The sequence below is a fragment of the Lissotriton vulgaris genome, chromosome 2_1, assembly GCF_964263255.1.
Source record: "Lissotriton vulgaris chromosome 2_1, aLisVul1.2, whole genome shotgun sequence".
Lineage (NCBI taxonomy): Eukaryota > Metazoa > Chordata > Amphibia > Caudata > Salamandridae > Lissotriton > Lissotriton vulgaris.
Window position 1 is genome coordinate 496,871,486 of NC_141687.1, and position 72,089 is coordinate 496,943,574.

The window sequence follows — 72,089 nt, forward strand, 5'->3', positions numbered from 1 at the left end:
TTACACTTGCTGCTTTTCTTCACTGGTATTGTCAATTATTTTAAAAGTACCTACAAGCTTAGCAACAATATTTTCTTTAGGAAAAAAATGTCAAACTAATCGTCCCTGTAAAACTTCTTTGACATGTTCAGTCATTTCTCCAATTCTTATTTCTTGTAGAATAGTTCCATATTCAGCATCAATTCCCTATTGCATATTTGTAATAACTTCCTTATATTAAAAATATAACCAAATGTTAACATTATCAATGCTACATTACATCATTTACCTATACTAACTATGGAACATAACAACAAATTACAATACCACAAGATATTTGGAGAAGCTTGTTGTGAAGACTCTTGAGGAAAATGAAGCTTCTCATTATTGATGACATAAGCATGGTATCAACTTAATGCTTGCCTATGTGCATTTAAGAATGGTGCAAACTATTAAAGAGTACAAAATATTAGTCTCAATTTATTTAAGGCACAAACAATTGTACTATGACCTCAGATTCTGTTAACTGTACAAAATAACATTCATCATTGTTTGTGTCGAGTAGCACCTTTAATACACATTGCAGACATCAGGGTTCACAACTTCAATTCAGTTTTCCTTCTACATTAATGACAGCATTGAATCCAGCCTTGCTTTACTTAAGGCAGAGACAATTTTACTCTGTCATCACATTCTGTTAACTGTACAAAATGGCATTCATCAATGTTTGTGTCAATTAGTACCTTCGATCAACACTGAGGACAGCCGAGTTCACAACTTGAATTCAGCTTTCCTTCTACAGTAAGGACAGCATTGTATTCAGCCTTGCTTTCCTTAAGGCAGAGACAATTATACTGTGTCCTCAGGTTATGCAAACAGTGACAAAATAGCTTTCATCAACCTTTGTCTCAACAACTGCCTTCAATCAACGCTGTGGACAGCTGGGTTCACAACTTGAATTCAGCTTTCCTTCTACATTAAGGACAGCATTGCAATCAGCCTTGCTTTCCTTAAGGCAGAGACAATTGTACTGTATCCTCACATTCTGTTAACTGTGACAAAATAGCATTCATCAATCTTTATGTCAACAGCTGCCTTCAATCTACACTGCGGACAGCTGGGTTCCCAACTTGTATTGACCGATCTTTCTGTCAAGAACTACCTTCGATCTACACTGAGGATAGCCGAGTTCACAACTTGAATTCAACTTTCCTTCTACATTAAAGTCAGCATTAGATTTAGCCTTGCTTTCCTTAAGGCACACACAATTATATTGTATACTGAGATTCTATTATCTGTGACTAAATGGCATTCTTCAACCTTTGTGTCAACAACTGCCTTCAATCTACACTACGGACAGCTCAGTTCACAACTTCAATTGAGCTTTCCTTCTTCCTTAAGGACGGTAGTGTTTTCAGCCTTGCTTTCCTTATGACAGAGACAATTATACTGTGTCCTCAGATACTGTTAACTATGACAAAATAGTATTAATCAATCTTTGTGTCAACAATTGCATTCAATCTACACTGCAGACACCTGCATTCACATCTTAAATTCAGCTTTCCTTCTACATTGAGGACAGCATTGTATTCTTCCCTGCTTTCCATAAGGCAGAGACAAATATACTATGTCCTCACATTCTTTTATCTCTGACTAAATAGCATTCATCGATCTTTGTGTCAACAACTGCCTTCAATCTACACTAGGGACAGCTGTATTCACAACTTAAATTCAGCTTTCCTTTTACATTAAGGACAGCATTGCATTTAGCCTTGCTTTCCTAAGGCAAATATAATTATACTGCATCCTGAGATTCTATTATCTGTAACTAAACGGCATTCATCAACCTTTGTGTTAACAATTGCCTTTAATCTACACTGCGGGTAGAAGGGTTCACAACTTCAACTCAGCTTTAGAACTAAAATTATCTTTAATATCTGCCCTAACAACAACCTTCAATATATTTTGCGGTCAGTAAAAATTAAAACTTCATAGCAAGAGCTCCAATACTACAGAAAACATTGAATTCACCCTGGCTTTATTTAAGTTAGAGACTAATGGATTTTATGTCTTCCCATTTTGTAAAAGAATGTCACAAATAGTATTCATCTATAACTTCTCACTAGAGCTTTCAATCTACACAATGGACAGCTCAGTTCACAACTTCAATTCAGCTTTCCTACTACATTAAGGACACCATTTTTTTTTACCTTTACTTTCCTTAAGACAGACACAATTATACTGCGTCCTCAGATACTGTTAACTTTCACAAACTAGCATTCATCAATCTTTGTGTCAACAACTGCCCTCAATCTACATTGCAGACAGCTCATTTCACAACTTAAAATCAGCTTTCATTCTAGATTAAGCACAGCATTATATCCATTCTTGCTTTACTTAAGGCAGAGACAATTATACTGTGTCCTCAGACTCTGTTAACTAAGATAAAATAGCATTCATTGATTTTTGTGTCAACAACTGCGTTCAATCTACACTGGGGACAGCTGTATTCACAACTTCAATTCAGTTTTCCTTCTACATTAAGGACAGCATTGGATGGGTCATCCTAGAAAGAGTGAGGGAACTTACTAGATCAGGCGACAGCACTATGAGACGCAAACAACAGGAACAATGGTATATGGTTAAGTTTAACACCATCAGGAAAGGATTAAACTCCAGGGAAGAGTGGGAGGCTCTTATTTAGGTAATCTAAACCTGATCTACACAATCTATTGCCCATTCTAAACAAGTGAGCTGAGGTGTATACACACCCGTTCACTGCATTAGATTGCAGCCCCACGAACTATAACTGTTGTTACAGGATATACCAAACGAGGAGTATTTACCAAGTTGTACATATGTATACACACATACCTGAACTATGAAATATGTATTACCTACAGGTAGCCTACAATACATCAACCACACCACACATATTTCCACACGTATTCGTGAACCACTAAAATAGATTTAGCCCGCAGTTAGCCATTTGCATTAAGAAATAGTCGAAAAATGTATCAACCGTGTACTAGATTTACCATTCAAATATGGCGCCCACAGTTACCTAGTACAATAGGGCGGTTTGACGGTGCATATTAAACAGTTAGTTTCAGAGTTGAACCACTAAATAGGTTATAACTTCGGAGATATCACTCTTTATTAGCACTTAGCTACATCTGGAGAGCGCATCAACCAAAATCATTATTTCAAGACGGCGTCCGCAGTCAACCTGTACTTCAGGGCGGCCCGTTTTTGTAAATGTAACTAACTAACACTCCTCGTGTACAGACCTACAATGCGTCTGAAAATAAAATGATATGACATTAGAGGCGTTATTTTTATGAAAAAAATAACAGGTGGGGAGGACATAAATCTCACTCCCAGGAGCACTCTATCATTTAAAGATGGCGCCCATGTTAGCGCCGGAAAACGGAACATCTATCCACAAACCGGGTTCCAAGTATCACCATTCTAAAATGGCGCCCGTAACCAACTTGCACTCTGAGGCAGTCCGCTGTTGCAAATAAAACAAATACTCCTCGGGCATCCACTTACAATAAACCTGAAAATAAAAGGATAATACCTTAGAGTCGTTTTTCTAATGATTAATTTAGAGATGGGGATGAAAAACATTCTAATCCTCGCATCATCTTACCGTTTAAAGATGGCGCCCACGTTAACGCCGGAAATCGGAGCGCCTGTCCTTCGCGCGCTGAGCCAGGTGTTCTCAATTTGACATTCCCTAATTCATATAAATAGAGGCACCGCCAACACACATTTGAACGAGTGTAGGAACGAGGCAGAAGTGTGGCGGTGGCGAATCCCGGGTAAGTGACTTCCCAGCCCATGTTTCCCTATGATAGGGGTCCACCCCAAGGGCAGATTCCAGGATGTTTTGTTGGTACTAGAGGAATAAAGGGTCTTAGGGACTAGGAGATAGAATTCTTTAACTCCCTAACCCCCTTAACTTTAATTATCACGTGGGAGGGAGTAGATCCAGTGTTCATCCCTGAATCCATCCAGTAGTAATTAGACCCAATATGCAAATCCCAACTTTAACCTGTATGTAGGGGGTTCACACCAAACAGGCTAGTACTCCCTCACAGACCATACCAAATTACCACCGACAATACCGGGACTACATAGAAATGCAAGCCCAATTGCGTAAATTGATTGTGTTGGGCCATACTCACATGAGGGGATATAAACAGCTAATACAGGAGAGCGGCACATGAGTAGAGAAGGGAGTGCCCCTTTTGTATAGGAAAAAGCACAGCAGTTGAAACTACCACGATAGGATGGGAGTATAAGTAGTAACGGCTCCCTCTTATATTTTTTTCTTGACTAACAGAACATATCCAGTTCTAGAAAATACCGGCAACATTTTATGCCCGTTCGAGGAAAGTTTTAATATACCAAGAGGTAAGATATAAATATATTTAGTCATAGATCAGAAATAGTCATACAGGCTAGACACAGTAAAGATAATATGTTTATTACCCATATAGATATACGAAAAAGACAGTGAAATAGCCTGACAAAACTTAAAGAAGACACCCCAAGAGAAGGAGCTCCTAGATCAGGAGAGAGGTAACAAATAAAAAACTTTTTGCAGTACCTGAATAGCTGATAAAATGCAAGAAAGCCTGCATTTAACAGTAGGATATTATTTGACAGGAAACATCCACAGCAAAGCTTGCAGAACCAAACTGTGATGCAAAGCAGACCCTATTTTGGAACGTCTCATACATCTTTTGGGGGTGAGATTACATATGGCTGAGATACCCGCCACCCCCTCTCAACACAATCCCCAAGGATGGGAAACCGGAAACAGTTCTGAACTTTTGGAAGACGGGAGGGAGTGACCCTCCCGGCCGTATTTATTAAAATATGAAACAAAATTAAAACATTAAAATAACAGTTTCATATTATGTACAATTTCATTACCACATTGCGATGTTTGGCTAACCTTAACATATTCTCTAATACAAAGGTTCTCCTAGCCGAACTAACATCCTACAAAACATCTAACTTGAAATTTTGAAATTGTACATCCTAACGTTTAAGGGCCAACGGCAAGGTCGTAACCGGTTTCAAGATCCCTAACCAGAAATATCCCCCTCACTTGTGAGGGGCGACCGCACAGAGGTGTACCTCGAGTGCAACTACCAATTTCCCTTGACTTGACGGGGGCCCCTATAAACTCGACGCCACTTAAAGGTCGTCCGAGGACTCGTGTGAGGAATCTAGAAGGTAGCGTAGACCCCCCCCCAAACCCCACACAACTTACCACATCTGCCGTCGCAGATGACCTGGCCCCGGGAAATTCTCCAGGAGGGGGCTGTAGCCCCTCCTACCCAGGAAGGGGCCTTGACCGCCTTTCCTTTCCTTTCGGCGGCCCATCCTTAGAAGGGACCGCCTTCCCCGTTGAGGGGCCAATGGCCACCTCCCTCGAGCGCTCCCATCCGTAATGGGTGACGCCCACTCATAGGGATCTTCCAATTAGTGCTCACCGATCATGACCTTACCGCCCGACCAAAATAAATACGACAGTTCTAAACTAAATGACTAAATTACTTAAAAAACAGTTAAACGCAACAACTTTATTAAAAGCATGCTACTGATCAACACTAGAGCAGGATTACTTTATTTGCAAAACATACCCCAAATTGACCATTTCTTTATTGCATATTCAAAGTTATCACGATAATAATCCGGACCTGCAAAAAAAAAGAGTTACCACATCAAACTTTATTCAAAACCACTTGCTGTCCTCAGGGGCTGGTGGGTGGGTCAAAATTGGCTCTTCGTTCCGTCTCGAGCTCACGTGCAGCGAGGTGGTGCAGCTTCAGAGCACAGGAACAAGAGGATGCTTCCTTGGCTTGTTGCTCCTTTTATCCGTCTTCAGGGCGGGCGTAAACCCGCCCCGGCCTGCCCCGAGGGCGTGGCCTGGCCGCGTCAGTGTCTAGGCCAGCCCACTCCAGGGCGGGAAAAAGGTGCGCCCCGGCTACGCCGCTTCGGGCATACCAGCCGAGACTCGCCTCCCGCCCAAGATGGCTTCCCGGGGGGATCGTGGTACTCCGCCATACGTTCGGGGGGACCGAGTGGTCGCCCCTTTCCATATGGCTGAGATACCCGCCACCCCCTCTCAACACAATCCCCAAGGATGGGAAACCGGAAACAGTTCTGAACTTTTGGAAGACGGGAGGGAGTGACCCTCCCGGCCGTATTTATTAAAATATGAAACAAAATTAAAACATTAAAATAACAGTTTCATATTATGTACAATTTCATTACCACATTGCGATGTTTGGCTAACCTTAACATATTCTCTAATACAAAGGTTCTCCTAGCCGAACTAACATCCTACAAAACATCTAACTTGAAATTTTGAAATTGTACATCCTAACGTTTAAGGGCCAACGGCAAGGTCGTAACCGGTGTCAAGATCCCTAACCAGAAATATCCCCCTCACTTGTGAGGGGCGACCGCACAGAGGTGTACCTCGAGTGCAACTACCAATTTCCCTTGACTTGACGGGGGCCCCTATAAACTCGACGCCACTTAAAGGTCGTCCGAGGACTCGTGTGAGGAATCTAGAAGGTAGCGTAGACCCCCCCCAAACCCCACACAACTTACCACATCTGCCGTCGCAGATGACCTGGCCCCGGGAAATTCTCCAGGAGGGGGCTGTAGCCCCTCCTACCCAGGAAGGGGCCTTGACCGCCTTTCCTTTCCTTTCGGCGGCCCATCCTTAGAAGGGACCGCCTTCCCCGTTGAGGGGCCAATGGCCACCTCCCTCGAGCGCTCCCATCCGTAATGGGTGACGCCCACTCATAGGGATCTTCCAATTAGTGCTCACCGATCATGACCTTACCGCCACAGGCCGGATAGTTGACCGGCTATCCGGACCCCCCCACAACACTCCTACCTAAAGGTCTTGTCTTAAAGTCTTTAGCCAAGCTACACAGTCTCCTATGAGTAACTCGTTCCCCACCCGGGACAAATGAACACCATCCCCCAAATACATACTGTCACCAGTAATACAACCATGCGAAATAGAATGCAGTGTATTGGAACGGAACAATCGACTCACTTTGTTATTAATTTTTCTTACTGAATGATTCAGAGCAGAAACAGAAATAGCCCCCCGCCATACTTTTCGTGGGATCATATGTGACCATGCAATCGTGCACCCTGGAACTCTCCTCGCCAACCAACTTACAGTGGAAAGCATCGCCTCAAGAAGAAGTCGTCTACCAGTGGTGACCAAATCATTGCCCCCAAGATGTACTATGACTATAGACGGCGGTGACCTCGTCCACCCTAGCAAACCCTCAAAGAATGATTGAAACTGGTCAATACAGAGTCCGCCCTTTCCGTAGAAGGACACACTGTACCCGTATTCCCCAGCCACGTGAATCATGTCACCTGCTTTGAATACGTCCGCGGCACGCCTCACGTATGAGTGGCCCACGACCCACACCTCCTTTTTCACAGCCGGTGAAGTCTGACCGCTGGCCCGGTGTTGGGTCGACTGCATAGTCCGCCCCGCCTCGTAGGCTTGCGCAACTGAAACCAAACAAAAACAAGAAGCGTGAGTACATCATTACAGCTTCACAACATGTGCAACCGCACATACCTCTTATAACAATTGGAGGACCAACGCCCCACACGTTTAACTTGTTCGACATTCAGACCCCTGGCTGTAGCCTCTGTAGCAGCCCCTATCCGAAAGGAATGGGTCCCAAACTCGCCCGGGTTCAAGCCCGCAGCAGTAATCGACATCGCAAGCACCCGCTGAAACTGAAACCTCGTCAGTGGGGTGGCGTCAGCGTGTCTCAACAAGGTCCCCCCCCATGATGCCACCCTTTGTGCTAAATATTCCTCTACACATCTCACCGGGCACATGGAGGACCCGGGGATCCTTTGTATGATTATGCAATCAACCATCGCACCCTGATCGGTCTTGGACCTGACGAACGAGACAGTCATTGTCTCCCCTCTGATCTGAACGTGCTCTTGGCACAGTCCTCCCATCACGTCCTGCTTGTTCCTCGCCACTAATTCGCTTACCCGCATAGCCCCATGGAATGCCAGCGTAAAAGCGGCTCAGAATAACACTGTTTCATACTGGGATGAACATGTTGCAGGGAGTCTAGATAATAACAGGGCCAACCTATCCAGACCTATCGGGCGCCTTTCATCTACTCTGCGACCCTCAAGGCGTTGCCACCCACGTAGCGCTTTTTGCACAACGAAAGACGCTGTCGGGTCCTGGATCCCATGAGCCCTAGCCACAAAGGAAATGGCGGCCCGATGCCTCTGGGCCGTAGCCACTGATTTGCCTGCCTGCCGTAACGACAGCAGGAATTTCACTACCAACTCCTCCTGGCCCCAAAGCTCCCCTCTAGCCGCCCCCAAAAAGGCCCAATAGGAACGGAACGCCCCTTCATATGCCTTCCTCGTCCTGGGTGCTAAACTCTCTCCCACGAGGTTCTGTAATTCGGGGCACCGAGAGACCAGAGAGCTTCGGGAAAGGGTGCTGCCACCGGGTCCGCTGTGGGCAGAAAACCCCAGAAGGCCTGCATACGAAAACGAGAAAGCGCATCAGCCGCCTGGTTCATCACCCCCGGGACATGTCTTGCCTTAAATAGTACATTCAATTGCATACACAATAACACACTTTCCTTGAGCAATCTCAGAATCCATTTGCATCGTGCTGCCTGGCTATTGATACACTCAACAACGGTCATGTTATCAGACCAGAATACCACAGAGTGATCTCTGAACCCCTCGGGCCAAGTTCTCAGGGCCACCAGAATGGGAAAACGTTCTAGGAAAGCAATGTTACTTGTCAGACCACTATCATGCCACCATGACGGCCATCTTTGTGCCGACCACTGAGTGCCGAATATGGCACCAAAACCAATGCTCCCTGCCGAATCTGTCCACAGCCCCAGCTCCTCAGAGGACACGGCCGGTTTGTTCCAGACAATTCGACCATTGAAATCCGCCAGAAATGCCAACCAAATGCGCATGTCCTGGCGAACCTCTGCCGAGAGCCTTGTGCGATGATGACCCTCCTTCAGGCCGACCATGGCTTGAGCGATCGAGCGAGAAAAGGGGCGGGCCATCGGTATAACTCTTAGGGCAAAATTCAACTGCCCCACCAATTGCTGTAATTGATGTAGCTTAACCTTAGACTCACTTATACACATTTGCAGGGATGCCCTGAACCTTAACACTTTGTCACCTGGTAAACGAAAACAACCTTCCTCGGAATCGAGCTCGATCCCCAGAAACTCGAGGCAAGTCGAGGGACCCACAGTCTTACCTGGTGCCAATGGCACGCCAAACTGGTTCATCAAAATGCATTCAAAGCCTGTCCACATTCCGGATCCCCGGCTGCCCCCAGAAACAAAAAGTCATCGAGATAATGCATAACATGTTGAAACCCCGTCTTCTTTGTGAAGACCCATTGCAGGAAGCAACTGAACTTTTCGAAATAGGCACACGATATAGAGCACCCCATCGGCATACACCTATCCATGTAATAGTGACCCTGAAACATGAAACCAAGGAGACGCTGATCGTCTGGATGTACCGGGAGCAACCGGAACGCTGACTCGATATCAGATTTTGCCATCAGCGCACCGGGCCCCAGGCGATTCAATATGGCTACGGCCTCATCGAAGGATGCGTACCGCACCGAACACACTTCCGGGTCTATCGCATCGTTCACGGAAAGACCACGTGGGGCTGATAAATTATGTATCAGCCGAAACTCACCGGGGTCCTTTTTGGGGACCACCCCTAAAGGGGAACAAACAAAGTTAGCAACTGGTGGCACATTAAATGGACCGGCGACTCGACCTCGAGCCACCTCCTTCCCGATCTTTTCCTGTACCACGGTCGTATGCTGTAAGACCGATATCTGGTTTTTACATTTTGCTATACCCTGAAACTCCCCTACTGGGATGCGGAAACCATATGAAAATCCGTTCCGCAACACCCCAGCGGAAGCGTGATCCGGGTATTCGCTGAGCCAGGGAATCATTGCCATGGTATCAATCGGAGTAGGAAAAGGCGCCCCTCGGACTATGTCAGACCTGTTTGGCGCCTCCTCTACCCCCGTTATCACCCGTTTTGGCTCTGCACATGGACTCAGGATGGGATGATTGCCCACACCCCCCACATTCGTGCCTAAATTTGCATGACCCCTGGGGCCTAGTACATTTCCCCCTGTTAAAGTTCCAACAAACCCCCCTTTTACCTGTGTTGCCGATTGGCCTCGAGTGATTGTCGTTACTCGTACCTGATCGAAAGGGCGTCCCCGCATATTGGCGGGAGGATTCGCCAACGTTACTCCCTACCAACGGCACCTTCAACATACCAGAATCCTCCATTTTGGACCAGGACACAGAATCATAACAATCCCAAGTTAAGTTTTTATCATGCTCTTTCGCTTTTCTGAAAATATTATCGTAACAAAACCAATGGTTGCCCTCGTGAGATACTGAATACCCCATGATCCGTGACTGATAAATCGGCAATTCGGGCAGCAATTCGGGCCTACGTTCACCCAAGATGGATGTAAAAACCCCCCATGCTTTGCCCCAATTACCAATGTTTTCATTTACCTTAAAGGCGGCCATCTTTGCGCGCCAAACACTCGGATGCATGAGCTCCTTTTGGCTCTTAACATGCTCCATCTCATAATGATCGGTAAGCAACGAGAAGATGTTTATATACTCCCCTGCCCATATCTTCTCTTTGATAGCCAGAGGGACATGTTGACCCAACTTTTCCCTTCGAGAGGGTGCCGACTCATCCCTCGCAATCGGCAATGGCCGCTTACCTGAACCGGAAGCTGTATCTGCGACTGGACCTGACCCAGGTGGTTTTTCTACTGCCGCAGCCGGCGATGGTGCCTTCGTCGCTTCCCTTGTTTCCCGCAGCTGCTTCATCAACACCTGCGCGTCCTCAGCCGTGGCGCCCTTGCTACCTTTACCCAACCACGCTGCTAATTGTGCTGCCAGCTCGGGCGGCATATCCTCCCCGGACACGGGGGTGACCACCACGGGAATCGGATTCCCTTCCTCCGGCACAGGGGTGGGTGCCTCGAGTGGAGTACAGGGAAATGGGACGTCTCCCCCAGCTCTCCCCTTCTGGGCCTCTTGCCTTTTCCTCCTGGAGCTGCTCCTGCCAGAGGACGTTTCGGCCCCCCTTCCTCGTCTTTCTCCGCCATTCGCTTCTTTAGGTCGGTCACCTCTTTCATGAGAACACGCAGCATCTGGTCGGTAGTCATTCGCTTTCCCGCCTTCTTAGGCATTCTCCGACAGAGTATCTGCAAAACAAACAAGAAAGATTACAACGCTCAAAATTGGCTCTTCGTTCCATCTCGAGCTCACGTGCAGCGAGGTGGTGCAGCTTCAGAGCACAGGAACAAGAGGATGCTTCCTTGGCTTGTTGCTCCTTTTATCCGTCTTCAGGGCGGGCGTAAACCCGCCCCGGTCTGCCCCGAGGGCGTGGCCCGGCCGCGTCAGTGTCTAGGCCAGCCCACTCCAGGGCGGGAAAAAGGCGCGCCCCAGCTACGCCGCTTCGGGCATACCAGCCGAGACTCGCCTCCCGCCCAAGATGGCTTCCCGGGGGGATCGTGGTACTCCGCCATACGTTCGGGGGGACCGAGTGGTCGCCCCTTTCCACTTTATCTACTTTAGACAGGACCTGTGCAGCAGAATCCCTCCCAAGTGTAAAGCAAAGATAAACAGGTTTTCCACATTGAAAACGATTCGGAGGTTGTGGCATGCCAGCTGCTTAATAAGTTTACTGTAAATGCAGCAGGGCTTTGCATCAATATTAGTGTATAATGTAAACTAATGGAGTGATCTGATATACTTGTTAAACATATCATGAGAAATTGAAAGAGCGTCCTATGAGCAACCATCTAATTATGATACGAGAGGGATTGTTATGTAATACCATGACCTGATTTATTGTGTGTTAAGAAGTAACAGCTATTCAAGATAAGAGAAGCCTAGATATATCGATCCATGAGAAAGAGATACTAGCATTATGTACGATAAATGACCCCGTACATTTTTCCCCATATACCCGCAGATACGGTGTAACTATCCACTTCTTGAAACCCCAGCAAGAGAAGTCCTGAGGAAGGTGCCACAGAATCCATTGTACTGCACCGAAACGCGTCAACGCACTGGTTTTTGTTTAAAAGAATCCAGTCAGGGCCGGGTAAAGCTTTAGATGGATGTCCAACTTTTCCACTAAAGCTTTATAGTAGAGGTTCAGGCCATTGGATCTGGTTATATTCAGTGGCAGAGATATCTGGGAGCCACATTGACACAAGGGGTTTTGTGATTATATGTAGTTTTGTTTTTTGTCTATCCATTGTCAATATGTTTTAGATATGTCTCCATGGGTTTTGTATTCTATTATTGTGTCTGTATAATATGATTATGCTTGTTTAACACTGTTCTCAATTAATTTTTATTCCTTCAAGGTATTTTTCCTTGGATTTTAAATTGTATTGTAGAAATTGTATGAAATTGCTTTGCCTTTTTTTATTGCCTTTGTGTATTTTGCTTGACTTTGTGCTTTTAATAAATAATAGATTGTTAACGATTCTATTTTCTTTGTGGAAACCTTTTTTATAATTTTTAACATACAGTGCACTGGGTGACCTTCTTCCCTAATTAGACAGGTTAGGAGTCACTGTGTTGTTAGCTGACTCCAGGGATCTCCCTTTGACTAACAGCATTGCAATCAGCCTTGCTTTGCTTAAGGAAGAGACAATTATACTGTGTCCTCCGATTTTCTTAACTGTGACAAAATAACATTCATCGATCTTTGTGTCAACAACTGCCTTCAATCTACACTGCGGACAGCTGGGTTCACAACTTGCATTGACCGATCTTTCTGTCAACAACTACCTTCAATCTACACTGCGGACAGCTGGGTTCACAACTTAAATTCAGCTTTCCTTCCACATTAAGGACAGCATTACATTCAACATTGTTTTCCTTAAAGCAGATACAATTCTACGCTGTCCTAAGATTCTGTTAACTGTACAAAATACCATTCATCAATGTTTCTATCGATAAGTACCTTTTATTAACATTACAGACAGCAGGGTTCACAACTTCAATTCAGTTTTCCATGTAAATTTCTCTTCACTAGGTGTGCTGAGAAGTGCCTTCAAGCAATTCTGCGCTCAGTAGAGTTCAAACTAGATACCAAGAGCGTGAGCACTACAGAAAACATTCAATACAATCTTGATTTACTTAAAACACAGACAATTGCACAATATCCTCACATTTTCTTAAACTTTTAACACTAGGACATTCGGCCTTCATTTATTTAATGCAGACAAAATTCTACTATATGTATTTCACATTTTGTTTAAATAAGTGACAAAAACCATTTGTCTATGTCTGTTAACAACTACCTTTAATCTACACTGCACAGGGAACACACAAGTTCACCGCTAAAGATACTACTTACTCAGCGCACCATAAATAATCACAAACAAGAGTGAACACTTTTATGTCACAGTGAGACATACTGTCCCTTTTAAATGGAATTGATGCAGAATTCAATCAACAAAAGACATTACTTCAATTACTGTACCTCCCCCCAACCACACATCATCATTGAATACATTCAAGCTCAGCGCCAAAGGTATTACTAACTCAGTGCACCACAAATCATCACCATGTGACCGTAATGAATGAGATGACTTATTTAGAAAAAAATACATCATACTTTTTGAAGATATACTTCAACTTACTTCTGTGAATGGACAACCAATATACATTAGAAAACTTGATTTTAAAGATTTTGCTACCAATGTGTCCTGCTTGGACCGCACATCATCACACACTCCACAGAACTTTGTTGCTTTAGATGCACACTTGCTGCCTTTCTTGACTGCGGTTATCAAATATTGTTCTTTTATTACAAATTCAAAGTAGGGGCCCTTTATTCAGCCTTCTTGATAACTACTTCCCTTGAATAGCAGTGGGTAATTTCAACACTTACATCCTTTCTTCCAATGCGCAGTCTGTGTAATGAGCTGGGAATCCAATGATCTACTTCCCTGATAAGACTGTGGCTACTTTTTCACTTCTGCACCCTTTCTTACTTTTTACCTTATTCATATTCCATTCAATAAACACATCATCCACACATGCACACACTTACTTGCTGCCTTTCTTGGCTGAATTTATCAATTACTCTTCAATTTCATATTCTGATTCAAAGTCAAGACCCTTTAACAAGCCTTTTTCATGTACATACTACCCCTGCAGAAGACAGTTGAAAATGTTGCACTTGCTACCTTTCTTGCCAGGGGTTATCAATTGTTCTTTAATTTCATATACTGATTCAAAGTCAAGGCCCTTTTACCAAGCCTTTTTGTTGTACCTACTACCTCGCCTAAAGGCAGTAGGTAATTTCCAAACTTGCAGCCTTTCTTAATTTTTACATTATTCATCTTCCAACCAATCAACACATCATCTAAACATAAACACACCTACTTGCTGCCTTTCTTGGCTGTGGTTATTAACTATTGTTCTATATCATATCCATATTCAAAGTGCAATCACTTTATCGAGCCTTTTTGTTGTAACAAATACCCCGGCCAACAGCACGGAGACATTTACAGACTTGCTGCATTTCTTAGCTGGGGTTAAAGATTCTTCTTTAATTTCATATTCTAATTCAAATTCAAGGCCCTTTATCAAGCCTTTTTGTTGTAGCCACACCAGCAGTACAAGATTTGCACAATGGCTGCCTTTCTTGGCTGCGGTTATCAATTCTTCTTGTAATACAAATTCAAAGTGCAGACCCTTTATTTAGCCTTCTTGGTAACTACTACCGATGAATGACAGTGCATAATTTGCACACTTACGTCCTTATTGCGCCCTTTCTACCGCACAGTATATGTAATTTAAATAGTTGCTTTCCTCCTTAGATGAACTGACAGTTTCTCAGGGTCCCACTACCAAATCCGACTCACAGTCTATAATGGCATGAAAAACAAAACACCCCCTTCTTTTACAAGGCAGTGCATAGTTTCAACGTCGGCTTCCTTTCTTAATTTTTACCTTTTTCATCTTCCACTCAATCAACACATCGTCCACAAATATACACACCTACTTGCTGCCTTTTTTGACTGGAGTTTTTAATTATTCCTGAATTTCATATTTTGATTCAAAGTCAATGCCCTTTATAAAGCCTTTTTATTATAGCTACTAACTCAGCCAAACACAACACAACTGTGATAATTTCTCAAATCAAAACACTATCCACTTATAATGTTCTCTGATTTTTATACTGAAATTAGGAGAAAGACTTTAATAACGCTTTTGAGGGGCAAGGGCTTTCTTCAGGTTAGACCAGCCCTAATGTACCTTCATTTGTTAGACAATACCTGGAACATTTTTAACATTGCTTGTTTTCTTATTGCTGCTGTTCAATCATCAGTGGGAAAGATTCCCACTGATGATTGAACTGTGTATTCCTCCTAAATTTTTAAATACCATGAATTTCTTTAATTGATATATCTTTCTAGTTTTAAATCATTTATATATGTATCTGTGTACTAATGACCTACAGTTGTATAACGCCTATATGTATTGAATTTTCTCATGTTTTGTATTTGTACTATTATGATTTTTAATAATCAAATAAAGTGGTTTAAAGACTAAATAAATAAATCGTAAATCATACGTTCTTATAAAGCGCCTTTCACCGTAAGGTCTCAAGGCGCTTGCTTTAGGAACCCGTCCTGGCCTTTCCCTGCGAGATTACCCCTACTGGGCATCCCCAAGGTGAAGACCAGGCATCCCATCGCGGTGGGGCTGTAGTGGAGATTAAGCAAGCTATTGCCCAGAGTTGCAGATTGTGAACCCACAATTCGAGTAGGCACCGAGGCGAGAATTATCGAGTCCGTGGACATTTTGAGCTCAAGGCCCTGCCGCATCAGGGATTGAACCCTGGTCCTCTGCATCAGGGACAGCCTCCTCTAACCGGTGAGACACACTTCTCCACTGACTGAAGAATATAACCTCTCATAACGGAATAGAGTTCATAAATAATTTCACATGTATTTCATATTTCTCATTATCAATTTCAAAATTCATATCATCATACTCAATGTCATCTAATGCTTCCACAAAATCAGCATCTAAAGTTTAGTCTAGGAAATCGCAGCTTATATCTACAGCATTTAGATCTTCCTCTTCATTCTCCCTATTTATAAAAATTATGTTTAGCTCTTCTATGACACTGTTACTAATTTCGAAATCGCGTTCCAAATTGTTTTATTGATTTTTCATACTGAATTTCTTATGTTGTAGGTCCTTGTACAAAAACATAAACCCTTAATTTTATATTCATTGTAATATCAGCGTACGTGGTGATTCATATGAAATATCTTAAAAATATATTTAACAATTAAAGCAACATTTTCTACATGAGTGTATATTATTTTCAAAATATTCTAAAATTAAATACAATAAATACAGTGTCACTCTGCATTGTGCTTTATTTATTTATACTACCTACTGTTTTGCAAACTTAAAACAATGACGACAGCACTGCATTAGTTTGACTTACCCCATTACATTCTCAATTAGGGTTGAGGGAGGCAAAGAAAAGGAGTAAATTACATGTCTACAGATGTACTCCTATGTTTAGAACACTGGATGAAGCACTCAATAAATAAAGTTAGATACAAAAGAACATACACAAAAAAAGCTGCATAAAAGATACACAAGGAAAGCAACGCAAATAGGTCACCGAATCTTGAACACAAACTGGCAAGTCACCAAAAGAACAAAAAGGCTAAGAGCACTGCAACAGACTCTACGCTGTGAAACTCATTGTGAAGAAAGGTGGGAACATACTGCAAATAAAGCGGCATTCAAATAAAGAAAAAGTAAAAATGATACATGGATGACAAAGTCACTGGAGTAATACTCTGTTCCCTAACAAAAAAAAAGATTTTGCAGAAGTTATATGTACGAATGTTTAAGGAGCTGCAAAATGACCCAATCACCCAGGACTCAAAAATAACATTGGGGACCGTGGGGAGAACGCCAAAGCCCCCACAATCCCAGCCGGCTCTCCGCATCCTTTGAGAGCCGGCATTGGTTTCTCAGAGAGAGCAGCTTATATGCTGCTCTCTCTAATGAAAAGCAATCTGCTTTCCTACCTGAAAGAGACAGCAGATTAACTTGCTCTCGCTTTCAAATAGTAAACCGGTTTGCTGTGCTAAAGCGGGAGTCGCAGCGCTCCCGCCCTACCATAGCAAACAGCAGTGTCCCGGGGATAAGCGGCCCGATAAGCACCCCGAGACACTGAAAGAGCCGGCCATGGGAAATGATGGTCCCCAGGACCATCAAGGGTTCCAGTAAGAAAGCTGCGCGACCCCCTCCCAACAATAAAAAGTCCAGAGAAGAGGAATTCCCTGGAGCTGGGAAATCCATGCCATCATGGACCCCCCTATTTTAAATATTACTGGCCCAGGAAGGTGGCGGTCCCCGAACAATGTAGGAGAGCTGTGAGCCCCCGCATACTTCAAAATAAACGATGGCTGCCAACACTTCCTGGTTTGAAGTGCTGACAGACAGTTGACAACCAATCAGCATGCAGCTCGTGCTCGTAATTGTACAGATTTTCGTACGCCGTGATTTTTCTTTTAAAAAAACATCCATGTACGACCCCCTGAGCAAGCCTATAGGATCAGAATGTTTCTACCCTGCCCCCTTTCCTTATTTCTCAACTTTGTTTTACTGTTTTCATGTGACTCGGTTATAGTGATGAACAAGATGCCTGCCAACACTTCCTGGTTTGGAGTGCTGACAGACAGTTGACACCCAATCAGCATGCAGCTTGTGCTCATAATTGTAAGATTTCCTTACGCGTACACCGCAATTTTTCTTTTAAAAAAAAGACCCTAAACATCCATGTACGACCCCCTGAGCAAGCCTAGAAGGTAAAATGTTTCTAGCCTGCCCCCTTCCCTTATTTCTCAACTTTGTTTCACTGTTTTCTTGTGACTCGTTTCTACCGATGCACAAGATGACTACCAACAGTTCCTGGTTTCGAGTGTTTACAGACAGTTGACAGCCAATCAGCATGCAGCTCGCGCTCGTAATTGAACGGATCTCCGTACGCATGTAGAACTATGTCTCTAGATATTGCTATGATAGAAACTACTGAACGGATTTACACCATTTAACAAAAAGCACAATCTGCAAACCAAACTCTACCTCTCTCCCAAATTTGGTGTAATTCTATTAAGCCGTTCGGGCTGTAGCCCAGGCTAAAGGTTTCCTATGGAAAATTGCATGGGGAAAACACGTTTTGGGAACACCCTGTTTATAACTATAACGTGTGTGAAACCTATGGTTTTTTCAATGAATTTGAGAGGTTTTTTAAATGCTAATTCCTAACTATAACGTTTGTGAAACCTATGGTTTTTTCAGTGAATTTCAAAGGTTTTGTAAATGATAAGTTATAAATGTATTAATTATTATGTCTCTCTTTTAACACTAATTTCTTATATTTTTAATATAAATATTTATATGTATTTAATTTTTTATGATATATTTAATATTCCTATTATAAAATGATAACAAAACTAAATTGCAAAGTAATTTTGGGATCAATTATTGCTTCACTTTGGTTGCAAGTATAACACAACTCCAGCAATGCTCTGGGGCCCTATGCTCAAAAAGCTGTATCAATCCTTACACCTGCTTCAAGCATGTGCAAGGTTTTGACGCAGCATAACCTCAAAAGTGACTGAATTAAATGTTATACATTTCACTCAGTCACTTTTAGGAGGCGTTGCTTCACCCCCTTCTGCACAGGAAAGCCTCTTCTGGCGCACAGCTTTACAATGTAATGCACCCTCCAGATGCGTCACATTGTTAATAGCACACACCATGGCACATCTTTTGCACCACCACTGTGTCACAAAAGAGACGCAACGGCTGTGTAAAAGAAGCACGAGGGGATTGTAAATCCGCCCCTAACACATACAAATTCACCCAGGCAGTTTCACCAGCAGCGCAAGTTGAAGCATAGATTCTAGCATATTTATGTACATATGTTACATTCAAGTGCTTCGCACATACTATAGTATACTATAGGTAAACACCTTATAGATTTATGCTGTAGCACTTCCTTATAGTTCTGCACTTTCACATTCTCAATACACTAGTAATATATTCATTCATTCATTTATGAACTACACATTCATTCTGACAAGCTTTTACACACTAACATAGAAATATAGTTCTTTCTTTGACCAGTGAATGTAGTTATAAAAAAGAACAGCTTTTTTTGTTTTGTATCTTTTTGGTGTTTTCTCAACAAATTCCAAGCGGAACAATAGAAAGAAAAAAAAGAACAACTAATGTCAAGGACAGCAATGATCCTGTATCCTGCGTTTTATAAGGTCAATAGACTGTTCCCCGTAACACAAATGTTTATCGCAATAAATGCAAAGAAATTTGACTTTAGCAAAGACAGAATCAATATGTGGGTGTGGACTGCTTTCTGAAAATGCTGCTGCAGTTGATGTGCTTGGTGTTGCAGCAGGTGGGGTCTCGTGCAACCTCCGTCTTTCAGCTCGAGCAAAATTCTTGTGGTGCAAGTTCTTCACGTGTCACACCATGTTTGCTGTGCCAAAGGAGTATTTTTTACATGGATCACCCCTTGAAAGAGTTGTTTGGCAAATTTTACAGGTTACTTTTGCAGCATTAACCTTTTTTTGACCTTCTGGAAAAGTGAAAAACTTCCAAATTAGAGCTTCTTTCCTCTTCTTTGGAGGATCTTCACGAATGAAATCTTCCTCTGAAGACTGCTGGAAGATGAGTCCTTTGATCTTCCTTCTATTTGAGAAGATTCTCACAACAAATGCTTCTTCTTAGAAAGTCAAAGTCGAATATAATGAAACTGAACTTTCAACACTTGCAATAGGAAAAGTTACGAACCAATCAAATCTCTACTTTTAAAGTCACATGGCTTTGCATACGCTTATGATGCGCTTGCGCAGCTCTTTCAATACGAGTATGCATGATCGTCTACCATGATTTGTGTAATTCTTTTTAAAAGTAATATTGGATTATTAAAAGTATTTAAAAAATCATAGTTATCCCAAATGTCTGCCCTTAGTATCTACATTAAATACATAAATAAATGTTTTAAAGTAGAAAGTAGAAACATTGCCCCCTTTTGCATACAGAACGCCAGACATGACGTCACACCAAAGCATTAATGCGATGCGTAACGTCGAAGCATATTCGTACTGTATGCACGGGTACACGCTGAGTATTATAAGCATTAGAAACTATGGTGCAATCACCCTCTCAGTGACAAATCAGAGCTCAGGGCGCGCTAAGGAGAATGATTAGAAGTGCTGACTCATTGCAGATCCGATTCTGGGCCTGCCTCTGCGTACATTATAACATTGCCCCATCTCTCTCTGTTGTTAATTGTTAGTGCACACACTCATACTTGCACATGCGCGGTGCAAGCACGTCCACACTACCCACATGCCACCACCAAGCATTCGTGTTATCATTTAGCCTAGAAACCAATACATTAGCCAATGTGATCTCGCCAGGGGCCATCATTCTTATAGACCGCGAAAACGATACCAATGTTGGCCCTGGGCTTGGTTTGGTCAGCCCCCACTGTTCCCATATAATGCGGGCACTAACGCGAGCACGCTCTCTTTTGCCTGCCTCTGCTGCGATGAGACACAGACTCAGCGAAACCACAGCCTTTCGAGACACGACAAAAGACAACTGAAACAAAGGTAAGAGAAGACGTCACAACATCAGCCTCCACTGTAAATTGTATATGCATAATACTATTTTTTTATCCTTCATATGGCTTTCCTACCCCTCAATGGTTTTAAATTGTACTTACATAATTGAAATATTTCTTTATAAGTCACGAGGTCCTATACACCTCTAATCTTAAAAATTGTGCGTGCATACATTTCTGTGTCGTATTTCTGTACTGCTCCACGTGCTTGGGCCTCTATTATTATTATTAATTATGCTTCCATGATAGTATTATTTTTTCTGCTTCACGACGCCGTCCCAGGCCTTTATTAACTTATTGATCTTCCATTTTTTTGCTAGAGCTGCAACAGTCTTAACTACGGAATATTAAGAACCCACATTAAAATTAACTTTTGATAGTAGTTACGCAACTCAGTTTCAATGACTAATCAAAATCTCCTTTTGTCTCCTTCACCAAACATCGTTTCGAAGCAACTACAGCCTATCGAGCAACAGCAATTGAATTCTCTGCAACTTATTGAATATACTTTGACGTATAGAAGCAGAGTTCAAGTGGAGTGGTGAACTCCGGTGGCCACACTCTTTATACAAGGTAAGCACAGCAGCCTAAATCCACAAAGCCTTCATAGGAATGCATTAGAAATAAGTCGGAATAACGGGAGTCAGTAACGCAGTAGGCACTTCCATTTAGGCACCACTTGAACGCGGCACTATAACAAGTAAAATGTACCAGGGACACTGCACTCGTAAAACTGTAGTGTAACTTTTATTTATGAAAGGAGAGAGGGCCATATTGTCAAACCTTGGCAACAGAGTTTTCGCCACTTTATCGTCTTTGATGATATACTCTATGGAATTCAAATCGAAGCTTATGTTAGATGTGAAGGACATCTGACATGAGCTTTCCATAGAGCATATTATCAAACCCATTATCGCCACTTTAGCGACACTTTCCTGCCGATAAAGTAGAAATCATTTTTGTCGTCCAAGCTTGATATTATGGCCCAGAGTGCGTAGTGTCCAGCAGCTTCTCTGTAAAATGTATAACTACCTCAGAGCAGTGACAACAGATAGGTTACAATGGTCTGACAAACAGATCATCAGCCTTATAACGCCACTTTTGAGTCACTTTTAACATAGGTAAACTGATGCAAAGAGCTTGTAAATCTACGTCTGGTTCAGCAAAAATCTCAACTCCAGACTCTACGACACAGTTTTAATGTTGTTTTCTCTCTCTCTCTCACTCTTTGTGACATCATTTCTCTCTCTCTCATATACTGAGACACTGCTGTCTGCTTCGATGTGTAGAAGATCTGGTCAACTAAAGTTGTGAACTCCACTTCCTAAGGTGTTTGGCACAAAGTTTACACAACGGTAAGCACAGAGGCCTAGATCTACAAATACTTCATAGGAATACGTTAGAAATAATTCAGCATAACGGGTGTCAGTAACGCAGTAGGCACTTCCATATAGACACCACTTGAACAAGGCACTATAACAAGTAAAATGTACCAGGTACACTGCACTTGTAAAACTGTAGTGTTAGCTTTATTTCTGAAACGAGAGAGGGCCATATTATCAACCCTTGGCGACAAAATTATTGCCACTTTATCGGCAGCAAACTGCCGCTAAAGTGGCCATAATAGGTTTGATAATATGATCTATGGAATTCCAATCGGAGTTAATGTTAGATATGAAGGACTTCTGACATGAGCTTCGATTGAAATTCCATAGAGCATATTATCAAACCCATTTTCGCCACTTTAGCGACACTTTCCTGCCGACAAAGTGGCAATTACTTTTGTCGCCCAGGCTTGATATTATTTCCCAGAGTGCTTAGTGTACAGCAGCTTCTCTGTAAAGTGTATAATTACCTCCAAGCAGTGACAACAGATAGGTTACAACAGTCTGACAAACAGATCATCAACCTTATTACGCCACTTTTGAGTCACTATTAACATGGGTAAAGTGATGTAAAGAGCTAGTAAATCTACATCTGGTTCAACAAAAAATCTCAACTCCAGACTGCGACACAGTTTTAATGTTGTTTTTTCTCTCTCTCACACTCTATAACATAATTTCTCTATCTCTCTTAAAGTTAGACACTGCTGTCTGCTTGGACGTCTAGAAGATCAGCCGACCTGAAGTTGTCCATCCCATTGCCTGCAGTGTTTGGCCACAAGCTTTATACAACGGTAAGCACACAGACCTAGATCTACAAATCCTTCATAGGAATGCATTAGAAATAAGTCGCCATAACGGGCGTCAGTAACGCAGTAGGTACTTCCATATAGACACTAGTTGAACGCGGCACTATAACAGAACTGTAATGTACGAGTCAAACTGCACACGTAAAAATGTAGAGTTACCACAACTTGTAATGCTTCAGCTCATTTACTCACATCTACATAATTCTAAACTCTAATTTTCTTTTTTCTTTTGCAGATTACCAATCGGACACCTTTTGGAATCCATTTCACAATTTCTTTATAACATTGTTTAACTTATTTTGCCAGTTCTAATATAGTTATAATTGAGTTTTGTTTATATTTATTGTTTAATAAAAGTTAATATAAAAAACTACATTCTTCTTTTATTTTGAGGGGGAGGGATATGACGGTCCACAATAAAAATAATGTTGAAATACTATAGTAGGATATTCAAGACTAGGATTGAAAACTACTGAGTTCTAACTAACTGATACAATAAATACAATGGAGATAAACTACTAAAATGGCGGTGGACGGAATACGTAATCAACGTTTGGCGCCTCAGCACTAAAATATGACTATTAATACTTTACAAAAGTACAGCACTGGATGAATCACATGAACCGGGAAAAGAAAGCAACAGATTTACTAACTGATATAAAGAAAGGTTTGCTTGTTGAACTTGAAGAAAAATCGTGAACTTCGAAACGACGCTGATCATGCGAAGAGAGTACAACCGCTACACCAAAAAAAAGGAAAACTTAACATACAAAAATCGATACATTATTGCCGCATTTATCAACAGGAAACTGCAGATAAAGCGTCGATAATGTGCTTGATAATAGGCCCTTGTAACTTCCCATAGCAGCCCAGATTCTGATCCTAACCTAAGCTGCTATGGTTATTCACAAGTACATATTATCAAGCCTATTATCTCCGCTTTATCAGCAGTTTCCTGCCAATAAATGCGACGATAATGTATCGCCTTTTTTTGAAAATATGAACCATTGCTCTTTTTTTTACCAGTAAACTTAGGTGCATATTATCAAGGACCAGTGTTAAAATTCAGCACCAGATGAATCACATGAACCGGGAAAAAAAGGCGACAGATTTACTAACTGATATAAAGAAAGGTTTCCTTGTTGAACTTGAAGAAAAAGAAAACGTGGGCTTTGAAACGACGCTAAGCATGCGAAGAGAGTACAACTGCTACACTAAAAAAAAAGGAAAGCTTTACATACAAAAAGCGATACATTATCGCCACTTTTATCGACAGGTAACTGCTGATAAAGCGGCGATAATGTGCTTGATAATAGGCCCTTGTAACTTCCCATAGCAGCCCAGGTTCTGATCCTAATCTAGGCTGCTATGGTTATTCACAAGTACATATTATCAAGCCCATTATCTCCCTTTATCAGCAGTTTTCTACCAATAAATGCGACGATAATGTATCGCCTTTTGTTGATAATATGGACCATTGCTTTTTTTTTACCAGTAAACTTAGGTGCATATTATCAAGGACCGGTGTTAAAATTATCGCCGTTTAATTGGCAAGAAATAACTGATAAAATGGCGATAATGAGCTTCATAATATGGCCTTGTTATTTCCCATAGAACCCCATGATAGCACCAGAACATAGGCTTCTATGGGACTTAACAAGGACGTATTATCAAGCCCACTCTCCCAACATTAATAAAAAACTCTAGACAATTCAGATACCCGGAGCTAGAAGGTAATTTTATATATCACTGCCCCAGAAATGTGGCGTTCCCCGCGACCTGTACGGGGACAGAGAGAGAGAGCTCAAAACATATATTTTTTTAAAAAAGACCTGAGGGTTCCGCTCCCCGAGACTGCCCGGAGTAGGACTGTAACCCCCCGCATACTTCAAAATAAAACCAGAGGAGTGCCATTCCCCAGTGCTTGGGCACCGTACAAGCCCCCGTTATGCAGAAAAATTGCCCCCGTAATTTACCCCCCCGGGACCTAATGAATAAAATGGACTTCTACTTATTTTTCACCTTTTCCATTGCGTACAAGTAATGCACGCGTACCCCACCATTTTGTATTTTTTTTTTAAATAAAAGTTGACCCTAAAGATTCACGTACCATCCCCTGACCAAGACTATAGGCTCAGAATGTTTCTACTCTGCCCCCTTTCCTTATTTCTCTGCTTTGTTTTACTGTTTTCTTCTGACCCTGCTCTTCCGACAAACAACATGGCTGCCAATACTTCCTGGTTTGGAGTATTGACAGCCAATCAGCTTGCAGCTCCTATGCGTAATTGTAGGTATTTAAATACGCATGCGCCGCGATTTTTCTTTAAAAAAAATAGAGCCTAAACATCCATATATGACCTCCTAAGCAAGCCTAGAGGGTCAGAATATCTCTACCCTACCCCCTTCCCTTATTTATCAACTTTGTTTTACTGTTTTCTTCTGACTCGGTTCTAGCAAGGCACAACATGGCCAACAACACTTCCTGGTTTCGAGTGTTGACAGACAGTTCACAGCCAATCAGCATGCAGATCACGCTCGTAATTGAACAGATATCAGTACGTGCACTGAACTCTGACTCTAGATATCGCTATGATTTTACTTGCAATTTTCTCAAAAACTTCTAAACGGATTTACAGCATTTAACAAAAAGCACAATCGGCGAACCGAACTCTACCTCTCTGCCAAATTTCATGTAATTCCGTTCAGCCGTTCGGGCTGTAGCCCTGGCTACAGGTCCCTATGGAAAATGGCATGGGGAAAACATGTTTTGGGACCCCCCTATTTTCTCAGCCCCCGCTTGACGAATCACCCCCAAACTTTCAGGGAAGGAGCAGAACTGAGCAGGCCATTTTCTTGGAGAACTTCGCAAAGATTCAGACACCGACGCCAAAGTGATTCCAAATAGAATGTTGTGGATTTCCTGTGGAAACTAGGTCCTAACTATAGTAGGTAATATATATATATATATATATATATATATATATATATATATATATATTACCTACTGGCTATCGCCAGTAGGTATATATAGTTAGGATTTATTCCCTATGGGATTTTTGAAAATTCTATGTCTAATAACTTTGGCGTTTGTGGACGGAATCGGCTGAAATTTTCAGGAAAATGGCACATTTTGTTTCTGAGCAGCCCTTGAAAATTTGGGGGGGTTTTGTCGAGGGGGGGCCGAGAAAAAAGGGGGGTCCCAAAACGCGTTTTTCCCATGTTAATTTCCATAGGGCGGTTGGACTCACTTTTAGCTCGAACGGCTGAATGGATTTGCACGAAACTTGGCAAAATTGTAGGGACTGTTAGCCCGATGTGCCTTTGCTAGGTCTCAATGTATGTGCTCCAGTAGTTTTTGAGAAATTAACGTTTAAATCAAGATATATATCTGTAACAGCGCTCCAGGCTGCGCTCCGGTTCGCTTACTTTTCGCGAAACGGAACTTTGCGATGCGAAGCTGATTGGCTCCCCCGTGTCTGTCAACATTCTAAACAGTCCAGAGCGGCCGCCATCTTATCTCTCGGTAGGATCGAGAGAGAAGAAGAGGTGAAAAACGAAGGGGGAATTTAATGAAAGGGGGCAAGGTATACCCCTCTTGACCCCCTAGGAATGTTGTTGGGGTTATTAAAGGGTCCCGTGGGGAAAATAAAAAAAAAATGATTTTTCACGGTAGAAGCGCTTCACGGGCCGCGAACTGGGCCGCAAACTGGTAGCGAAACGGGATTTCACCATTTTGTGCTTCGTTTTAATTAAATTACTAGGTATAAGGGGGTGCGGAAGACGTATCCTAATCCCCTATGTTTCATGAGGGTGGCTGAGGAGGCTCATATATGTTGATACATCTCTTCCAGCGGCTGTGCGTGAGCTTTTTATTTTTTTTGCTGCGTGACGTCTGTTAACGTTCGATTCGATGGAAATCAGGAAGTGTTGACCGCCAATTTGTCACTGCGATAAAATATTTTGTTATAAATGAATCCTTATTGATAAACATTGTCTGCGCCATCTTGCCTTTTTTCCAATGCCACAATTTTGTCGTGCACGGCAGCCATTTTAGATGCCAGGCTGGTCCCAGGCTATCACCTACCCCTGCGGATGTAGTTTATGGCCCCAGCTGTAGAGAATCCAGACATGCCAACCCTCCCGATTCAGGCGAGAGACAACTGATTTCAGTGCTAGTCTCCCGCCTCCCGATTTCTGCAAGCAAAAACCCGGGGGCATATTACCAACAACTAGCGATAATTTTTGTCTCTAACTTGTTTAGAGACAAAAATTATCGCCGCACATCGGCGATTTTTATCGCAGATAAACCTTGCTATTAGCAAGGTTTATCGCAAATGCGATAAAAAACGGCCGCAATGCATGAATATCGCAGAAAAGTCAGCGATATTCATGTATTATCGAGCAAATGCTCTTAGCCATGTTATCCACCTCCCATTGGGTAACATGGCTAAGAACTGCTCAGGCACTATCACTGACATGCAAAGCGGGGCCCACGATGGTCGCTATCTCCTTTTAGCTGTCACTAACTGGTGTTAGCGACAGCTTGGTAATAGGGAGATCATTTTATCTCCACTTTCTTGGCTTTTAAAGCCAAAAAAGCGGAGATAAACCCCCTTGATAATATGCCCCATGATTCTTCGGGGGTTTCAGCTGACAGGGCTTGGTATTGTGTTACGTGGTAATTCTTCCAGGAAACGTCAGAGGGTCGATGCAGGGGTTCTAGAAGGGGTGATAAACCATTTAAGCCTCATAAACAAGCGCATGGTCTTTTAAAGATCCGTGAAGTACTCGGGGCGGCGGTGTGTGTGTGTCCTCTTTCAGGAGCGGGCGGGGGGGGGGCACTGCCAGCAACTTCCAGGCTAGGCAGTGTTCAACACTTGCATCACCCTTTCTCTGCCTGCTATTGCGCTCCATGCTTCGGAAAGGTAAGAAAAAGAACGTGCATTTGAGTTTGAAATGTCCGATCCTGTAGCAGTACACTTGCAAAGCCCACACATGACAATAACCCGATTCAAGGCCCCATTCACCCGTTTAAAAAAAAATTTATAACACTCCAACAAAGTAAGATTATAAAACTTTATTAACTTTTAAATATAATGAACGGAACAAAAACTGTAAAAACTTTTAAACATTTTTCACCAAAAAAAGCAACAATTGTCAGAAGCTGTCTTTTGTGCGAATAGTCCCAAGGCAGCACAACGTGCTGAGTTCTGGACGGCACCCAGGTGATGTCGCCTGGGTGCCGCACTGGTTTTGGTATCCTACAATGCTGCTCTGAAAATTGGCGTGGGGCGTCCCGGGTGGTGCGGGGGGAGGCCTCGTCAGTAGCGGTCTGTTGTGCGAATAGTCCAAGGCAGCAGAACGCGCTGAGATGTTGATGGCACCCAGGTGATGTCCAGTAAACTGCCGCACTGGTTTTGGTATCCTACAATGCTGCTCCGAAAATTGGCGTGGGGCGGCCCGGGGGGGGGGGGGTGGGGGAGGCGGCGTGAACGGGCCTCCCCAGGTGGCAGCCATCCAGCTGAGTTGCGCCCGCTCTTGCGGCTACAGCGTCTCGCTCACCATGTTGTTGAGTTGCTCCCACTCTTGCAGTGCAGCGATAGGCGGCTGCCACATGACTCTTAAAATGGCGGACGGCTCTTCGGTTTTGGGCCTGGTCCACTGAAATGGCCCTGGGACATCTTGGAACTCGGACGCTTGCCTGCTAGGGCTTGGGCTCCATTCTCGAAAAGCGTCCCCTCAGCCGTGAAGATTCTACAAAAGTCTTGGGGGCCCCCGACTCCCGCAGGCTTCCGGTGGGGAGCGGCTGCCATGATTGCTCGCGGAATGACCACGACGGAGCTACGAGATGGTGGTGCTCTCATGCTGACGCCAGCTTTAGTCTGAAACATCCAGAAACAAGGTGGGGCTTTCATCGTTTGGGAAAAAAAAATGTTCTAAACCAATGAAAAGTGTTATTTTTAGGTCATATGACCAAGCCTTCCATCTTTAGGAAACCAAAAGTAAAATGAACCAATGAAAAGTTTTATAAACAAGTCACATGACCTGTTATGCGGCATAGGGCTACAAAAAGCGTAGAAAATCCGTTGGCACGTGAGGCGGCGTCAGTAGCGGACCGATGTGCGAATAGGCCGGATGGCACCGAGGTGGTGTCCAGCAAATTGCCGCACTGGTGTGGCCATCCTACAATGCTGCGCCGAAAGACGGCGTGTCCAGCTGAGTTCCGGTCACTCTTGCGGTACAGTGAGTCGAACGCGCCGAGATCCGGATGGCACCGAGGTTGTGTCCAGCAAGTTGCCGCACTGGTGTGGCCATCCTACAATGCTGAACCGAAAGACGGAGTGTTCAGCTGAGTTCCGGTCACTCTTCCGGCACAGTGACTCGAACGCGCAGAGATCCGGATGGCACCGAGGTGGTGTCCAGCAAGTTGCCGCACTGGTGTGGCCATCCTACAATGCTGCGCCGAAAGACGGCGTGGGGTGTCCCGTTGGCTTATGAGGTGATGTCAGTAGTGGACCGATGTGTGAATAGGTCGGAACCAGCACAAGGCGCCAAGATCCGAATGGCAAGTCCTGGATGTTGAGTGCCATAGTTGAGAGTTCTGAGCAGTGCTTGGAAGACTGTCTGAAGCTTATTTGCATCTGCTGCAGCTTCACTATTGCCCTGGTGTGGCCAAAGGTCGCACATGACATAGGCAGCCGGCTCCCGAGGTCCGGCTGAACTTTTTTCCTTTTCTTTTCTGCTTCTTGTCCTACAATCCGTTTCATCTGAAAACACGACCAGGTCCCTGAATGTGTGCAGGGGGACGCTATTGAGTGAATGAAAATGGCGGCTTGACACAAAGCTGACTCAAGCGTTGCTGTTGATGCTATACAGACAAAAATTGGTTTTCAGTTTGTACATTCTTCAGGATTTTTTTTCCATCCAAGGCTGATTGAGAGTTTGTAGAAAAATGGCTTCAGATTTTCCACATACTACTCTTCAACATTCTTCCTAAATGTAACAATGTGAAACTCACTAGGAGAACGGCTGTTTATGTTTCCTTTCAAAATGCTGCCAATAATATTTTCTGAATGGAAGACACCATCTTGTAGCATAAAGGGCCGAAAGGGGTTCTGGTCTGGCCGATGGTTGGTGGAGACATTTTGACTATATCTTGGACTTGCCCGGCCTCGCCCAAAATGGCGCCAGTATAAATGGGACTCGTAACTCCTTGTTGTGTACTAGTTGAACAACCTTGATATCACGAGATATGAATGCAGTTTTGATGCTCATGGCGGGCGGGGACGAGAATTGATTGAATATTTCGACATCCCTATTGATATTAAGTTCTGATGTGTTATTGATTACTGTACTATTGAAAGTTCGAATTAACGTCACCCATGGTACTTGCACGCAAATGTATATCTAGATAACTTTTTTGTAAGTGGCCCTGTCGTATTTTAATTACAAAATGTACGTCCACCGATTCCGCAATTGTTAGACACCTTAGTTCTTGCAACCTAATGGCTCGTTCGTTACGTTCCTCCATAATGTAAATGTCTCCTCATCATATACGATTCCAGTTTGCTCCGTGGCCGGCCCACGTGGTTATAGGCCCGTATTTGTATACATTTTCACAATAAAGCTTTTTAAAACAAAACATGGTAGTAGTATTTACATTGGTAAAGTTTTTACTTTTAGTCACTGTTTTCGAATCAGTAAAAGGCAAGTGAAATAAAGTAGTCCAATTACATGACGGATAAAAGGTATAATATGTAGGAACGTAGTAAAGATAAATGGTCAAGGGCAGTTGTGTTTTCCACTCCTGCAACATAAAGTGATCGATAAGAATCTGATAATCAGGCGTATCGGCGACTAAGACAGCAGGCCGAGTCTCTTTTACTCAACGGCTCCGTCATGGAACGAAGAAACGCCCTTTTTCTCGAAAAAGGAATATGTTTTACTTGCAGGACAGTTGTAAATTTTCCGGGAAAGTACATTAGCCTGGAATATTATAACATATATGTTTAAAAAAAAAATGTTCGAAAACAATAAAAAGCGTAATTTTTAGGTCATATGACCAAGCTTTTCATCATTAAAATAACAAAAGTAAAATGAACCAATGAAAAGTTTTATTAACAAGTCACATGACCTGTTATGCTTACGTTACGCGCTGCGCGCCGCGCCCCGGATCACTTCCGGGTGCGCTAACGCGGCGTGTCATATAACGCATTACGCGACAACGTAGGTCAAGAATATAGTCAAAATGTCTCCACCAACCAGCGTTCGGAACACAACCCCTTTCAGCAGTCCAAAAAGTTCTGTTAAATGACAACAGAGGGGACAGGCAACAAGAACCATCAGTCAAAGAGGGGAGGGCAAGTTCTTCTCTTCCGGGTCATGTTGGGGCGCTACCGGAACTGATCGAATTGGTAGTCTACAGTGTTTCTGGATGTTTCAGACTAAAGCTGGCGTCAGCATGAGAGCACTACCATCTCGTAGCTCCGTCGTGGCCATTCCACGAGCAGACATGGCAGCCGCTCCCCACCAGAAGCCTGCGGGAGTCGGGGGCCCCCAAGACTTTTGTAGAATCTTCACGGCTGAGGGGACGCTTTCGAGAATGGGACCCAAGCCCTATCAGGGAAGCGTCCGAGTTCAAAGGTGTCCCAGGGCCATTTTAGTGGACCAGGCCCAAAACCGAAGAGCCGGCCGCCATTTTGAGAGTCCTGTGGCAGCCGCCTATCGCTGCACCGCAAGAGCGGGAGCAACTCAACTACATGGTGAGCGAGACGCTGTAGTCGCAAGAGCGGGCGGTAAACAGCTGAATGGCGGAAGAGGCACAGTGTAGCAAAAGCGGGCGGAATGGCAACTGAAACGGTAAAGGAGCGCCCCACTACAGCGTGTCTTCAGGTCAAACGGATTTTGGGACAAGGTCCAGAATAGAAGAGTCATCAAAAGGCAAAAAGTTCCGCCGGACCCCGGGAGCCGGCCGCCTATGTCGGGGGCGATCTCAGGCTACACCAGTGCTATAAGACTTGGGGAGGGGGTCGGAGCCAAGCGTCTTCTCCGAGTCCATGGCCATCACACCGCCCCTCGGGGGCCTCCGTCAAGCTGTTTAGGAAGGTAACATATCACATTCTTTTCAAATGAAGTCAGGTCCACAAACGACACTCACTTACTTTGAGAATAGTGAAGCTGCAGTAGGTGGAAATAAGCTTCAGACAGTGTTACAAGCGCTGCTCAGAACTCTGAACTATGGCACCCAACATCCAGAACTTATGCCATTTGAGAATGGCAGTGACATTGAAGCAACTCAGGGACCAAAACCATTAACGTACTTTCACGTATGAAAATCTTACTTGGGGAGGGGGCAGGAGCGAAGCGCCCCCTCCCAGTCCGCGCCACCACACCGTATGTTGAAAATCTGAAGCCATCGTTCTACAAAGTCAACCAACCTTGGATTGAAAAATCTAGAAAAATGTACAAACTGAAAACCAGTTTTGGTCTGCATAGCATCAGTAGCAATGCTTGCTATCAGAGTGCATGAGTTTCATGCTCGATCGATTGAGCTAGCCGGATCGGGCAATAAAAAGTATAAAATAGTTATGTAAATAGTTATTTAATAAAATGTTTTACCCTGTTTCTTTGCTGGTGTGTTGTCTATATTTTTAATATTTGCATAGGGTTTGTCGTTATTTTGGGCGGGGTGGGTGACGGAGCCGAGCTGTCTTGCAGCCCTCATGGTGTGGAGCTCAGTTTATCTCACTATTTTCGTATTTCTCATGAAGGGTTGTTTATAATATTTCTATTTTAGCGAGGTCAAAAAGAGATCCAATTAGTGGCCTACTGATTTTGCTCGATTACTTTTATTTTTTTACACGATTTTTCACGATCTGCAAAGACTAAACAGAGTATTGCGACTTTGTGCTTGTTTGTAAATAGAGAATGAACCAAAGAGAATCAATTGTAAAACAGTAAATGCTTGGATAATAATCAATCAAATGGAGAGACAAGCAGCCAGGACGGATTACAACGGGGGCAAAGGCCTGCGTTAACTACTCTTCACTATCTGCAAAGAGAGAGTACTACTAAGAGAAAAGAGGGGAGGGGGGCAGCGTTCAAAGCACATCAGCGTGCATAAATACGAAAATGTTTTTATCTATCACGTACTTGACATTTTAAAGCTTTTCATATTTGCTATTAAAAAATCATTGAAATTCACAGAAAAAACCATGGGTTATAGTCGATATATAGTTAGGAATTTGCATTTACAAAACCTTGAAAATTCAATGAAAAAACCATAGGTTTTAGGCCATATATAGTTAGGGATTTGCATTTACAAAACCTTATTTTACTCGCATAAAACCATTGAAATTCCATATATAGTTAGATGCGCTAACTATATATCGCGCACCCGCAATCCACTGCTGATGATGTCACATATTACATCATTCATGACATGGTCAGTGACATCACTGATGACATCACTGATGACAACTCAAATGACATCACTGATGACATCTCAAATGACATCACTGATGACATCACTGATGACAACTCAAATGACATCACTGACAACATCACAGATGACATCATTCATGTGTTAATACGATGAACCTCTACAGACTCTGATATATCCTTAGATACACTCAGTGAAAACAGACACTCACAGACTGTCACTCATCCATGGAGTTACTCATACACCTAGACAGTCATGCAAAGAATCAAACACACCTCCAATTCCTCTACTATACAGTTATACACACCTTACATATTGAAACATATTCTAACACATATTTACTCTCTTATACAATCCTTGATACATGTTCACAATGATCCATACAGCCACTCACACATTCACTGGCTCTTATGCACAGTTATTTATATATGTTAACTCTCACATGTACTGTGTTTTACATATGTACTTACTTTGACATGTAGCACTGAGATATCCATTCACTCACCAATACACTCATGCACACAGTCAACCGCCCATATAGCTGTTTCCACATGCACTCTTGAACTCATACACCTAGTGAATCAACTGCTTACACATCTATGCACAGAGTCACACACCTCCCAGCCACCCACACACATACTCAGTCTCCCATACAAATACTTGAGCAACCAATCAATAACCCATATAGTTATTCATATAGCTACTGATCAACACATGCAGCAGTTTACAGAACAACAGATATAATGATGCACACATTAATACAGTTTAATCACTAACCCATGCACTCAGTGAGACACATTTAATCACTCCCTCATACAATCAGTCATGCACCAACTAAATCCTTCATCCAGACACTTATACATCCACTCATTCTTCAATATGTAAGACATATTTTAACTTTACAGAAACATACAGTCACTGGATGATTTTTTTTTTTTTTAATATATTTTTATTGCAGGAATCAGTAAATCAGTACAGTAACGACCAGCATTGTATCATAAGCAATATTAACAGAATAAAGCCCTCTGGCCCCCCTCCGTAAAGTCCGTACACAGCCAACCGGCCCACAACCCTGGGGTCGGGCGGCGAAATGCAATGGGGGTCAGCAGGATGCTGGAGCTGGTCCGGATAATGCACCGTCCGTCATCTGCTTTTCCAAACAAGCCTAAAACCCCCAAAATAACCCCCCCCCCCAGAAATGTCTACCAACTCAGAGAACCCCCCCCCCCCCCCCCACCACCACCAGCGCCAGGGAGCTATCAACATAGGATCTGCTATTGGACCCACGGGGAAGGCAATAGGATTGTCAGTACTAACGTTCACCGGGACTCGGGGTGAGTCGCTTCTTCACTTTCAGAGTCGCTGGGGGCACAATAATCCCTGAGGGCCTGCACCAACATTTCCCACTCCAACGCGGCCTCCTGCGCCTTCTCGTTACCCTGCCTCCAAGCCAGTTGATATCTCAGCGCGCTCTCTCCCGCCGCCCACTTCAAAAGCTCACTGTGCCATCTGCTGCCTGCCGGACCAGCTCGTGCCTTCCAGTTCCTGGTCACCTCTCGTTTAGCAAGGAGGAGCCCCAGGTCGATAAATTTACTAGAAATTTTATTCCTGGGGGTATGGGGGAACCAGTGCAGGAGCCCCACCGCCGCATCCAATGATAAGAGTCTCCCTGTCACCTACTCCAGGGTCGTCGCTACCTCCTGCCAGTAGGACGTCAGCCCTGGACAGGCCCATAACATGTGTAGGAGGTCCGCCTCCTGAGCCGGGCATCTAGGGCATTCCGCCGAAGCCGTGGCAAAATAACGCCTGATTTTCACCGGGGTCAGGTACGCTCTATGGAGAACATAGTAGTGGACCAGTTGGAAACGGGCGTTACGTGTGCCCTTCCAGGCTCGTCTCACCAACTGGGACCAGGTCGTCTCCGGGATCTCCCTACCAATGTCCTCCTCCCAGCGGGTCCTCAAAGTGGTGAGAGGAGCCAATCCCTCGGTAATCAACCTGCCGTAGAGGCAAGTGACCGCCTTCACCGTGCCCGCCGACATCATTACGTACTGGCACACCTGAGATAAGTGGGGTTCCTCCTGCCCGTTTTTCCAGTGTGCCTGGATCGCTCGTACAATGGCCGAGTGCAGCAGAAAGTCACCCCGGGAGATCCCGAAGCGGTCAATGAGATCCTGAAAGGACAAGAGCGCTCCGTCCTCGTACAGATCACCAACGAGCTGTAAACCGGAATCCTCCCAGGCCGCCAAACGTGACCAATCCCCTCCGTGGGGGAGGGCCGTCAGCATCCCCAACGGTATTTCAGGCGCATATGGCGTTCTCAGTTGGCCTCGGGCGTGGGCCCGGTTCCAACACAGGCGGACAGTCCGCTCCTCCATCGACAAGTCCCGCAGGACTAAACGTTGTCGCAGCGCTATAAAGGAGAGAACATGCCTGGCCATACCCGTCCCTCTTCCGTCTTCCGGGCCCCGGAATTCCCTGGCGATCTCCTGGGTGAAGGTCTGGAGCTGCGCCGCCAGATAATACTTTTCAAAGTCCGGCACAGCGAGCCCCCCCTCGTCTTTCGGCCTCATCAAGGTATTGAGGGCCACCCGCCGCCGGCCCGTTCCCCAGAGGAATCCGACCACCATAGAGCGTAATCGACGAAACGTGGCCGGTGGGACCCAGATCGGCAAAGTCCGGAAGTAGTATAGTAACCGAGGAAGCGCCACCATTTTGAGCAGGGCGATACGTCCCGCCACTGAGAGCGGCAGCGTGGCCCAAAAGTCCATGCAACCTCGGAGTGCTCGAATGCACTGGGCAATGTTCCCATCTAGGAGGTCGGGTTGGTCGTGATAAACGAATACCCCAAGGTACTTAAAGCAGTCGGGCTCCCATCTAATCTCCCTACTTAGCGCAGCGGTGGGGGTACCCCTGCGTACCGGAAAAAGACAGGTCTTAGACCAATTCACTTGGAGGCCCGAGACCTCTCCGAACTCCGTGAGCGCCAATTCCGCTCCCCGTAAAGCGTCGACCGGGTCCTCTAGGAAGAGCAACAGGTCGTCCGCATATAGCGAGACATAATGCGGGCCCGCAGACGTCCATAAGCCCGTATAGTGGGCTCCCGAGCGGAGGTGCATCACCAGTGGCTCCACCGCTAGCGCAAAAAGAAGCGGGGACAAGGAGCACCCTTGTCGCGTGCCTCGTTCCACCGGGTACCGCGATGAAATCAATGGGCCCGCTCGGACCCTGGCCGAAGCAGAAGCATAAAGAACCGCGGTCCACCGGATAAATCCCTCCCCGAGGCCGAATCTCCGTAACACCGTGCAGAGGTAGTCCCACTCTAGGCTATCAAAAGCCTTCTCCAGGTCCACCGACAAGACTACCGGGGACGGGGCATCCACAAATGGTTCCCCTAGCAAACGGAACAACCTATGAATATTCATAGTCGTGTTGCGCCGTGGGATGAAACCGGCCTGGTCCTCATGCACCAGGGAACTCTTGTGTCCCAGTAGCCTCGAGGCCAAGATACTGCTCAGTATTTTGTAGTCCACCGTCAACATCGATAGGGGACGGTAGGACCCCGGGTCGGATGAGTCTCGGCCCGGTTTGAGGAGAGGAACCACCAACGCCTCACACATCGAGCTCGGGAGCCGCCCCAGCCTCTTCGCCTCCCTGTAGACCACCAGTAACCGAGGGGCTAGGAGGTCAGCGTAAGCTGCATAAAACTCCACTGGTAGGCCATCTAGGCCCGGGGTCTTGTTTCTCGCCATCCGTTTAATGGCCCCGCGGATCTCCCCTAATTCAATGTCGGAACCCAGAGTTTTCGCCACTTCCTGCTCCACCGTGCGGAGCTCCAGTGGGCGAAGATAATTATCAAGCCGGTCTGGGTCACGTGCGGAGCGACTGCGGTATAAACATTCATAATAATGCCGGAAGCAACTAAGAATCTCCGGTTGGGTGCATACCTCGGTCCCGTCTGCCCCACGCATATTTGTCGTCGTTTGGGACTGGCGCGTAGGGTTAGCCAACCACACCAACAACGCACTCGACCTGTCTCCCTCCGCGATAGACCGGACCGTATAGGCCTTATAATCAAAACAGCGGAGCCGTTCGACCTCCACTGCTACCTTTTCCCTCGCCTCCGCCGTTTGTGCTTGCAATTCCGGGTGTCCGGGGCGGCGAACCTCAAGCTCGCGGAGTTCCCGGTCCGCTGTGTCTAAATCAGCCGGATGACGCGCCTCATGCCCACCTTCTTAGAGATACAGTAGCCCCTCACCACTACCTTAAAAGCGTCCCATTCGAACGCCCTAGTACTCGCGGAGCCGCCGTTGGACGCAAAATAATCCGATTTTCTCTCCCCCAAGTCCGCCTTGAAGACACTGTCCTCGAGGATCTCGGGTCGCAATTTCCAGGTGGGCACCGCCGGCGTCCCAGGAAACCAGCGAAGGTCCAGTAGGAGGGGGTTATGGTCCGAGATGGTCCTCGATAAGTACTCCGAGCGGACCGCTGCCGAAACCAGTTCGGGCGATCCAAGAAAGCCATCTAGTCTGACATGCAACTCATGGAGGCTCGAGAAATACGAATAATCCCTAGATGCGGGGTGATGCGCCCTCCAAATGTCCGTCAAACCCCAGCGGGCCTGCCAATCCTGACGACCCTTAGCCGTGCGACGGACCGGGGAATCGGGGAGCGGGGGATGCGAGCGGTCTATGTCCACATCCACTACGGAGTTAAAGTCTCCCCCCAGCAGGAGGGGCCCGGCGAAAAAGTGGGCCAACGAGCCCGATAACCTGGAAAGGAAGGCAGTCTGGTCTACATTAGGAACGTACACACAGCAAACGTTCAGGTCCCTCCCCCCTAGAGTGCCCGAGATGGCCACGAAACGCCCCTCTGGATCCAACACTGTCCTCGTGACTTGGAAGGGGACCCCTGCCCTGATCCATATTAGCGCCCCCTTGGCATAAGCAGAGTACGACGTGGAAAAGACCTGCCCCCGCCATCTACGCTGAAGCGCCGCCCCTTCCGCCTTGTTCAGATGAGTTTCCTGCAGCAGCGACATTTGCACACCCCTACGCACTAAATAAGCGTGGACCTTGTGGCGCCTGGACATAGTGTGAAGCCCCCTTACGTTCCAAGTAACACATTTCAAGTTAGCAACATCAGCCATTGTCCCAGATTGTTCTTGCACAGTCCCCCCATCCGGGTCCCCACAAAGAAAAGGCATCAATCCTCCCAGCGCTGATGGCGGCCATTTTCCCCAACCAAAACCAAACAACCCAAAAATCAACCAAACCCCCCCCCACCCACCCCAGAACAGGACCCAAACTGCACCATCTAGATCCCATCCAAACCTCGTCCTTCATCAACCCCAGAACCCCCACTAATCCTACGGTCGCCACCGTAGGAAGGCCTTATGGGCCAGGTGCGGGCTGGGCGGAGGCAGTGGGCCCTCGTCGCCCAGGCCACCAGGACTATAACAAGCCCCAAACAGTGTCAAAACCTTCCGGGGCAGGAGCAGAGGCCCCCCAACCCTCTCTCCCTCTTTGTCAGCAATAAAGGACGGCAACCTCCTCCCCCCTGCCGGGCCCCCACCCAAAACAAGACAGTATACCCCGTTACCCTTGTCCATCTAAAAGGTCCTCCACCGATTTCGGTGTGATCACCGGCGTATGGGTACTATCTGCCACTGAATCCTCCGAGTCCGATGGTGCTCCCTCAGCACCCGGGTTTTCTTCCTCCTCGACGGCTTCATCCCTTGCTCCCGACAACTCCGACAATACTTCCAGCACTCCCCTCCGTTCCGATGATGTCTCCGTCGTCGAGGGCCCTCCCGTGCGGCCGCGGCGATTCCTAACCCTCTTGGATCGCCGCCTTTGTTCCGGCTCATCTGCCTGTTGATACGAGGAGCCAAAGCCATCTTTCCCTGACCTGTATAGTTCGAGCCAGACACAGACATCCTCCGGGGTGTCGAAGAACTGGGTTTTGTCATCGACAATGATGCGAAGCCGTGCAGGATATAGGAGTGAATACTGAATGCCCTCGCTCCTGAGCTCTCGCTTAACCGCTAGGAAGGAGAACCGCTTGCGCTGCGTCTCATAGGTGTAATCCGGGAAGACGTTCACCTGACTGTTCGCTACCTTGAACGGGCCATTGTGCCTGGCGGCATTGAGGATTAAGTCCCTGTCTCGAAAATGCAGCAACCGCGCCACCACCGGCCTCGGGGTGCGTCCCTGCTGTGGGGGCCGTGCTGGGACTCTGTGGGCCCGTTCCAAAGTGTAGAAGGAGGACAGTCCCTCCGGGACCACCGTGTCTCGGAGCCAGGTCTCCAAGTATCGCACCATGTCGCCATCCTCGATCTTTTCCGGCAGGCCCACCACTCGGATGTTGTTCCTCCTGTTGCGGCCTTCCGCATCCTCCGCCCTTCGTTCCAGGGTCTCAATTCGGGATAGGGCGTCCTTCATCGTCGCAGCCAAGGTTCGCTGCGCCGGCTCCAAGGTCTTCACCGTGCCCTCCACCTCCTTGACCCGATCTGAAAGTTTGCCATGGTCCGCCCTGAGGAGGCCCAGGCTCGTCGCCACCTGAGCAATGTCCTGTTGGAGGGCTGATCTCGTAGACTCTATCGCCTCTAGGACCCGGTCGAACTGTTGCTGCATCGGCGCGCCACCAGAACTTTTTGGGTCCCCATGCTCCTCTTTGTCCTGGGCTTCAGAGTCCGAGGCGGTCTGGGTGGATCCCTTGGCACCTCTAGGTTTCCACATGCCTCCAGGGGCACTCCGTGAGGGTCCCGGAGTAGGCGCCTCCGTGTGCAGGTGTCGACCACGACCCTCCCGGGTGCTTGTCCTCAATTTGGGTATGGGCGACCTCCTTCTCCAGAGCCTGTGGAGAATCCGCCGCTTCGGCTCACGCCACCGCCACGGCGTCCGAGGGCACCGATGAGGGGGCGGAGACAGTCGTCGCCGAGTCGGGCAGACCCGTTCACCCACTATAGCCCCGGGGTGAGGGCCACCAACTCCCTCGGATGATCTGTGGCGCCAGAGTGTCGCGCCTCCCATGTAGGTGGACTGGCCAGGAAGACGTAGCTGGTTGCGGAGTCGCGAGGTGGGCCACCACTTTGATCACAGGGCGTCCGCTCCCGGTGCCCTCCACTGCGTGGGCACCCGCCCGGCCGTCCAACCGAGTGCAAATCCGTTGCAAAAGGTCCAGTCCAGTAAATGTCCAATGCCCAGAAGAGCCGGGGATGGCGAAGCCAGGCGCCAGTCACCACCCGCGGCACCTCTTCAACTCAGTAGTTCCGAACAGGGGGACAAAGGAGTCCGGGCGCCATGTTGGGTCGCACTCCGCAACTCCGCAAACTTCGGTTTAACTCTGGAGCAACCCTCGTCCGAGCTCCATCAGGGGCCCCGGCAGGTTTCCGTCGGCACGCTCAGCAGAATGCGGGGTCTGGGGTGCCCCGCAGCCTCCGATTTTCGGGATAATCCCGGGCTTAGCCCCGGAGCCGAGCTCTCAGGCGACCATCGCCATCGGCGCCCAAGCCACGCCCCTCATACAGTCACTGGATGATGTCATCAGTGATGTCATTTGAGTTGTCATCAGTGATGTCATCAGTGATGTCACTGGCCATGTCATGAATGATGTAATATGTGACATCATCAGCAGTGGATTGCGGGTGCGCGATATATAGTTAGCGCATCTAACTATATATGGAATTTCAATGGTTTTATGCGAGTAAAATAAGGTTTTGTAAATGCAAATCCCTAACTATATATGGCCTAAAACCTATGGTTTTTTCATTGAATATATATATATATATATATATATATATATATATATATATATATATATATATATATATATATATATATATATATATATATATATATATATATATATGTATATATATGTATATGTATATATATATATATATATATATATATATATATATGTATGTATGTATGTATGTATGTATGTATGTATGTATATATATATATATATATATATATATATATATATATATATATATATACTACTATTATGAAGAGAGAAATGTGTCCTTTGAGCCAGGTAAACTCGAAAAGTACACCACCAATCACAACACCCAACACAGCGTTGGAAAGGGGAGGTCCAGGAGATAGACATAGGCTATACATCAACACACCATATACATTGGGGGGAAAGAACTTTAGGGGAAAAGTAGTCCATATGGGCATATGCATACAGTGATTAGACGCGTTCTGCGTCACAACACTTGCGAGAGGCGCAATGGTGTGTGGGCGTCGCGTTACGTAAACGCGGCGTTTGGTGTCAGACAGGAGTGCTGGAAGGAGCAAGGGACCGACACCTGACATGCGGAAGTGCCCAGCTGATGGAGTTGCCAGCGCGGGGAGGAGCCATCGCACAATGCAAATATTGTGAGTAAGTAGTATAGATTCTATATTTACATGTTTGACGGCGTGTAAGGAATCACACTTGACCGTGTTAGCAAAACGCTCTTTCGCGCTGAATGTGTAAATACAGCGGGCTGTGAGTGCAGACGAGCCATTTGCTTCTCAATCTTAGCTGGGGGGGGCCTCAGACATGTAGACCCCGGCGCGCCCCACCGCAGCTTGCACCTCTTCACATTATCCGGGGGAATGTCTCCCATTCCAGTAAAATGTGAACCCCCGCCACCTTAGGATATGGCACCCTCTGACTGTTGCATGGCACTATCTCCCAAAAACGATAACACCCCCAGGATCGCCACATCAACAGTCAAGTGAGCCCTCTTTCAGACAGCGCGGTACACTCCAACTGCACTTCGCCAACACCTGCAGGGTCAGAACAACAGGGCGGGCTGGGGTGCCGAGCCACTTCAGCGGGCCTCAGTAAAGTATGGGTTCGGACAGGCACTTTAGAAGTGCACAGCAGATGAAGTGCCCAGCGCGGGGAGGAGCGGCGGGGAAGAGCAGCAATGCTGGTGGGGGAGGAGCGGCGATGCTGGTCAGTACTCTCGAAAATCCTACCCGGACAAGGTCGGGACGGGCTGCTAGTATATATATATATTCACTAAAAAAAACATAGGTTTCAGGGGCGTTATAGTTAGTTGGACATTTCACTCGTACACAACCATTGAAATTCCACCGTTATGGTTAGTTCAGTTAACTATAACTTGTGCGCCCACAATGCACTGCTGATGACGTCACATCTTAGTGATGTCACTGACCATGTCATGAATGATCTACTATGTGACATCGTCAGCAGTGGATTGCGGGTGCGCGAAATATAGATAGTACAACTAACTATTTAGGAGCAATTTCAATGGTTTTGTATGAGTGCAATGTCCAGCTAACTATAACACCCCTAAAACTTTCAGTTTTTGAGTGAATTTCAAAGGTTTTTTAAAAGTTAATTCCTAACTACATAAGGCTTGAAACCTATGGTTTTTTCAGTGTATTTCAAAGGTTTTTTAAATGCTAATTCCTAATTATATAAGGCCTGAATCCTACGGTTTTTTCAGTGAATTTGCAAGGTTTTTTAAATGCTAATTCCTAACTATATAAGGCCTGAAACCTATGGATTTTTCAGTGAATTTCAAAGTTTTTTTAATGCTAATTCCTAACTATATAAGGCCTGAAACCTATGTTTTTTTGTGAATTTCAATGGTTTTTTAAATTCTAATTCCTAACTATATCAGGCCTGAAACCTATGGTTTTTCCATGTAATTTCGAAGGTTTTTTTAAATGACAATTTTTATATGTATTCATTGTTATTTTTTTATACTGATTTGCTACAGTTTTGCAGGGAGGTGTTCAGAGGGCACGCCTCCTTTTTGCAACAATCTGCAGCTCAGCTCCATGGCACTTACTGGAGATACCTGTTGGACTAGTTGCCCTCTAGGGGACCACTGGATTGAAGAAGAATTAATTCCCCAACTTAAAACACGCCACAGGGAAGTGTAATAAAGCCATGCCCCTTTTTACACCTCTCTGCAACGCAGCCCCTGGGCGTGTTTGCAGAGGGGTAACTAATTCCCCTTGCATAATGGGGTTCCCTGTGGGCCAACTAGCCCACCTGGAACCTCCAGTATGCGCCAGGGGGCTTCGTTGCAGAGAGGTGCAATGAGGCCACATCCTTTTTTACACCTCTCTGCAATGCAGCCCCCGGAGTGTTTGCAGAGGGGGAACTAATTCCCCTTGCATACTGGGGGTCCCTGGGGGCCAAATAGCCCACCTAGAACCTCCAGTATAAACCAGTGGGCTGCATTGCAAAGAGGTGTAATGAGGCCACACCCTTTTTTATACCTCCCTGCAACGCAGCCCCCGGGCGTTTTTGCAGAGGGGGAACTAATTCCCCTTGCATACTGGGGGTCCCTGGGGGGAACCTAGCCCACCAGGAGCCTCCAGTTTGTGCCAGGGGGCTGCTTTGCTTTGCCCCAGAGGGCGGCGGTCCCCAGGGCAGTGTCGGGGGGATTGGGCACCCCCCACACTTCTTTATCACTATGCCCCACAATTTGGTCCCCCTGGGAGGTTATTTTTAAATAAACATACCCGGTTTTTAAAGAAGAACATTTTTGGCCTTGGGGGTCCTAGTGGGACCCCCTGAGCAGGCCTAGGGGGTCAGGGTGCTTCTACCCTGCCCCCTTTTTTTCCTACATGTTTGTTTTTCTGCTTTCTAGTGCCTCGGTCTACCTAGCACAAGATGGATGCCAACACTTCCTGGTTAGAAGTGTTGACAGCCAATGAGCATGCTGCTTTCTTGGGAAGGCATGCTGATTGGCTGCCACTGTCTGTCAACACTCCAAACCAGGAAGTGTTGGCAGCCATCTTGTGCCTCGGCAGAACCAAGGCACAAGAAAGCAGTGAAACAAAGGTGGAAAACACGCAAAGGGGGCAGGGTAGAAGCACCCTGACCCCCTAGGCCTGCTTAGGGGGTCCCACAAGGACCCCCAAGGCCCCAAAAACGTATATATTTTTTTAAATTATGGGGTACACCTACCGAACGAGTACGTACGTGCACCGTACAGGTACCTCCACTTAGGTACGCATACGGTGTGCGCACCCCGCGATTTAAAAAAATAAATAAATACATTGGGCCTGGGGGTCCTTGTGGGATCCCCTGAGCAGGCCTAGGGGGTCAGGGTGCTTCTACCCTGCCCCCTTTTTGAGTTCTAGATGTTTGTTTTAGCTGCTTTTCTGTGCCTCAATCTACTGAGGCCAATCAGCATGCAGCTCGCGCAAGCGAAGGTCCGCGCACGGTACGCGTATGGTACGCGTAAGGTGCGCTTATATATATATATATATAAATTTTTTCAAATTCAATTTTCTCAACAACTACAGGAAGGATTTACACCATTTAAACAAAAGGGCGTACTGCGTACCAGTCCCTACCAATTTGCAAAGTTTGGTGTAATTCCGTTCAGCTGTTTGGGCTGTAGCGTGTCTATTTGTGTCTATTTTTCTCAGCTTCTACTTGACGAATCCCCCCAAAACTTTCAGGGAAGGAGCGGAGCGGGCCATTTCTTGGAGAAATTTGTGAAGATTCATCAACCGCCGCCAAAGTTATTCCCAGTAGAATGTTGCGGATATATATATGTGTATATATATATCAAAAGTGATTGGCTCCCGCAACTTCCAACTTCCAACCCACCACATTGACAGTGGCGGCTGCGAAGAAGGAGGCACAAATCCCACCGGACGTCAGGCCAGTTGTTGTTTATTTTATATTCAACCGCACACACAAAGCGATTTGAGCAGAATGCCCTTGTTTATGTGTCAAAATATATATATATTCACTGAAAAAACCATAGGTTATAGACCATATGTAGTTAGGGATTAGCATTTACAAAACCTTATTTTACTCCCACAAAACCATTGAAATTCGCATATATAGTTAGTTGCACTAACTATATATCGCGCACCCGCAATCCACTGCTGATGATGTCACATATTACATCATTCATGACATGGTCAGTGACATCACTGATGACATCACTGACGACAACTCAAATGACATCACTGACAACATCACTGATGACATCATTCATGTGATAATACGATGAACCTCTTCAGACTCTAATATAACCTTAGATACACTCATTGTAAACAGACACTCACAGACTGTCACTCATCCATGGAGTTACTCATACACCTAGTCAGTCATGCAAAGAATCAATCACACCTCCATTTCCTCAACTATACAGTTATACACACCTTACTTATTTAAACATATTCTAACACATATTTACTCTCTTATACAATCACTGATATAAGTTTTCAATGTTTCAATGATCCATGCAGCCACTCACACATTCACAGTAATTTATATATGTCAACTCTCACATGTACTGTGTTTTACATGTGTACTTACTTTGACATGTAGCACTGAGATATCCATTCACTCACCAATACACTCATGCACACAGTCAACCACCCATACAGCTGTTTTCACATGCACTTTTGAACCCATACATCTAGTGAATCAACTGCTCACACATCTATGCACAGAGTCATACACCTCCCAGCCACCCACACACACACTCACTCTCCCATACAAATACTTGGGCAACCAATCAATAACCCATATAGTTAATCATATAGCTACTGATCAACACATGCAACAGTTTACAGAACAACAGACATAATGATGCACAAATTAAGACAGTTTAGTCACTAACCCATGCACTCAGTGAGACACATTTAATCACTCACTCATACAGTCAGTCATGCACCTACTAAAACCTTCATCCAGACACTTATACATCCACTCATTCTTCAATATGTAAGACATATTTTAACTTTACAGAAACATACAGTCACTGGATGATGTCATCAGTGATGTCATTTGAGTTGTCATCAGTGATGTCATCAGTGATGTCACTGGCCATGTCATGAATGATGTAATATGTGACATCATCAGCAGTGGATTGCGGGTGCGCGATATATAGTTAGCGCATCTAACTATATATGGAATTTCAATGGTTTTATGCGAGTAAAATAAGGTTTTGTAAATGCTAATCCCTAACTATATATGGTCTATAACCTATGGTTTTTTCAGTGAATTTTCAAGGTTTTGTAAATGCTAATTCCTAACTATATATGGTCTATAACGTATGGTTTTTTCAGTGAATTTCAATGTTTTTTTTTATAGCAAATATAAAAAGCTGTAAAATGTATTATTCTTTTAAAGGAAAAATATATTTTATATGTTTTTAATATAATTTTTTTATGCATCTGCCAAACCTTGACCTCTTAATAGTGCACTGTGGTGGAAATGATTTTGGGACTATGACTGGGGTTGGTCTGGAAATGCTTTTAAAGGGCATTTTTCATCAATTGATGACACTTTTTCCCCAAACTGCCTTGGTATATTCCAATATATGCCAAAGACAGAAATGAAAGTGGTCCAACCAATTTTTTCCACAATTTGAGAAAGCATGGAAACATGTGAAGAAATCTGTTTCTGCTTACATGAGAGACTTTAGAATGGGTTTAATATACAACAATAACTTGTGTTACAACATGCATAGAATATTCCTCCTGAATTTAAAACTGTGCATTGGAACCTACTTGTAGGTACCTAAATTAGCCACAGAACCCAATAGCTCTTTTCAGAGCTACCCTATCTCTGATCATTCAAAATGTTTATCTTTTTCTAACTTTTTTTTTCACCAAAGTACGCTCCCCGGTTCGCTTACCGGTGTGCGTACCCTGCGAAACTTTTCAATTTTTATTTTTTTTATTTTTGCATATATCAGCGTCCTAAGCCCCCCTCAGAAAACCTAGAGGGTCACAAAGTGTCTACCGTGCCCCCTTCTACCCATTCCGAACATTGTCCTCCATCTTGTGTCTCAATTCTACCGATACACAAAATGGCGGACTCCCGTAACGCTACCGGTTCGCGTACCGGGCAGCGCACCGGTGAGAGCTCAATAAAAAAAGGTGGGAAAGTAATTTACAGAAAAACCACTAGAGACACTTTCATCAAATATAGAATAGGCCCTACTACATAGCAGTCCCTACCATTTACCCAAATTTGATGGAATTCCATTGAGAAAATTATGCTGTAAGCCTGACTAAATATCCTGAGGTAAATTACCTAACAAAAACACTTATGAAGTGTTAGAATTGACAACCAATTAAAATGCTACTTTCTTTATCTTCTATTATTTCATGACATTTGATTGGTTATGTACCTGAATATATATAAAGAAAGAGAGAGAAACACAGCCATTTTGACTACTACTTCCTGAAGTACATTTCAAGTGCATTTCAACTGAGAACTTAAACTTCTTTTTGAAAGGTAAGATGTTATTTTAAAAACTGAAGTATGTTGTGCACTTTAAGTTAATTAGGAAAACATTTTCTGATAGTTATATACTATCCTTCTGTAATAGTTATAGAATAAGATAGACTTTTCTGTTTTAGTTATGGATGGAGTTAGGCTTGTCTTGAATAATTATGAATTTACTTAGGCTTTATCACATACATTTTTTTATATTTCTACTTCCAGTCTGATACCATACACTGCCCAAAGATAAAATCACTGTTAAAAAAAACCAAACTACCTGTCTGAACTTAAACCCAACAGTGCCCTATCTGTACTGATATATTTTTTTTAAATTCAAATTACAGCACAAAAATGGAAGGAGAGCAAAAAAATACCATCGAAATTGTTCTGGAAAGCAACAAAAATACAGATATTGAACCCAATGACTCTGAATTCTTTGATGAATCACGGGACTATGGACTTCTTCAATGTGTAAAATCAGTAGATTTCCTGATTGAAAATGAGGACATTTCTGACAATCAAATATTAGAAGTTCTTTTAAATTTTGAAAACGAATCAGAGAAATAAATTTATATTTAATAATTCAAAAACTGTTTGAGACATTATTCATTTTTATATGTATTTTTTAAACTAGTACCAAATTGATTATAATGTAAAATCAGACTTTAAATATACTGTGAAACTTTTTTGTGTAACATAGTAAGTTTGCTCATAGTTACTTCCTTTCTCCCACTATATTATCTCCAATGTGTATTTAACATCTCTTTATCATCTCCTGCCTCCATGGTGTTTCAGCTTTCCTGACAGACTATGCTATGAATTCCATATACCACAATAACTTCTGGAACAACATGCAAGATATCTACAAAGGAAACGGTGTATTTTTATTTTTAGACTCTGGATTGGTACCTACATGTTGGTACTTAAATAAAAAAAATAAAAAAATACAACAAAAAGAACAATCAATATACATACATTATTTGAACATTCTTTCATTCTTTTTTCCTTATATTACGCTCCCCGGACCCCTTCCCGGTGCGCGTACCGAGCGCTCCCCCCGCAAAAAAACGATAATAATTTTTTTTTCCCGCGGGGCCCTTTTAAAGCCCCCTCATCAAACCTAGCGTGTCAGGGAGGATTTACTCTGCCCCCTTATGCTCATTTCCCCCTTTGTTTTTGCCACATCTTGTGCCTCGATCCTACCGAGACACAAGATGGCGGCCGCTCCGGACTGTTTAGAATGTTCACAGTCACCGGGGAGCCAATCCGCTTCTCCTCGCGAAGTTCCGTTACGTGTCAGGTACGCGAACTGGGGCGCTAACCGGGACGCTGTCTCAGATATATCTGTTTTTTTAAACGTTAATTTCTCAAAATCCACTGGAGCACATATTTTAAGACATAGCAAAGGCACGTCGGGCAAACCATATCTACAATTTTGCCAAAGTTTCGTGTAAATCCATTCAGCAGTTCGAGCTAAAAGTGATTCCAACTGCCCTATGGAAAAATGAATGGGAAAAATGTGTTTTGGGACCCCCTTTTTTCTCGGCCCCCCCTTGATGAAACCCCCCCAAATTTTCATATATATATATATTACCTACTGGCGGTCGTCAGTAGGTATATATAGTTAGGATTTTTTCTCTATGGAACTTCTGAAAATTCTATGTCTAATAACTTTGGTGTTTGTGTACGGAATCGGCAGACATTTTCAGGAAAATGGCACATTTTGTTTCTGAGCAGCCCCTGAAAATTTGGGGGGGCTTCGTCAAGGGGGGGCCGAGAAAAAAGGGCGGTCCCAAAACGCGTTTTTCCCATTCATTTTTCCATAGGGCCTTTGGCCTCACTTTTAGCTCGAACGGCTGAATGGATTTACACAAAACTTGGCAAAATTATAGGGACTGTTAGCCCGATGTGCCTTTGCTGGGTCTCAATATATGTGCTCCAGTGGATTTTGAGAAATTAACGTTTAAAAAAACAGATATATCTGTGGCAGCGTCCTAGATAGCGCACCAGATCGCGTACTTTTCGCGTAACGGAGCTTTGCGTAGCGAAGCTGATTGGCTCTCCGGTGTCTGTCAACATTCTAAACAGTCCGTTGCGGCCGCCATCTTGTCTCTCGGTAGGATCGAGAGACAAGAGGAGGAGAAAAACGAAGGGGGAATTTAATGAAAGGGGGCAAGGTATATCCTTCTTGACCCCCTAGGAATGATGTTGGGGTTATTAAAGGGTCGCGTGGGGCAAATAATAAAAATTAGATTTTTCGCGGTAGAAGCGCTTCTCGGTTCACGAACCGGGTCGCAAACTGGCAGCGAAACGTGAATTCGCCATTTTGTGTTTCGATTTAATTAAATTACTAGGTATAAGGGGGTACGGGAGACGTATCCTGACCCCTTATGTTTTCTGAGGGTGGCTGAGGAGGCTCATATATGTTGATACATGTCTTCCAACGGCTGTGCGTGAGCGTTTTTTTATTTTTTGCCGCTTGACTTCTGTTAACGTTCGATTCGATGGAAATCAGGAGCTGCTGACCGCCATTTTGTCACTGCGAGTAAATATTTTGTTAAAAATAATTGTTATAAATTAAACCTTATTGATAAACATTGTCTGCGCCATCTTGCCTTTTTTGCAATGCCACACTTTTGTCGTGCACGGCAGCTATTTTAGATGCCTTGACCAGACCCACTCTCTGAACGCCGCCGATCCTCAGCATGGCTCCCCACCCTTGCAAGCATCTCCCCCACGCACTGGTCACCCCCGCTCTCTCTCTCATGCATGGGCCATAAACCTTCCCCCATTTGCGCTGCTCTGCCCTGAGAATCACACTCTGTGCCCGCCCGACACCTCCCTTTCACCCTATTCACTACCGCACCCTCTGACACTCCTCTTCCTCTGTGTCCAGGCCGGTTCCAGGCTATTACCTAGCCCTGCAGATGTAGTTTATGGCCCCAGCTGTAAAGAATCACCCCTCTTCAAAGGAGTTACAGTAGATCAAGGCCCCCACCCGATGAGATCCGTCACACCACACGCGTTCCTACTATCTGATAACCATCCTGTATTGTGCTTGGGGAGGGGATTCTCACTGTGAGGGTGTGTGGGTCCGAGCCTGAAGCGGAAGATTCCAGGGATGCCTTTTTGTACATCAAAGTCTTCACAATTATGTGTCACATTAAAAATATATAGCACTCCAACAAAGTTGTAGGATTATAACACTTTAATAACTTATAAATATATACAACGCTCCAACAAAGTAAACACGTTAAAAAAACTTTTTAAACAACTATTTACATGACATTGCTTTAACCAGGATAGACAAAGAAATGACACAGTGATGTAAAAGTTTCTGAAAGAAATGCCAAGAACGTCCCATGTGAAAGTTCATTTTATCTGGCAATTTTTTTCTTTTCCTTCTCATGAAAAGAAAGTTAATGCCAGGTTCGTTACCTGCCTCATCTGTAAAAAAAAAAACTCTCGAGAGGGACCGAAAAAAAATATAGCTATGGTAATCATACCATGCATCGGCACATGGAGAGGTGGCACTCTCTTAATTATTCTAAAGCACAACTTCGAGATTTGGTGGATAATCCCCGACCGGCAAAAACATCCACCAATGACTTACCAATAAGTGAGTCAGAGGCAAGGGAAACGGTCCCAAATCTGTAAAAGAACTTTAGGCAGATGAGATTGACTTGTGTAGCATGTGGAAAATTAATTTCATGCGGAGACATGAGTATTACTTTAATAAATAGATCATATGAAAATCATCAATGTCCAAAACGTTCTAGAAAGTAATTTTTGTCATTTTTGAGGAAGAGAGATAACCTACAGTGGTACGGGGTCGTTTTCGTTCGTTCTAGGGGGGCCAGGTTACATTCGTTCGGGGTGGCTTAGGGGCATTTAAAACAACTTCCCTGATACAGGTAGCATATAAAGTAGAGGCTAAATACCAGGATCTTTATCGATTGCTTTATGCTGTAGAAAAATGAAAAACACACAACAAACCTGGACTATTCATATTTTCAATGTTTCTGCGTACTATACTTTTTAACCCTTAACTAATTGAGCTGCTTCATTTCACCTGCTTTTTTTTTTTAAAAAAAAACTCGGAAACAGTGGCCATTTCTTCGAAACTTACCAATCTACGCGTTACAACTACGTTTGCTTTTTCAAAAACCTTTAATAAAAATGTTGGTGCCCAAATACGGGTTTATAACCCCGTGGGCCGGCCACGGAGCAGGCTGGAACTGAAAATGGGGGGGGGTATTTATTTGTGGAAAACATAACAGAGTAAGTGGTCGTTGATTTCATAGTAAAAAGTGCGTCAAGTGCAACAAAATCATATCGATAATTCATTGTGAGCAAGTACCAAAAGTGTCGACAATTTCGAACCTTCAATAATAAATACAGTAATCAATGATGCATTAGAAGTTAATATCAATTCATTGTTCGAAAGTGTAATCAGTACCCGTCCCATGTCAATTCATTGTTCGAAAGTATAATCAATACCCATCCTTGATCAATTCATTGTCCGAACATATAATCAGTCTTATCCCATATCAATTCATGTGCTAAAAACTGCATACATATCTCATGATATCAAGGCTGAGCAATCGGGGCACAACAAGGAGTTGAGAGTTTCATTTGTACCGGCGCCATTTTGGGTGAGGTCAGGAAGGTTTAAGTATAGTCAAAATGTCTCCACCAACTCGTGGTTGGACCGGGACCTCTTTTGACAGTCTAAAAGTTTTCGTTGAAGGGTAGCGGAGGGGACTGGTGAAATGAACCATCAGTCAAAGTGGGGTGGGAGAACACAATCTCTCCTACCGGGTCATACTGGTGTCCCACCGGAACTGATCAAGTTGGTAGTCTTGCAGGATTTTGGTGATTTCAAGACTGAGGCCGGCGCCGGCATGAGCGCGCCGATGTTCCGCGGCTACGTCGTGGTCGTTCCGTGGGTGATCATGGCAGTCATTCCACATCGGGGGCCCCCGTGGCTCTTATAGAATCTTAAAAGTTGAGGAGAACGTTTCTGGATGCAGGAAACTAGAAGCTTTGTTGCACCGCAACAGTGGACGAGACCCCCGCTGGGTGAGCGGAGCATCTTTGCCTCGCAATAGTGGACAAGACCTTTTGTCGGGTGAGTGCAGCGCCGCTGCATCGCAAGAGTGGAGGAACCCTTTTGTTGGGTGAGTGGAGCGTTGGGGGTGCAGCTGAGGGGCCCCCACCTGTGGGGGTGGGAGAGGCTCGTTCGTGCCGCCTCTCCCTCCCAGCGCACCCCACGCCGACACCTGGCGTTGATATCCGTGATGTCCGGACCAGGCGATAAGAGGGGGGGGTCGGCGGCAGAGGCAAAACATCCCCCCGTGGCCTGCAAGGCGGTAGAAGAAGGGAATCGGGAGACCAGTACATTTCGGGCCATCCACCCCACGGCTGCCCTGCACGTGTCGAGGCCTCATCTTCCGGATGGGCGTAACCATGGCCCTGTTGCACTTCGGGAGTTTCCGGAATGAGGGTAGGTATCTGCTGATTTGTATCTATTTCATGTTACCGTTAATGGGCGTGGCGGGCGGTGGGACAGACATGCCTGGAGCAGTCGGGGGGTGGCAGTGCCTAGCTACCTCGTGGCTGCCGTAACGTCAAGCTTGGCTTTTTTCACCACTTCCATGTTTCTTAAGGTATTGGTGAATTATACTTCTCTGGAAATTTAAAAGTCACAAATGTTTTATTTGTGTAATCGTTTCAGGTCAAACGGATTGTGGGACAATGTTCAGACTGGAAGGGTCACCAAAAGGTGAAATTGTTTTTGATGGTGAAATGATGTGACTCCTGCAATGTGTCGCTTTTGCGGAACAGATATATGATGTAATTGTGTTGTTAATGTTACGGTGTACATGTAAAAAATGATGCATAAGTGTTGCACGGGCATTGTAGATACTCTCCTATGTGTGCTTAGCAATTTCAAGTCACTTCTCCCGGGTTCAAGGGCCTTGTAAATACGTCCCTATGTGTGTCTGGTCATTTGAAGTCATTTTCCTTGTAGTGTAAGGCCCTTGTAAATACGCCCCCATGCGTAAAATTAATTAATTTGCCCTTAAATGTTGCTTTTCCGTTAATTTTATCGAATCGGTAATTTTATTGATTCGGTAATTTTACCGAAAATGCAAGATTGAAATGTGGGTAGCCAATTTTCCAGAGGCACATTGCTTTCAGAATCGGTATTTTACCATGGAATACAAATCCATGGTAAAATACCGATTCCTGTGTACATGCACATCTGTGCATGTACACATATGCCATGTGACAGACAGACATGTCCTTAGGGCATGTCTGTGTGCCACATTGCACACATGCCCGTTTTGGGGGTGCTAGATGGTGTCAAAGTGATACCCCCTGCACCCTTGACAAATTCGGTATTTACCGATTCGGTAAATACTGAATCGGTATTTGAATTGAATCCTATGGGCTTCAAGGCCCATAGGATTCAATAGCAAATATCGATTCGGTATTTACCGAATCGGTAAATACCGAATTTTTAAGGAATCGGTAATAAATCAGATGTTGGTACTTACATCCCATTTACCGATTTTGAAATACCGAATCGGTAAAATTCGGTAATATTCGGTATTTCAAAATCGGGAAATGTGATTTACCTACATCTGGCACTAGGTGTATAATTGTTTTACATAAAATGTTTTAAAACTTTGTTTGAAATCAAATGCATGCACACTTAGGGCCAGATGTAGGTGGTCGTTTCAGGCCATTTACCGACCGGTTACGGCCGTTATCGGCCGTTTCCGATCGTTAAATGGCAAATCGGTATGTAGGGGCTTAAATCGAAGGCCACGTGTAGGTAAATCTACATTTATAGAATCAGAAAAATTATTTGTTTGGTAAAATACCGAATCGGTAATTTTACCGATTCTGTTAATTTGTTATGTAGGGGGGAGTCTTCTGAGTCCCAAAGACCTTAACGAATCGGTATTTTAGCATGAAATCAAACTTCATGGTAAAATACCGATTCCGGTGTGCATGCACATGTGTGCTTGCACACCTTTGTCATGTGAAAGGCAGACCTGCCCTTAGGGCTGGTTTGCTTGCCACATGGCACCTGTGCCTGTTTTGAGGGTGTCAGAGGGTGTCAAAGTGATACCCCCTGCACCCTTTTGCATACTTTTTTTTTTATAGCATTGTCGAATCTAGTTCTTACTGTTATTGATTTACTGTTTGGTAATAGTGGTTAATAACATTTTTTATTATATTTCACCACAGATTCAACTGCAGATTTTTTGGGAATTAGACAATGCCGTCTAAGGATAGAATTCGAAAGGCTGTGGTAAATATTTGATTTACCGTCTTAATTTCTATGCAGGTAAGTACTTAATCAATAATAACTCAATCGGAAAGAAAAAGGCAGAGTCCGTGGTGTTAGAGTTCTTAGGGGTTTTATTCCTTAAAAAGGAATGGTTCTAGAACTGGATATCATGTTCCTGCAACCACAGGGGTTCAGGAAGGGATAGAGCAATATTTTATTGACAATACATAGCTTATATACTTAATTCATATTATAGAAACCAATACAGTAGGCGTAACAGCTGAGAGAAACAAGATAACAGCATCCACGTGGTAGTGATACGTAATTAGAAGGCGTGAACTAGGCGTGAACATAGAGGTGTGTGCTAGAAACGTCACAGATAGGTGTCACAAGTGGGTGGCAACAAAGCAGAATCTTGTAATGTCAGCAGAAATCTTAGGCCTGGATGCGCGCGCAGCTGCATGACGTGTGATTGACGTGGAAACTGGAGGGTGCTGGGGACTTGACATTTACACTGGCTGAAAGAGACAGAAGTCTGGCATGTCAGATCAACTCGTACTTCTATCATATCTGATATCTGATGTTTGGGAACCATATTATCTGAACGGAAAAGGTCTCTGGGGCAGAAGCTATTCTATACTGACTGTGAGTGCGTGTATAAGCGCCTAAGTGTCTGCATGAGAAGCGTGGGGGCATGGGCCTTCCATGGGAGCATGGTAACAGAGGCTATGAATTACTTGCACGGAGACAGTGAGGCCGGACCCTTTTGCTCTGCAGCTGGGGGGATGTTTACTTAAACTAGTAGGCAGGAATGCATTTTCGAGGAGCGGAACAGATAATTCGAAGGTTGAATTCAGTCTTGGCAGGCAGCAGGCTGAGCTAAGCGCGGTGGGCCGCGCTGGAAGTAAGGCAGAGGTCACGAGTACAGAGGCAGCCTGGGCTGAGGCTTTCAGAGTCAGAAGGCAGGAAAAAGGCTCGACGGCAGAATTCAGGGCCTACTTCGCCAGAGCTGAAAAACGTGTAAAGTACACCACAAAAAGACGTTGGCATGGCATACTTAGAAACGGACTATTCAACCCATTCAGTGTGGGTCTGAAAGAGGACATGTTAACGTTGGACGCAAATGTATTTGCGTCTTCATAGCTGGCACAGGAGGGAAGTTACATGCACTTTAAGCTGGTACATGGAGACGGTGGGGTACACGATAGGGAACATAACTTGACCAAAAATGTATATTTCCTCATTCCCTCCTTGTTCCCTACGGACCCTTCATGATATATCGATCCTCATGAATCAATCAGTCTGTTCTTGTAACATCATTTGCTCGTCTTTCTTCCTTTGGCGGGTTGAAAGAAAACTGGAATGTTTAATGCATGATGTGGCACACAGTCCACAAATCGCTGGCCCACACTGTAGGCACAGGCAGCAACTGAATACTATGACGAGGCCAATACCTAGGAAGGATAGGATCTTCCATCCCCAAGCGGTTAACGTTGTCCAGAACCAACCGGACCAAGTCCAGGTGCCTGGATTCTGATGTATCAAACTGGCAATCTTATGAAGACGTGTAATAGCTTTGTATACGGTTGGCGCGTTTTCTGGAATAAAAACACAGCAACTTGACCCGATGACCTTACAGGCTCCACCTCTATCTGCCAAGATGACGTCAATAACAAGACGATTTTGAAGGACAACAATCCGCATAGCAGACTGCTCCTCTGTTAAGTTACCTAAGGCGGAGGCAGTTTCATTCACTACTGCTTCAAGTGTTCTAGTTAATCTGCGTATTAGTTTACTATTTTGGACGGGGCCTGTGAAGAAAAAGAATCCTTTATTAAAATCTGTGTATTGCTCCCATGCCGTTTCTGTGTAGTCGACAATCGGGAGATCTCTTCGGAGTCTATTCTTTACTAGATTTGTATTTCTGTGATAATCAGGAGGGGCTAGAAAAACAGGGGGCAGAAGGAATACTATGTAACAGGTACCATCCCAGTCTGGAGGTAAGCGTATGTATGCGGTATGACCACAAACAAAGTAGGAATGACGGGTAGCTCTAAAGGAAGATTTGCCTTGGTCACTGAATTCGACCACAGTAGTACATTTACTATGACCTAAGTGTACTGAACCTTTCTTACTAACACATAAATCACCAGTGACTGGTAATACTGACATAGCGGGGAGAACTGGTGCAGCTTCGGATTCGACAGTAAGAATCATAAGGTTAATTGTATAATTACCTAATCCATATACTTCATTTTCTAGATCAGTTCCTATTCTAGTGGGGAGTCCCTTTTTGTCAGGGTAACAGACATTAAGCAGAACTAAGTTCAAGTTTCCCCAAACCCAGCTCCCTTTGAAAACAGCGATATCAGGATCTAAGGAATTAATTATTCTAAACCATGCACCACAGGAGCCATTGTGAGTGAACGGGTACGGAAGGAGGGGCAGAACTCCCTTGTATTTCTGGTAGGGAGGGAGTCGGCCACATATCCAGCAGTTTGTAGCATTGTTAGTCTGATGGGAATGATGTAACATACTAATGAATGTGTTGTTGCGCAGCGCAAGTCTGTAAGAAAGTTCGTGGGGAGGTAATTCACTAAAAGAATGTTCAGCAGAAACATTGTAAGCAGATTGTTCACGCTTGAAAATAGGGTAGTATATGGGAAGTAATATACTAGCAACAATAATCAGAAGACTCAGAAAAAACATAATCAATAATGTCACTATACAGTGACTACGGAGTGATTTGCAATATGTACGTTTCTTGAGTTGTCTCTCTCTCTCTCTATCTCGATCTAGGGGATACATGTCAGAAACTATTTAACCGATTCACCTAGGGGAGGACTTAAACAATTAAACTGTCTGACTTGCTAGATCGGAGTTTCAGTTTATACTCCTCTTGGGGAGTTTTCTCTCGTTCGGGAACTTTAAAGTCACTAGGCTCAATACAGTCTTTGGAGGGGGTGGACGAGTCTGGGTCTGGTTTCAGTTCGTTGCACTTTTTAATATGACTCGTATGTATCCACCCCTTTCTGCCTTCCACCTTTATTGCTGTCCTCGTAGTAAGAAGGACGGTCTTCGGCTCTTTCCAGCCGGGGCTCCAGCGGACTTTTCCTGTCAAAGTTCCTTATTAGGACTGTGTCACCAGGACGGACATCATGCGGCTTTACATCAGTGTTGTCAGGGAAGGCTGCGGCAACCTGTGAACGACATGATTGGAGTGCAGACATCAAGGAGGCAAGGTAATCTGTCAGCATATTACAATCGACATCGGTAATTTTCTTAGGAATGGGCGTCCCCCACATATTCGGTGGTCTGCCAAAAACCACTTCATACGGGGATAGTCCTGATCTCCAGTGGGCGACCATCCTCATATAGAATAATGCAACTGGCAGGGCGACTATCCAGTCGACCCCTTTCTCTTTACATATTTTAGCAAGGCGGGTCTTTAGTGTCTGATTATGCCTCTCTACAAGGCCAGCGGCTTCGGGATGTCGGACACAATGGAATTTCCACTGATATCCTAGCAGCAAGGAAACTTGTTTCATTAATTCGGATGAGAATGGCTGTCCGTTATCTGAGTACACAACACGAGGCAAGCCGTACCGTGGGAAGAATTCCCGAACCAGCTGCCTGGCAGTGGTCGGGGCAGTGTAATCTGGGACTGGATATGCTTCGGTCCAACGGGAAAGTGCACAAACAATTACGAGGACATATTTGAATCCTCGACAACGGTCCATCTGGATATAATCCATCTGGAGGACTTCAAAAGGGTGATCGGGAGGATGGAATCCACCTTGCTCTACGGGGACACTTTTTCCTGGATTGAACTGACAACAGATCATGCAAGTACGCACTTTCTGTTTTGCTGCTGCTCGTAAGTGTTTATTGCACCAGAGATTCTGTAAACTGTCTAACATCGCTTTCTCTCCTAGATGTGCTGGACTATGTGCTGTATTGATTATGACTTGAACCATTGAGTCGGGGAGAAACCATGTAGATTTTCCCTTCGTCATCCATCCTTGATCTGTCTGGATCCCTCCTAGTTCAGTCCATTTCTTTATTTCATCTGGAGTAGCATGTGTCTGAATATCAATTACATCTAGTGTGGGATCCCTGACTGTCATACAATGTGTCGGTACTATTGTCTTTGTTACGTCAGTTGTCTGGGTGTGAGTCAATGCTGTATGTTTTGCTGTCTGGTCTGCCAGGTCGTTACCCTGGGAAACAGAATCTGTAACTTTAGTATGTGCTTTACACTTCATGACGGATATGCCTGAGGGCAGATGTATTGCTTCTAGCAGTGCTTGAATGAGGGGACCGTGTTGGATCTTGGCACCGTGAGAGGTCAAGAAACCTCTTTCTTGCCATAACATGCCGAAGTCGTGTACGACTCCGAACGCATAACGGGAATCAGTGTATATGTTAACATTTCTGTTCTTGGCTAGTATACAAGCTCGGGTCAGAGCAATGAGCTCCGCCGCTTGAGCAGACAGTGTGTCAATACGATATGTTTCTTTGACTTCAGTTTCAGTGGTCACTGCATACGCGGCCACTAATTCTCCTGTACTTGTTCTCATGCATGAACCATCCACGTAAAGTGTCAGGTCTGGATTTGTCAATGGAACATCGGTTAAGTCTCGTCGAGGCTTTGTTACTGCATTAATGATCTCTATACAATCATGCGGGGCTGGATCTGTCATACTTGTAGGTAACAATGTTGCGGGGTTCAGAATGCTGCAGCGTCTGATTTCTATGTGTGGCTGGAATAGTGTTAATTCATAACCTGTCAGTCGTGCTATAGTCAAGTGCTGAGTCTGGGTTCTGTTTAAAAGAACCTCTACAGAATGTGGAACTTGTACTGTTAACTGATGTCCTAAAACAATTGAGTCGCTCTGTCTGATTGCTAAAGCTGTTGCTGCTACTGACTTCAAGCACGCAGGGAGTGCCTGGGCTACTGAATCCAATGTACTTGAAAAATAAGCGCAAGGTTTATGTGAACCTGCTTGGTCTTGAGTGAGGACAGACAATGCTGTACCATCACGTTCTGTAACAAAAAGTGTAAAAGGTTTGCTGTAACATGGTGTCGCTAAAACTGGTGCTTGGCATAAGGCTTTCTTTAATTCTTCAAAGGCTTGTGTGTGTTCCTGAGTCCAAGGAAGGACAGTCGAAGTCGCTGCCTCCTGTGTTGTTAACTGAATGAGTGGTTTAGCTAGAAATGCATACTGAGGGATCCATTGTCTGCAGTACGAGGTGAGGCCTATAAAGGCCCGCACTTCCTTTTGTGTCTGGGGTTGTGGCATATTTACAATTAACTGAATGCGATCGGGAGTGAGCTGTCTCCCCACTTTGGACAGCAAGTGACCCAAGTACACAACTTGCTGAACACAGAATTGTAGCTTCGAAGGAGACACCTTGTATCCCTTGTTGGCCAGAAAATGTAACACTGTCAGTGATGCTTGTTCACATTCGGGCTCACTTCGTGCGGTGATCAGCAGATCATCGACGTATTGCAGTAAAGCGGTGTTAACTGGCATTTGACTACAATCTAGTTGTCTTTTCAGTGCTTGGCTATAGATGCTGGGGCTTTCTGTGAATCCTTGAGGTGCGCGGGAAAATTTGAAACTTCGTCCATTTAAACTGAATCCGAAGAGGTATTGGCTCTCTGGATCAATCGGTACACTAAAGAAGGCGTTCTTGAGGTCAATTACAGTAAAGAACGTTGCTTCAGAATCAATAGCAGTCAATAAGGATGAGATGTCGGGGACCACAGGGTACTGTGGAACAATGCATTTATTCAGTTCTCTTAAATCAATCACCAGCCGATATACTGGCGGTGCATTGGGATCAGTACGTTTAAGAATCGGAATGATGGGTGAATTACAGATATTGGAGTCGGTCTCTACGACCACTCCTTGGGCAATGAGCTCTTCAATGATTTCCAGTAAAGCCACTACAGCATCGGGTGGTAACTTGTATTGTCTGATTCTGGGTAGAACAACACCTGGTTTGAGTGTAACACGGTATGGTGTGATATGCATGCAACCTACATCAGTTGGGCCTTGTGCCCACAAGTGATCTGGTACATTTTTCAATCTGACATCAAACTCTCGTAATACATAGTGACCCTTGAAATCTCGCAGAAAGAGTCTAACTCCCTCCGAAGAACAACATATTACGGCTCCTAGAGCCTTCAACGTCTTTATTCCTAACAGATTTTCTGGACATGATTTCGTCAGTAACAGGTCTGTAACTCGTGATAATGGACCCACAGCCAGGGGGACTGGTTCTGATACCTCATTTACAATAGGCTGTCCTGAAAAACCAAGGGAAACATTCTGTGAGCCTGAGAGGGGTGCCCCTGGGACTTCGTCATGGCTGATTGTTGTGCGGCTTGCCCCTGTGTCAATTAAAAACTTTCTGTCTTTTCCCAATACTTGACTGTGTACATAAGGACCCTCTTGTACTACAGGAATTTCAATAAGAGGCAAGCCCAACTCCCTCTCTCGGCTGTTTCATGTGTATCGCTGGTAATCGGGGTAAGCAGATTGGGCATACTGGTAAATCTGTTGTGAAACTTGCTGAGTCGCGGCAATGGGCTGTGGCTGTGGTACCGCTACCGTCTGTGCTGTATGAGATGAAGCATTCATAGGCTGCGTATTCTGCATGGGCTGTACGTTCTGTGAAGTCTGTTGCTGGGCCTGGTCTTGTCTTGGTGGATGCGGTCTCTCTTTAGTTTTACCTGTTGCTATGTTATGTTTCAGAACTGGACATTCATGTACGTAGTGGCCTGGCTGCTTGCAATAGTTGCATGTCCCTTTAACGGGAGCTGCGGCGTGACCTGTCTGGGTTGTACCCTTTCTCTGGCTGTCGGCTGGAACTGATTGGGCCACTAACATTTTCATTTTCGTGTCTTTCATGCGTTTCTGTTCATGATCCTGTTCTTCTCTAATTCTGTTCTGATGGTATTGTAACATCTGTAACATCTGTGATGGCGTATTTGCTTGCCATGTACTCTCAACCTTGTATACACGGTTTTTAACTGCTAACAGGGAATTCTCCACTAACTTCGATACAAAAAGATGCAGGTACGACTCGCTACTTGGTTTTAGACCACTATTAATAATAAAACATTTCTCGAATCTTGAATAGAAGTCACTAGTATCTTCATCGGGTTTCTGTTTACATGCTGAGATTGCGTCCCAATCTTCCTTTCTAGTTGTCAGTAATCTTGGCAGAACCTGTACTATCAAACCTGGTAATGCTTTAGTTTTCTCCCCAAGGCCTAGCCCTGGGATACGTTTTTCCTCCTCGTCTTCTATTTCTGCCCATACAATCTTTTTCTCTCCCACCTCCCATTCTTTTTCCTTGAGTTTCTCGTAGATGCCCGTGGGCAGCAGTACCTTTAACATTTTCATGATATCTTCATATGTGTAATCCCCCATCAGTAACATGTCTTTAAGTTCTCTGTGAAAACCTGCAGGGTCTTTATCATGACACGGTACTAGTTTCTTCATTTCTAACAGTTCTAACTTGGTCAGAGGCGTGTGTACATACACACGTTTCAAGTTATGATCGGCACCCATAACTGGATGCACTTCTCGTAAGGGGTTCTGACTTTCAATGCCATGCAGACGCTCCATATGATACATTTTCCTTTCTGGGGGCGGAGCGGGTACATATTCGGCACTTAAGAAAGTGTTGTATCTATGTCGTTGTTCTAGAATTATTTGTATTAACTTGGTACTTAGACCTTTCCATCTATCCATGAGTAGTGCTTCTAATGTATCATGTAAGGGACCTGGATCAGAATGTTGGTTTCTGTATAACGTGAGGAGGTGCTGAATCATGTATACACCTGCTAATTTCTGCTCGTCTGGGGAAAGGTTCAGGAATGTCTGCGCTACTGTGTCATCATTGTATATGTTCGGATTGTCAGCCCATAATACTGCTGACCGGGCTAGTTCTTGTTCATCCATAGAATTGAGTACATGGTACCCCATTCGTTCTCGAAGCCTTTTATCAGTCTCTTGGAACTGATGTTCAGGAGAATTCGGTTTGGTTATGCCAGAGAGAAAAACTCTCTTGCTTTCTGGACGAATGCCTTTCCTAAGGTAAGTTCCCTTACCTACATACGCTATCGTATCTGTAGTCTTTTCTTGTTCTTCAGGTTCTTCCTCCTCCTCGGAGGAAGCTTTTTCTTTCTCTTTTTCGTGTATTTCTATCACTGCTTTTCTTATTCTCTTGTACATACTGGCTATGCAACCCCCTTTATCATGTTTTCCTTCAGATATATTTTGGCCCCACTTGTTGAGTGCCTCCATTTCATCCTGTTCTGTCTCAGGCCTGTCTCGTTCTCTTATTAGGCAATTTATAAAAAAGCGTAGTATATATGCTTGAGTGTCAACTTTCTGATGCGCCATGGCATCCTTAATACTTTCAGGGTCTTTCCCAGTCTGAACAAAGTGATATATTCTATCTAGGTGCTCTTTCATTCCTGAGAATAACAGTAGGTAATCTGCAGCATGTCGTAAGCGTAGTGATGCTAAAAACATCCTATCGTCTTTACCGGGTACTAGATCGTATCTGCAAACTTGGAGCAGTTCTTTGAGTATGTCGAGACGGGGTGATTGGAGTGTAAAAGGATTCTGCATATCCCTAAGGTGTAGTCTGTGTGTTGGTGGCGGGGTCCGGTAACCCCCGGTCGCACCTCCTGAGGCGGAAGCTTGGACATTATCTCTCTGTGAAGTCTGTATCTGTACTTGAACTTGTCTTTTAGTAGGATCAGGTAGAAGCGGTTTTGGTATATCAATTTTAGGTGCAGGAAGTGGTGGAGGTGGAGGAACGATGGGCTGTCGAACGGGGAAACCTGGTTGCAGTTGTGGCGGAATATGGTCTGGAGGCGGGTTGCCACCCCCGTCACCGTCAGTAGGCGGGACGCGGACAGGCAGATTGGTGTAAGCGGGTGCTACATCCTCTAGATAGGAATTCAGGAATATGTCTTTAGTGGTCCTGTGAGTTACTTTAGTTGGAACCAATGGTGGCGGCAGATTTTTCGGTATTTCTGAAGTGGTCTCAGGCGAACCCTCGGCCACGAGATACATGCCATTTACGAGATTGTTTCGTGCGCGGTCTATTTGTTCTGATTTTACTCGGATCCCTTCAGTAACTAATTCGTTTTCTTGGGCTTTATCTGATTCTTTAAGTCTGTCTTCTCTACGGAGTGCTTTTTCAGCACGCTTATGTGATTCCTTACGCCAAAACTCTATGGCATCTTTCTGAGATTGTCTGGCTTTCTTTTTCCACAGTGCTTCTTCTACCTTCATGATGCACTCAGCATCCCATGTTCCGGTGACAGGCCATCTATGTCTTTCGTCTAGATGCTTAGTATAATCGGCCCATAAATCTAGATACAATAAGGCATCTAAGCCATGCTTGTGGTACATAAAATTTCCAGGAGTGTCCCTAGGGGGAATAGGAATTTCTTCCTCTAGTATCCCTTTCCTAGTTCCTATCTGCTTTAACTTGTTGAAAAACGGCATCTTGTTTACTTAGTACTGAATGCTCAATCCTTGCTACTTAATACTGAATACAGCTAGTTACACAAGAACACAATAATGCACATTGAAAACAGTCACACTCATACCACGACATTAATCACATGAAAGACATTTGAGACATATATGACTACCCCCCTATACTTGATGTACTGCTAAACAGCACAGATACACTGCTAAGAACAGTGCAAGAACTTGAAATAACTGATATACTGCTAAACAGTACAGATACACTGTCTAAAACAGTGCAGACCGGACTTGTGTACCCAAACCCGTCTAGATACGTCCCAGCAATGGTACTCACCGGGAAGCACGGAAAACAGAAGGCCTCGGAAAACTCGACTGGACTGGACCGGACTCGACTCGACTCGACACGTGGATACTTCGGAAACTGGTGGGCCTCTTGACACCTCGGACCTTGCTTCTTTCGGCTAGGCTCTGGTCGGGATCCTCCGCACTCCTCACCGCCTCGTCTGGGTGCTGATTGCAGTCTTCGTCACCTCCGTGGGCCAGAGGGAGATACAGGAAATCCTGCCGGTACGCGTAGTTTCCGTCTAACTGATGGCAGGGTACAGAGTTTGCAACGCACCAACCGGCGCGTGGGGTGGGGGAGGGGTACCTATTCGGGCGCCAAAATATTGTGGTAAATATTTGATTTACCGTCTTAATTTCTATGCAGGTAAGTACTTAATCAATAATAACTTAATCGGAAAGAAAAAGGCAGAGTCCGTGGTGTTAGAGTTCTTAGGGGTTTTATTCCTTAAAAAGGAATGGTTCTAGAACTGGATATCATGTTCCTGCAACCACAGGGGTTCAGGAAGGGATAGAGCAATATTTTATTGACAATACATAGCTTATATACTTAATTCATATTATAGAAACCAATACAGTAGGCGTAACAGCTGAGAGAAACAAGATAACAGCATCCACGTGGTAGTGATACGTAATTAGAAGGCGTGAACTAGGCGTGAACATAGAGGTGTGTGCTAGAAACGTCACAGATAGGTGTCACAAGTGGGTGGCAACAAAGCAGAATCTTGTAATGTCAGCAGAAATCTTAGGCCTGGATGCGCGCGCAGCTGCATGACGTGTGATTGACGTGGAAACTGGAGGGTGCAGGGGACTTGACATTTACACTGGCGGAAAGAGACAGAAGTCTGGCATGTCAGATCAACTCGTACTTCTATCATATCTGATATCTGATGTTTGGGAACCATATTATCTGAACGGAAAAGGTCTCTGGGGCAGAAGCTATTCTATACTGACTGTGAGTGCGTGTATAAGCGCCTAAGCGTCTGCATGAGAAGCGTGGGGGCATGGGCCTTCCATGGGAGCATGGTAACAGAGGCTATGAATTACTTGCACGGAGACAGTGCGGCCGGACCCTTTTGCTCTGCAGCTGGGGGGATGTTTACTTAAACTAGTAGGCAGGAATGCATTTTAGAGGAGCGGAACAGATAATTCGAAGGTTGAATTCAGTCTTGGCAGGCAGCAGGCTGAGCTAAGCGCGGTGGGCCGCGCTGGAAGTAAGGCAGAGGTCACGAGTACAGAGGCAGCCTGGGCTGAGGCTTTCAGAGTCAGAAGGCAGGAAAAAGGCTCGACGGCAGAATTCAGGGCCTACTTCGCCAGAGCTGAAAAACGTGTAAAGTACACCACAAAAAGACGTTGGCATGGCATACTTAGAAACGGACTATTCAACCCATTCAGGGTGGGTCTGAAAGAGGACATGTTAACGTTGGACGCAAATGTATTTGCGTCTTCATAGCTGGCACAGGAGGGAAGTTACATGCACTTTAAGCTGGTACATGGAGACGGTGGGGTACACGATAGGGAACATAACTTGACCAAAAATGTATATTTCCTCAAGGCTACAAAACGTCAAAGACAGCTTGACCCCGGGAGCCGGCCGCCTATGTCGGGTGCGATCTCAGGCTACACCAGGGCTATAAGACTTGGGGAGGGGGTCGGAGCCAAGCGTCTTCTCCGAGTCCGTGCCATGACACCGCCCCTCGGGGGCCTCCGTCAAGCGGTTTAGGGAGGTACCGTATCACATTGTTTTCAAATGCAGTCAGGTCCACAAACGGCCCCCACTTACTTTGAGAATAGTGAAGCTGCAGCAGGTGCAAATAAGCTTTAGACAGTGTTACAAGCGCTGCTCAGAACTCTGAACTATGGCACCCAACATCCAGGACTTACGCCATTTGTGCAAGGCAGTGACATTGAAGCAACTCAGGGACCAAAACCATGAACGAACACTCAATTTTACTATTGATGCTTGACTGAGGCAAAGGAGATCAGTGTGCATGAGTCTCATGCTCGATCGATTGAGCTAGCCGGATCGGGCAACTAAAAGTATAAAATAGTTATGTAAATAGTTATTTAATAAAATGTTTTACCTAGTTACTTTGCTGGTGTGTTGTATATATTTATAATATTTGCATAGGGTTTGTCGTTATTTTGGGTGGGGGGGTTGGCGGAGCCGAGCTGTCTTGCAGCCATCATCGTGTAGAGCTCAGTTCATCTCACTAGTTTCGTATTTCTCATGAGGGGTTGTTTTTAATGTTTCTATTTTAGCTAGGTCAAAAAGAGATCCCATTAGTGGCCTACTGATTTTGCTCGATTCCTTTTGTTTTTTAAAACGATTTTTCACTATCTGCAAAGACTAAACAGAGTATTGCGACTCTGTGCTTGTTTGTAAATAGAGAATGAACCAAAGAGAACCAATTCTAAAACAGTAAATGCTTGGATAACAATCAATCAAATGGAGAGAGAAGCAGACACGACGGATTAGAACGGAGGCAAAGGCCTGCGTTAACTACCCTTCACTATCTGCAAAGAGAGAGTACTGCTAGGAGAAAAGAGGGTGGGGGGCAGAGTTCAAAGTACATCAGTGTGCATAAATACGAAAATGTTTGTACCTATCACGTACTTCACATTTGACAGCTTTTGATATTTGCTATTAAAAAACCATTGAAATTCACTGAAAAAACCATAGGTTTTAGGCCATATATAGTTAGGGGTTAGCATTTACAAAACCTTAATTTACTCGCACAAAACCATAGAAATTTGCATATATAGTTAGATGCAATAACTATATATCGCGCACCCGCAATCCACTGCTGATGATGTCACATATTACATCATTAATGACATGGTCAGTGACATCACTGATGACATCACTGATGACATCTCAAATGACATCACTGATGACATCACTGATGACATCTCAAATGACATCACTGATTTCATCACTGATGTCATCACTGACAACATCACTGATGACATAAATCATGTGATAATACGATCAACCTCTTCAGACTCTAATATAACCTTAGATACATACAGAGTAAACAGACACTCACAGACTGTCACTCATCCATGGAGTTACTCACACACCTAGTCAGTCATGCACTGAATCAATCACACCTCCATTTCATCAACTATACAGTTATACACACCTTACTTATTCAAACATATTCTAACACATATTTACTCTCTTATACAATCCCTGATACAAGTTCTGAATGATCCATTCAGCCACTCACACATTCACTGGCTCTTATACACAGTAATTTATATATGTGAACTCTCACATGTACTGTGTTTTACATATCTACTTACTTTGACATGTAGCACTGAGATATCCATCCACTCACCAATACACTCGTACACAGTCAACCACCCATATAGCTGTTTCAACATGCAGTTTTGAACCCATAGATCGAGTGAATCAACTGTTCACACATGTATATACAGAGTCACACACCTCCCAGCCACCCCCACACACACACTTACTCTCCCATAGAAATACTTAGGCAACCAATCAATAACCCATATAGTTACTCATATAGCTACTGATTAACACATGCAGCACTTCATAGAACAACAGCTATAATGATGCACAAATTAAGACAGTTTAGTCACTAACCCATGCACTCAGTGAGACACATTTAATCACTCTCTCATACAGTCAGTCATGCACCTACTAAATCCTTCATCCAGACACTTATACATCCACTCATTCTTCAATATGTAAGACATATTTTGACTTTTCAGAAACATACAGTCACTGGATGTTGTCATTTGAGATGTCATCAGTGATGTCATCAGTGATATCACTGACCATGTCATTAATGATGTAATATGTGACATCATCAGCAGTGGATTGCGGGTGCGCAATATACAGTTATTGCATCTAACTATATATGCAAATTTCTATGGTTTTGTGCGAGTAAATTAAGGTTTTGTAAATGCTAACCCCTAACTATATATGGCCTAAAACCTATGGTTTTTTCAGTGAATATATATATATATATATATATTTCCAAAAGGTTCCCCAGATATGAGGCCGCACTCTTCCACAGGTCGGTGCAACACTTTTATTTTGATTGGCACCCTGCTTCACACCCCTTCGTTGTGCCCCCCTGGACTGACGCGTTTCGAGGAGACATTCCTCTTCTTCAGAATCCAAAAATGCAGGCAGCCTCTTTGCGTGCATCTGCAGCGTCCCCGTCTTCCTTATTTGCATTTTTTGATTGGCCTCACATGTGCCGTTTTTGTGCTGCTTTCTGGGACCTGCAGTTCATTTATGCAGTCTTTATACCCTCCAATGGGTTTGGTGCCTGCGCTTTCTTGTGGGGGCTATTTTCAAGGCTCTCCATTAAGCCCCGAGTGGGACTCAGCCTGCCATATTAAATTACCTGCTTCAATGTTCGCTTTTCGAATAATTATATTACCTACTGGCGATAGCCAGTAGGTATATATAGTTAGGATTTTTTCTCTATGGAACTTTTGAAAATTCTATGTCTAATAACTTTGGTGTTTGTGGACGGAATCGGCTGAAATTTTCAGGAAAATGGCACATTTTGTTTCTGAGCAGCCCCTGAAAATTTGGGGGGGTTCTGTCAAGGGGGGCTGAGAAAAAAGGGGGGTCCCAAAACGCGTTTTTCTCATTCATTTTTCCATAGGGCCTTTGGCCTCACTTTTAGCTCGAACGGCTGAATGGATTTGCACGAAACTTGGCAAAATTGTAGGGCTGTTAGCCCGATGTGCCTTTGCTGGGTCTCAATATATGTGCTCCAGTGGATTTCGAGAAATTAACGTTTAAAAAAACAGATATATCTGTGACAGCGTACTGGATAGCGCTCCAGATCGCGTACTTTTCGCGTAACGGAGCTTTGCGAAGCGAAGCTGATTGGCTCTCCGGTGTCTGTCAACATTCTAAACAGTCCGGTGCGGCCGCCATCTTGTCTCTCGGTAGGATCGAGAGACAAGAGGAGGAGAAAAACGAAGGGGGAATTTAATGAAAGGGGGCAAGGTAGACCCCTCTTGACCCCCTAGGAATGATGTTGGGGTTATTAAAGGGTCCCGTGGGGCAAATAAAAAAAATTAGATTTTTCGCGGTAGAAGCGCTTCTCGGTTCGCGAACCGGGTCACAAACTGATAGCGAAACGGGAATTCGCCATTTTGTGTTTCGATTTAATTAAATTACTAGATGGAGGAAAAGCAATGTGAGTATTGGGTATAAGGGGGTATGGGAGACTTATCCTGACCCCCTATGTTTTCTGAGGGTGGTTGAGGAGGCTCATATATGTTACTTGTCTTCCAGCGGTTGCGCGTGAGCGTTTTTTTTTTTTTTGCCGCTTGACTTCTGTTAACGTTCGATTCGAAGGAAATTAGGAAGTGTTGATCGCCTTTTTGACACTGCGAGTAAATATATTGTTAAAAATAATTGTTATAAATTAATCCGTATTGATAAACATTTTCTGCGCCATCTTGCCTTTTTTCCAATGCCACACTTTTGTCGTGCACGGCAGCCAATTTAGATGCACCAGACCCACTCTCTGCACGCTGCCGATCCTCAGCATGGCACCCCACCCTCGCAAGCATCTCCCCCACGCACTGGTCACCCCCGCTCTCTCTCTCATGCATGGGCCATAAACCTCCCCCCATCTGCGCTGCTCTTCCCTGAGTATCACACCCTATGCCCGCCCGACACCTCCCTTTCACCCTATTCACTACTGCACCCTCTGACACTCCTCTTCCTCTGTGTCTGATTGTCCAGGCCGGTCCCAGGCTATCACCTAGCCCTGCGGATGTAGTTTATGGCCCCAACGGTAAATAATCACCCCTGTTCAAAGGAGTTACAGTAGATCAAGGTCGCCACCTCATGAGATCCGTCACACCACACGCATTCCTACTATCTGATAACGATCCTGTATTGTGATTGGGGAGGGGTTTCTCACTGTAAGGGTGTGTGGGACCGAGCCTGAAGCGGAAGATTCCAGGGATGCCTTTTTGTACATCAAAGTCTTCACAATTATGTGTCACATTAAAAATATATAGCACTCCAACAAAGTTGTAGGATTATAACACTTTAATAACTTATAAATATATACAACGCTCCAACAAAGTAAGCACGTTAAAAAAAAAATTTTAAACAACTATTTACATGACATTGCTTTAACCAGGATAGACAAAGAAATGACACAGTGATGTAAAAGTATCTGAAAGAAATGCCAAGAACGTCCCATGTGAAAGTGAATTTTATCTGGCAATTTTTTTCTTTTCCTTCTCATGAAAAGAAAGTTAATGCCAGGTTCGTTACCTGCCTCATCTGCAAAAAAAAAATCTCTCGAGAGGGACCGAAAAAAAATATAGCTATGGTAATCATACCATGCATCGGCACATGGAGAGGTGGCACCCTCTTAATTATTTTAAAGCACAACTTCGAGATTTGGTGGATAATCCCCGACCGGCAAAAACATCCACCAATGACTTAGCAATAAGTGAGTCAGAGGCAAGGGAAACGGTCCCAAATCTGTAAAAGAACTTTAGGCAGATGAGATTGACTTGTGTAGCATGTGGAAAATTAATTTCATGCAGAGAGATGAGTATTACTTTAATAAATAGATCATATGAAAATCATCAATGTCCAAAACGTCCTAGAAAGTAATTTTTGTCATTTTTGAGGAAGAGAGATAACCTACAGTGGTACGGGGTCGTTTTCATTCGTACTAGGGGGGCCAGGTGACATTCGTTCGGGGTGGCTTAGGGGCATTTAAAACAACTTCCCTGATACAGGTAGCATATAAAGTAGAGGCTAAATACCAGGATCTTTATCGATTGCTTTATGCTGTAGAAAAATGAAAAACACACAACAAACCTGGACCATTCATATTTTCAATGTTTCTGCGTACTATTCTTTTTAACCCTTAACTAATTGAGCTGCTTCATTTCACCTGCTTTTTAAAAAAAAAAAAAAAATCGGAAACAGTGGCCATTTATTCGAAACTTACCAATCTAGGCGTTACAACTACGTTTGCTTTTTCAAAAACCTTTAATAAAAATATTGGTGCCCAAATACGGGCTTACAACCCCGTGGGCCAGCCACGGAGCAGGCTGGAACTGTAAATGGTGGGGGGGTATTTATTTGTGGAAAACATAACAGAGAGTCAGTGGTCGTTGATTTCATAGTAAAAAGTGCGACAAGTGCAACAAAAT